A 68,106-nucleotide genomic window follows, 5' to 3' on the forward strand; every position below is an offset into this window, starting at 1 on the left:
CAAGGGAGGAAGCAGGCCTGGGGCCCAACCAGGAGCCACATCCTACGGGGCTTTGTCATTAAAAAGAAGCTGTGGTCTCTGTATACAATGGAATATTCCTCAGCCATTGGAAATGACAAATACCCACCATTTGCTTCCACTGGGGGGACCTGGAGCGTAGGATGTTGAGGGAAATAAGTTTGTGGGCGAAGGACAAACATTATATGGTCTCATTCATTTGGGGAATATAAATAACAGTGACAGGGAATAAAGGGGAAAGGAGAAAAAATGTGTGGGAAATATCAGAAAGGGAGACAGAACATGAGAGACTCCTAACTCTGGGAAATGAGCTAGGGGAGGAGGGCGGGGGGTGGGGGTGACTGGGTGACGGGCACTGAGGGGGGCACTTGACGGGATGAGCCCTGGGGGTTATTCTGTATGTTGGCAAATTGAACACCAATAAAAAATAAATTTTAATTAAAAAAAAAAAGGACTTGGAATTCTATTAAGGTGGGAGCCACTGAAAAACATCCCCCTAAAAGAATCCAGGGGTTTACAAAAAATATTACCCCGTCCCTTCATCACCTCATGACATTATTTCCAGCTGCACATCATAAGGAGGCACATTTTGCTGCAATAGAGCTGCATTTCTGAAATCTATAAACACTTAAAATAAAAATAATTATTCTATTTTATTTTTTATTTTTTCAACACTTAATATTTAATAGAGTTCATTGATCCCACATTTTCTAATTATTTACTTTAAAAGATAATGCCTGAGAGCCCTGGGTGTTTGAAACGGCTTTGTCGCCAGATAAGGAGAGAGAAATAAAATAATCTCTGGGCAGGTGGCTCAGGTCGGTTTAGCGTCGGACTCGATGGCGGCTCGGGTCTTGCTCTCAGGGTGGGGAGTTCCAGCCCTGCACTGGGCTCCCTGCTGGGCTTGGAGCCTAGTTTAAAAAAAAAAATTACAATTTCTGGGAACCTCGGGTCCATTGCTTGCCTGAAGTCAAACCACCTTAAAGACCCGGGTCACAGTAAGTGAATTCATTGCCTAGAGGCCAACTTCACCTGGCAGATCCTCACGCCTACGCCTACGCTGAAGCCTAAGCCTCGGTGAAGTGGCAGCTGATAGAGACCAGGAGGTTGGGATCTGTCACCGCGGCCCTCCCCGCATGCTCACCCCAGGTGAGACACCCCAGAGACTGTGCCACTAGAAGTCACCTTCACGCACCTTGGAGGATCTATAGGAGGGAATCCAGATAAGCACATGGAAATTAGAGACGGAGAGAGAGGTCGGCGTAAGGGGCTGGGAGTGGCTGGAAGGGAAAGAGGGCAGACTGTTCTGCAAAAAGCACATATAAGAGACAGGAGAGGAAACACCCCACTTTCAAGCACAGGGATCAGCGCACGGGACCCTTGGACAGGACGAGAGAGGCAGATGGCCTGGTTCAGCCTCCACCTGCTGCACCTCCTGTGGGCGGCGGCGGGGACCGGCACCTGGGCCCGAAGCTCGTGCTGTGAGTACGTCGTTGCTTCCAGAGAGGTCACAGGAGCAGCTCCCGGGGGTCTGTTGCGGGGAAAGTGATGGGGAACAGCCATCCCTGCAGGGGTTCCAACGGCGTGAGTCGGGGTGAGCGTGTGCTTCATCCTTCCTGGCCAAAGGGCAGGAGATTTTGGAGGCAGGTCTGCGCGTTTTCCCTTAAGAGGGATTTAAATACTGGTGCAGGGACGATGGCTGGTGGCACCGAGACGCTCAGAGCTGCCCGACCACGGGCCGCTGCGAGGGGGGATGGTGGTAGCCACCGAGGACAGGTCAGACCCCGTTTTCTGTGTTTTTCAGGTAAGACGGAGGGGGGTGCCTGGCTGGCTCAGTTGGAAGAACATGCAACTCTTGATCTCAGGATTACGAGTTCGAGCTCCTTGTAGGGTGTAGAGATTAATTAAGAATAAAATATTTAAAAAAGAAAAAAAGGTGTGGGAAGGCACCTGGGGGGCTCAGTCCGTTGAGTGTCTGACTCTTGATTTTGGCTCAGGTCACAATCTCAGGGTCGTGGGATCAAGCCCCATGTCGGGCTCTGTGTTCAGCAGGGAGTCTGCTTGTCCCTCTCCTGCTCGTGCATGCACTTGCACGGCCTCTCTCATAAAAAACAAACAAACAAACAAACAAATAAATAAATAAATAAAATCCTAAAAAAGCAAAAAAAGAAATAACTTTATATGTTTTAAGATTAATTTATCTTAGAGAATGGGGGCAGGGGGGGACAGAGGGAGAGAGAAAACCCCAAGTACACTCCATGCTGAGCACAGAGCTGGACTCAGGGCTCCATCCCAGGGCCCCGAGATCAAGACCTGAGCCGAAACCAAGAGTTAGAGGCTTCACGGACGACACCACCCAGGCGCCCCAAAAAGAAATGACTTAAAAAAAAGAAGAGTGAGAAAAAATGCAAAGAAATCCGTGATTTCTAGGAATGTGCTAGAAGGAATATGCAATGTCCGTGAGCCACAGGGCTTGAACTAAGTGAGAAATCACTCCGTTAAGGATGAGGGTCATTTGCGAAGATGTGGAGTCTAATTGGCCTCAACAGACCATCTCCATGTTTCCTGCATGTGTCCCTGATAGTCTCCCCGGCAGAGGGTGCCCCGGGAACACCGTCCTCCGGCAGGGAGAAGCCCGAGAAGCGCGCTTCTGCGATGAGGGAGAGGACCGGGTTTAGCTCGCGGCTTTTCTCTTCCCAGCCGTTCCCCAGGCGGCGCAGCACCTGGTGGATGGCTTGCAGGTGCTCCTGGAGGACTCCGTGAGCAGCGCGGCGCCCCCGAACCCCAGCGTCCTGATCGCCATGAACCTGGCCGGGGCCCTCAGCGCGGAGGCCCGCGAGCTGCTGGCCGACAGGCTCGGGGCCGGCGACTCGGCCGGTGAGAAGCCAGGGCCCCCCGGGTGCGCCCCCCCGGGACCCCGCGAGCGGAGCCGAAGCACCCAAACCCCCTCCCTGTGCACCTGAAGGGGAGCGCGGGGGCCAGAGCACCTGCAGAGCCGGGCCGCGCAGGAGGCCGTGGGCCAGGTGCCCGGTGAGCAGGTGCGCGGCCCCCTGGCTTCCTCCCCTAACCGGGTGACTCTAACAACAAGGACACAGCCGTAATAATAACAACGATAATAATAATAAATCCTCTATTCTGCGTGCCTCCCAGGATCCAGTTAGGTAATAAAGTGAAAATTACTTTCAGGAATGAACCTGCATAGGCGTCCCTGCCGCTCTTCCAAGTAGACACCAGGGATCCCCGGTGAAGCTGTCGGGTCACACGGTGCTTGCTCAGCAGTGGTCGAGCGTTTTCCCATACTCCTTTCCTTAAGAAAAACAAAATAAAAAAAAAAAACAAACCATCTAGGGGCATCTGGCCGGCTCAGTGGGGGCACCATGGGGCTCTTGATCTCCGGGTTGTGAGTTCAAGTCCCATGATGGGTGGAGCAATGACTTAAAAATATTTCTAAAAAAATTATCTAATCACATCATTAAAAAAATCAGAATGATCTGGACAAGAAGCAGGGAGCTCCGCCCTGGCCCCCGGCGCAGCGTCCTCCGGGAGTGTCCTCGTGACCGTTTCGTTCTCCCCTCCGCAGGGCTGAGCGTCGGCCAGCTGGCCCTCACCATCATGGCCCTCAACTCCTCCTGCCGAGACCCCGGGAATAAAGTGTCGGTTCTATATGGACAGATGGAAGCCTGGCCACCTTCGAGTACGACCTCATCGGAGGAGAGGGGAGACTGAGGCAGAGGCCTTCCTGAGCACGTTAAGCCTAGAAAGAAAAAGCAGGGTGACCGGAGAGTCACTGCACGCGGGACCCTCAGATAATCCCACGTGGGGTTACTCGCTCTGATTCCAAATGAACCAGAGAAAACCACACCCCAGGGACGTAGACTTACCGCCCCCACCCGAGGACCCCCACCACGGCCTCCCCCGGCGCCGCCGGGGGACATTCTTATTCTGGGGAGCTTGACGTTACTTTTGCCAACGTGGAGCCTTTCTTTTCTTTTTCTTTTTTTTTTTTTTTTGGATGGGTTTCTCTAGAAATTTCTATTTAAAGGTTTGACTTTTACCTTTTTCATGAAGGTACTCACGATGGTGAATGTTCGTCTTACAGAGACCCTCTGTCCCCTTCCCAGGCCCCGGTGCTCCGGCTTTGACCTTCTACGGGCCCAGCCTGGCGGTGCTCGCCCTGTGCCAGGAGCACCCGGGGAGGGCCCTGCCCGTGGCAGCCCGCCTGGCCAAGATCCTGGCAGCCGGCCTCTCCCCCTTCAATACGGGTGAGTTGGCGGCCACCTGCAGGCGTGCCCAGAGCTGGGAACCCAAGGACGGGAGGGAGGGGGGCTGCGGGGGGAGGGGGGAGGCTCCCGTGGAGGAGGAGCCAAGGGCCTGGAAACGTCTGCGGGTGGGAGGCCTTCGGCGAATACTGTCGGAGACGTGATTAGGGAATAAGTGAAAGGGACACAGGGGAACCGATGGAATGACGGAGCCTCCCCTGGGGGCGCTAAGGCTCCCAAGTCAGCAGTTTCTCCCGGCAAATTCGTAAAGAATTGAATCCATGTCTAGACTCAGCCCCTCCCTGAGTGCTCTCTCTTCTCTCTTTATTTTTATTTATTTATTTTTAAATATTTTATTTATTTACGAGAGAGAGAGAGAGAGAGATAGGCAGAGGGAGAAGCAGGCTCCATGCAGGGAGCCCAACGCGGGACTCGATCCCGGGTCCCCAGGATCAGGCCCTGGGCTGAAGGCGGCGCTAAACCACTGATCCACCTGGGCTGCCCTCTCTTCTCTTTTAAAGATTTGTTTATTTATTCGAGAGAGGCAGAGAGACACAGGCAGAGACACAGAGACAGAGAGATAGAGGCAGAGACAGAGGCAGAGAGACAATGGCAGAGAGACAGAGACACAGAGGCAGAGACACAGAGACACAGAGACAGAGAGACAGAGGCAGAGAGACAGAGACACAGAGGCAGAGAGACAGAGACACAGAGATACAGAGGCAGAGACACAGAGACAGAGAGACAGAGAGACAGAGGCAGAGAGACAGAGGCAGAGAGACAGAGACACAGAGGCAGAGACACAGAGACACAGAGGCAGAGAGACAGAGAGACAGAGGCAGAGAGACAGAGACAGAGACACAGAGGCAGAGAGACAGAGACACAGAGACAGAGAGACACAGAGACAGAGGCAGAGAGACAGAGACAGAGAGACAGAGACACAGAGAGCACACGTGCGCAGGGAGAGAGAACCTCGGGCTGACTTCACGCTGGGCGTGCAGCCCACTGAGGGCTCCGTCTCAGCTCCGAGGTCATGACCTGGGTCGGAGCCAAGAGTCAGCCGCCCAACCGCCTGAGCCACCCGGCGCCCCGGACCTTCCCCTTTAGCACTACCACCGATTTCATTCTCTGTTCTCGGTTTCTCCTTCGAACAGCCCGACAGTGTCTCTAGTAAACAGACCCTCCGGGCCCCAACGGCGCGATGCTCCCCCTCCAAGGAGACGCCAGAGCCATGGTGTTTCCTCATCCTCCCGTGCTGGGCTCTGTGCGCGGAGCTCCTCCCCGGGCCCACGGCCCGCCCTGTGCGCCCTGTGCGCCCTGTGCAGACAAGGGTGCCTCCTCTGGAGGACGCTCTCCCGGGCCCCCCGCTCCTGGCCGCCTTTTCTCCTCTCGCTCTCTGGATCGAGGTCTTCCCCGCTCCCGCGCAGCCTCAGCAGCTGCTGCATCTCAGGACTCTGTCCTTGGAGGCTTTCTCAGACCAGGAGGCAAGGACTCCTGCAGGCTCCCTCCGGGTCAGGAGCTCACGGGCCTTGGTGTTCCGTCGGGGACCTCACGCATTCCTAGGCTGTCAGTTCAGGAGATTTGACTCCTTGGCCGACGACGGTCGCAACACCACTGTCATCCTTGACGGGGTTGCACAAACTTCGGGAGGAGGTTACCGTGAGGAGGGGAAGCTCAGCGAAAGAAGCCATCTGGCAACTCTTGCATTTCTTCTGTCTTGTCCAGAGCTTGCTCGTTCAGCCCACATACACTTTCCCGTGAAATAATGAAAACGGCCCCGTGCTGGGTGCTGGGGGGGGTGCAGAGTTCCCCCCACCCAGGAGCTCACGGAGCACAGTAACAACAAAACAGCAGCAAGTGCTGAGATTGCCAAACAGGTCCAAGCAACACCTGCTAAAAAGTTGAGAAACGAGGGGCACCTGGGTGGCTCAGTCCGTTAAGCGTCTGACTCTTGATCTCAGCTTGGGTCTTGATCTCAGGGTCATGAGTTCGAGCCCAGCATGGAGCCAAGTTAAAAAAATTAAAAAGTTGAAAAAAAGAGACTGCACCGTGGCGCTGGGCAGACCAGCGAAGGCGTCACCACCGAGAGGTAGTGACAGCTGGGCTTTCAAGAACAGGCGACATTTTGAAAAGATAAACACTGGGACGAAAGCAATGAGATCGAATCCGGTGCCGGTCGACATTAATTGAAAGGATGGGCCCCGGAGCCATCTAGATCTGGGTTCAGGCCCTGGCACGGCTACTTACCAGCTGGGGGGCCGCGGGCCATCACTTGGCTTCCCTGAGCCTCCATTTCCTCATCCCTTCAGTGGAGGTAATAGTAGGTCCTATTTACAGGTCTTCCTGAAGAGTAAAGGAGATAGTGTAGCCGGAACGCAGGAAGCACACGGTAGATGTTAGTGGTTGGTGTCGTGCGGTGGCGGTTGTCTCACCCACCCACCCCTGCCCCTGCTTCACAGACACAGGAGCCATGGTGACTTTGGCTCTGACTTGTATGTACAACAAGATCCCGGAAGGTTCAGAGGAAGGTTACAGAACTCTGTTCAGTCAGGTACTAAAGGATGTCGTGGAGAACATCAGCATGAGGATCAAAGACAATGGCATCATCGGAGACGTCTACAGTACCGGCCTCGCCATGCAGGTAAACGCGTCGCCCCTGCTCTTTGTTGGGTCCCCACCCGCGCCGTGAGACTGGATCGTAGGGTCAGGAGCCCACGCTTCTCCTAATGTCTCCAGGAAAGACCAGCTAGTGTGACTTGAGATAGATTCCTTGTATTTGTCTCGGTTTCTCTACTGGTAAAAAGCAGAGTTTTTTTTTTATAATTTTTATTTATTTATGATAGTCACAGAGAGACAGAGAGAGAGGCAGAGACACAGGCAAAGGGAGAAGCAGGCTCCATGCAGGGAGCCCGACGTGGGATTCGATCCCGGGTCTCCAGGATCGCGCCCTGGGCCAAAGGCAGGCGCCAAACCGCTGTGCCCCCCAGGGATCCCTAAAAAGCAGGTGTTAATTCCTCCCTACTCCTAGGTAAAGTATGAAAATAAAACTACATGAATTCTTTTCTCTTTCTCAGAAAAAAATGAATAAATCCTAGAAACATATTGGTTTTTTTTTTTTTTTGGTCATGATAATGATCAAAATTTTTTTGATAATGATCAGTTTGTTCATAATAATTATAGATTGATGAAAATTTGATGTATAAAAAATAAGGATATTAAAAGATGTCTTTTAATAAAGATTTTAAAAAAGGATATTAAAATTTTGACCATGAAAATTTGATCATGAAAATTTGATCGAAATTTTTTTGATGATGATCAGTTTGTTCATAATAATCATAAATTGATGAAAATTTGATGTATAAAAAATAAGGAAATTAAAAGATATTAATCTGATGTATAAAAAAATAAGGATATTAAAACTGAAAATGATCAGTTTGTTCATAATAATTATAAATTGATGAAAATTTGATGTATCAAAAATAAGGATATTAAAAGATATCTTAATAAAGATATTAAAAAGGATATTAAAATTCTGATCATGATAATGATCGAAATTTTTTTGATAATGATCAGTTTGTTCATAATAATTATAAATTGATGAAAATTTGATGTATAAAAATAAGGATATTAAAATTTGATGTATAAAAAAGGATATTATATTTATTCCTCAAAAAATGGAATTTTCTGATTCCATCTTGCCAGACCTTTATCTTGATCAAGAAAATGTGGGCTTGTATTTAGGCTGATTAGTGAAAATAACCTAAAGCTGACTTGTCAAGCTCTTGTACAATCTCTATCTCATTTCAACCTCACACAGTGCTCTAAATGGCAGAGCCAGGTGTGTCTGTACCCACGTCCTATACTCAATGTGTTCCTTGTACAGATTCTCAGACCTGGATTCTGTAAGAGGCTGCTTGTTATATCTCCAGATGCAATCCCCACCCCACTGATTGGGGTTGATCATTGATTGGGGTTGATTAGGGCAGCCCCTTTCAATAAAGATAGGCTAATGATAGTGGGGAGAGATGAACAGCTAGAATCAGAAATTAAAGGGTCATCTGTGGCCAAATCCTCTAGTCCAAACTGAGAAGTTTATGCTCCAAAGTCTCAAAATGCCTAATGCAGTTAATAGAAAAGCTACATCATGACCCTCTTAACTCAGAAAGCCCAGGAAACAGAGAACCATGGAATTATGATGCCAGCTCTAAATCCAGTATAACTCTGGGCAAGTGGTAGAAAGAAATCTTGTTGGGGGAAGGAGCAGACGTTGGCCCTGATGCTCCACATGGTAGAAATTAGCAAAGGACAAAAACAGACTAGAAATCAGTTTATGTTAAACATAAAGGTAAATTAAAAAAAAAAAATTCCAAAGTAGGAAGCAGCTAATGAGAACAAAGCAGCCTCTGTGTCACGTCGCGGTGAATGGAGTCTTGCCGTGGGGCAATGGACTGTCACCGTCGCTGATTCACCCAAGAGCAACCCCGGGGCCCGGGTCTTGGGAGCCCTGTGGAGTATCAGAGGCAGACAGGAAGGGGTAGGAGATGGGCTTTATCTCTGACTCGCTTAAACCTGCTTCCCCTTAGTGCCAGACAGAGAAATGTTTGCTTTTGTTTGGTTTGTGAATTCCGTTTGGGATTTTATCAGCCACCGGGTACATTCTGATAAGCTGTACCTAAGAAATAAAGCTTTACTTATGAAAAGGCAAGATCTCATCCTTATGCAGATATCACAGGTCACGTGGCTCGCTCATCAGTTAGGACACGTAACCTCTCCCCACGGGAGTCACGGCACACGGCTAGAGTAGACCCACGCAGCCTGACGTCTGAAATCACCAGATACCTAACGCGTAACTTGTTTCTAATTTTTTTTTAAGTTTTTATAAATTTATTTTTTATTGGCGTTCAATTTGCCAACATATAGAACGATACCCAGTGCTCATCCCGTCAACTTGTTTCTAAATTAAAACATCCTGCTGTCGAGAAGTAAAGGGCTCTGGAGAGGTCACCACTCGAGTTTGAATCCCAGATCTGCCACCCTGTGGGCAAATATTGAATTTCTCTGAATTTCACTTTCCCCCATAAAAGCATGGTTGCAAAGGTTTTTTTTTTTGTTTTGTTTTTTTTAATCATAAGCACAAATGTGATGCTCAGTAGCTCTCATGGTCTCTCCCAGCTCAAGAGTGGTGATATGAAGCTTGCTCTTCAGCCTTCAGTCACTCATCCTCCTCCAAGACGTCAGTGCCCTTCAAGTGCTCTGGCCGCGCACTCATGAGGCACTTCCCCTGTCCCAGAATTTCTTCTCTTCCTTCTGTCAATATTCCAGAGCTTTCGATGTTCCTAGGAAAGGAATCTGATTGGTTTCTGACTCTACTCTCACTTCTCTCGTTTCCTATTCCAAGCTTCAGGCGAGTCAGTCACCAGCCACCTCAAACCATTGACATACACTGAGGGTCGTGGTCAGCACAACCCCAAAGGGAGGGAGGTGGTGACGAGATTGCACGTACCACACGTTACAAGATGCTCTTGCTTATCGTCCCACATCTGGACCTCAGATGAACCCCCAAAGGCAAGCGGGAATGCTGATTTCTATCTTACCCTTGCGATACAAAACTCAGCAAAGTAGAATGAATTACTTGGTGCATTAATGAAGAATCATTTTGCAAATAACAGAAACCCAGATAATCTTTGCTTGAGATTAAAAAAAAAATGGGGATTTACTATTTCACATCAACTAGAGGGTCCAGGGCTAGATTAAGTTTCAGGATGAACCTGAATAAAGGACTCAAATTATGTGTTTCAAGCACTACTCTTTTTTTCGTTGCCCAGCCCTGGTTTTCCTCACTGTCTCCTACTGCAGGGCTCCTTCAGAGTGACTGAGGAAGATGGCCATTATGGCCCAGTGCTTACTTACATGGTCCCCAGCAGGAGAGAAGGAAATCCTTCCCTCCCTGAATGGCCGTATATCAGGGAAGGCGCTGGCTAGTAGGGTGCCCACCAAAAGGATCATGATTACTCTATGATTAGCCCAGCCCGGCTGTGAGTCCTCCCTGTGGCCAGACTGACGCTCCTGACATGATCACAAAGTATGGAAGGAGTCCACCCAAGGGTGCACCGCACAACCCGAAGCAGGAGAGCTGTCCTCGGCTCAGATGGCCAGGCCGTCCCAGACTCACACAGGCCCCGGAGCGTGTGAGCCATGCTGGCTCTTACCTTCGCTCTACCTGCACGTGCCGTAAATGCAGCAGCCCTGATAGTGGTCCAACAGGTATCTGTGCGGCAATCAGACTTGGGGAACACCATCGCGGATAGTTGTGTGACTGCTGTGTGACAGGCCCTGAGCTAAGAGGAGGGGATGCAGCAGCGAGCACGACAGACATCCCAGACCCTGGGCAGCTCAGGTTTGGACCCTGGGTGGTCCCCGAGACCGGTGATCAAGCACGTCTCTGGGAAAGCTTCTAAAGGCCAACTCTTAGCTGTGCCTAATCTCTCTGTCTCTCCGGTCCCAGGCTCTCTCTGTGACACCTGAGCCACCTAAGAAGGAGTGGGACTGCAAGAAGACCATGGACACGATACTTAAGGAGATTGAGCAGGGGAAGTTCCACAATCCCATGTCCATTGCCCAAATCCTTCCTTCCCTGAAAGGCAAGACATACCTGGATGTGCCCTATGTGTCCTGCAGCCCTGGTAAGGACTCTTCATCTCTGCCTTTCCTTACGTCATAAGTGGCAACTTATGCCAGTGATAATATATGCATCGACTTTGAGTGGTATGTGGGCTTGTTACGTAGGCAGAGCCACAGCCGATATCCAACCCCCGGGCGGTGCGTGCTCACACACCCACCCTCAGAATTCAGCCCCACTCAGCACGTCACTCAGTACGTATTAAGTGAGCACCTACTATAGGTAGAGCATCATGTGAGGTGCTGGTGAAGAGGGAGTGTCCATGGTCCTAACAATCAGATGATATATAACTTTATTCATTTACCTGGCCGATGCACTAAACATTATTCTGTGCCTTATATCTGCTCTTTACAAGGTCGGGAGACAAATATGTAGAAAAAAAAAAAAAAAAACCAAAAAAACAAAAAACAAAACAAAACAAAACAAAAAAAACAAAACCAACAACATTTGGAAGAATGAAATAAGTATTAAATATAAATGGAAGCCGCACAAAGCAAAGAAAGCCGGGTCTGAGAGACCAGAGAACAGGGCTGGCATTGAAGCCTAGACTTGGAGATCTGGATACAAAGCCTCGGTGCTCCTGGCACACCGAAGGAATGGGGTGGAAAGCTGGCACAGTAGCTTTTTATTTTAAATATCTCTATTTTATCCAATTAAAAGTAGAATACAGGGACACGTAACTTTGCAGAAACGCGTACAAAGAAAGTGGGAGTCCTGCATACGCATATCCTTGCTCCAGAGGTCACGAGTCTTTGGTAAAGACACCTCACACCCTTCTTTCTAGTATAAAGTACGGTTCACCTTAGGGTGCGTGGTCTTCTCGAGGCGAGCAGAGGGCTGGGCTCCTCGTCTATCTCAGCCCACGATCTACAGAGGCCGCGATCAAGCACCCCGGTCCCAACCACATCAGACACGGCCACGTCCACCTGCCTCCTCGGGCTGCCGCCCGGTGATTTCCCAACCTTGACGAGGTGGCCCTGGAGTCTCTCCTAGGATCCTACACCATAGAGGCCCCCAGTGTTCTGCTAAATGGTCTGAAATCTACTACCTTTTGCTTCCAGGTTCACAGTGTTGCTGAAAAAGCCCCCAACTCAACAGAACTCAATCATGCAAAATGCACAACGTGCGGTTAACAGTCCTCCCTTCTGGTTATAAATTCTTTTGACAAAAACTAATGTTCACTATAAGACTAGCTGTCGGCTCTTCAGCTATGAACGATTCTCTAGAACGGAAGTGGGAGCTTCAGAGATCACACCAGTGCCTCAGAACAACCCAGAAAGGACACAAAATCACTGCCATTTCTTAAATTTTTTTAAAATTTTTTTTTTTTTAGGATGAGTTGTCAATAACAGAGGTTTTGCACCCATAATTCAAGCCCCATGATCTTTAATCTGGCCTCTTGGCTGTCCACAGGTCATCAAGTGCAACCCACTCTCCCCAGTCAACCCAGCCCCGTTCCCACCTCGGCATCCAACATCACCGTCGCGTACACCATAAATAACCAGCTGAAGGGGGTGGAGCTGGTCTTCAATGAAACCATCGATGTTAGCGTGAAGGATGGATCCGTGCTCCTTGTTGTCCTAGAGGAAGCACAACGCAGAAATCCCATGTTCAAGTGAGTGCTGCAAGCCGCGTTCACCATTCCCCCCGGGCCCCATGTGAATTCTCCTCCTCCTCCTCCTTCCTTCATTTTCTTCTTTTCCCCCTTCTGGTGACTTAGATCTTCACGTCATGGCCCCTCGAAAGGCCTGCAGTGTAGTAACTGGCCAGGCCGTCAGGAACAATACAATCACACAAGTCAACCTAGGATGGAGTCTTACGGACAGGGATTCCAAGGGGAGGCCACTGTGGATTAGGGTAGTCCAGGAAGGCTCGCAGCCCTGGAAAGCTCACGAAGAAGAAGTCCCGCGGGACGATAGTGGAAGATGACGCTCTAGGAAGAGGGATTGGCTGGAATGAAGCATTCGCGACAGGAATAAGCAAGGACTCTGGGGTCCGTGAGTGGCCCGTGTGACGAGGGAAGAGACTACGGGACTGCATCAAGCGGGGCACGTCTGGAAGGACAGGCTGGGCGCTATCGGAAAAGCCTGAAAAACCAGGCCAAGGAATCTGCCCTCCCCACTATAGAAACGTGTTACAAGTTTTTAAGCAAGAAATGTCGTGTTGTAAAACGCTCATTGGTTCGGGAGTGGGAGACAAGGAGGAGAGCTGGGGCTTGCCTGTGGTGACAAATCTGTGGGGCGACGGAGACTCCATCTGTGGTAAATGGACTCACGCCCAGGAAGACGCCACAGGCTCTACGAGCGCTGGATTCGGGGCTGGCGGGGCGGCAAGAGCTTCCAGACTCTCCGTAGGAATGTCAGGAGGAAAGACTGTCTTTCAGAGAAAAGATTCAATTCCTGTAGACAGGTCTAATTGTGGGGAAACACTAGGGAGGTTTGGGATGTTTAGATGAAGGCCTAGAAAGAGGTCAGGCCTGGGAAAAGAGGTGGGATGGTCATGTGATCCAGGTGATGACCCAAGTTGAACCACGCAGAGGTAGCAGGACAAGCTCCCACCCAAGTCCTGAGTCCCGGGCACCTGCCTGGTTCAGCAGAGCATGCGGCCCGCGGGCCTGGGATGGTGACTTCGCGCCCCACGTTGGGGGAGCGCCTCCTTTAAAAACAAAACAAAACGTGAGACAGATCTGTACGCCCACTTTACAGATAGCACCACGTAGGCCCCCGAGGCTAAGTGACGTTCCTAAGACCACAAGGCTTGAAACTGGTAAGAGCTGAGATCTGAACCCAGACTTGACCGTGAAGCTCATGTTCCTTCCACTGCCCTGTCGGAAAAGGGTAGAAGACAGAAATGAATCTCAGGAGATAAAAATCAACCCTTGGGATGTGTTTCTAGTTTGCAAAAAAAAAAAAGAGGAAGCAGTAGAGAAATATGGAGACGACAAAGGTCACAGGAGCTGCCAGGTCCTGGAAGGAGGAGGAGGGCCTTCGCCTTGCAAAGGAAAGACGGCAGGAGCCAAACCTGCAGGGAGATGCCAGGAGAAAGACCGGCCCAGCCCAAGGACGGGGCAACTGGGGGCGCGTGGAATCCATCCCACTGGCCTAGGTTCAGGACTTCGTGTCCGTCCACGGCCCCTATAACGCAGGTCAGGGTAAGAGTTGCATTTTAAGAATACTTTTTTTTTGCATTTCAAGAATCCTTTTTTTTGCATTTCAAGAATCCTTTTTTTTGCATTTCAAGAATCCTTTTTTTTTGCATTTCAAGAATCCTTTTTTTTTTTTTTTTTTGCATTTCAATAATACTTAGTTTTCAAATACCCTCTGGCCATTACCTTACTTCTCTGAGCTGAGCTCTAATTGTGCCTCGTTTTTCTTTCCCTGACTGTGAATGTCATAAATTCATACAGCAGACGCCCGGAGGGGTGATGCATAAAGAACAAAACAAAGCACCTCTGAAACTCATACTACGCTACATGTTAATTAACTGAATTTAAATGACTTTTTTTTAAAAGAACAAAACAAAGCATCTACAGCACATGCACAATGTAATCACTGCTGACATCTCTTTATAGTTTCGTAGGTGTCTTTTCTGTGCATATTACAGACGTGATCCCTCACACGGACGGGATGGTTGCTTCGCGTCAAATTTGTGTCCCACATTTTCACGTAACAATTATTGCACATGTATTTTTAATGTCACTTAAAATTAGTGAAAAGTACAGTTTTGTAACTTGCAAAGAAAAAAAAGTTCAACCTCGGATATTCATTCCGTCCTCACTCATATAAGTACTCACTCATTGTTGGCCATTTATGTTTTAAAAAATTTGCATATTGATAGTTTTTTTAAACTCCATTCATTTTAATTTCATTTAATTTCAAGTGAATTTGATATTCATTAATCATTTGCAATTTCTCCTTTGAGCATGGTTTTATTCGCTCTCTAAAACATTTAGAATATCACTGTCCCTTCACCTTAACCCCTTATTGCCTGACCTAATTGAGATTAATCACACATTATTTTATTCTTACAGATTTGTAACCACGATGACATCCTGGGGCCTTGTCGTGTCCTCTATCAACAATATTGCTGAAAGTGTCCATGACAGGACCTACTGGCAATTCCTGAGTGGCAAAACACCTTTGAATGAAGGTGAGTAAAGGAAAGGGATCTGGGACTTTCTTCCAAAGTCTGAAGGCTACTTTCCTTCATTTCCATATTTAATTAATTCATTCATTTAATCAGTAAATAATTGTGAGGTTGTAGGTATATATATATGATACGTGTGTATACGGTGACAACACGTGTACGCTCGCATATATATCATCATGATACATACAGAGATTCGATTGAACGATAGATCTTGGGCAGATAGATAGATAAGAGATAGGACAGGTGGCTGGCTGTCTAAAATAGCTTTTTCAAAAATCAGGAATCCTAAAAAAAAAAAAAAATCAGGAATCCTGACTCCACTCTGAGCCGATGGGGACACATGCAGCGACCAAGAAACGTGGATTGACCTACTTAGAGCAATAAGAGCTGAAAAAGGAAAAAGCAGATAATGTCAGAGACAAAAAATAAAAAGGTAGAAAAAGCAGTATGTGATCCAAGAAGATGGGCCCGTTGGGATCCAACCAAAGCGCAGGGCCGTCGTGCCAGTGGCCCCGAGCGCCAGGGGCGGGAGCACGGCTCTTGTGGGGTGGTGCGGTCCTACTTCACACGTCAGCTCCGTAGGTGTTGGTGACTCTGTCTTTACCGGGAAAGAAACCAAGTCTTGGAGTGTCAAGGGGGCTCGTGCAAGCCCTGCCTCTAGCGTGGGACGGAGCGAGCAGCGACCGCACGCCGTCGGCCCAACTGCAGCACGCGTGGGCTTCACTCGGCCTTCACTCTTCTTCCTGCTCTGCCGTGGCTGTAAAATCTCCCAAGAGGAGGATGTCGATGCGTGTCCGGGTGCGGAAAGGGGCAGGGATAGAATTCAGACCTCGGCAAGACCTGAACATACTTTGACATTTTGCACAAACACGAAAATCTCCGAGTTAAAGAGGCCTGCGTGTGGCTTTGTCCAAGGATGGTGTCACCTAGCCAAGGGCGTAGCTGTCCCCGTGCAGGGAGACGTGAAGCCACGGGAGGTGGCAGCAGAGCTGAGGCTGTGGCTCCGCAGAGGCGCGTCGTTACCCGAGATGACCACAGAGATGTGTCTTCTCACCCGTCGGGCATTTCGGAGCCCATTTCGGAGACCGGGCCGGGCGGGGCTCGTGGAGCGGCAGCGCGGCCTAAGACAAGTCTTGAGGGACAGAGGCTTGGTTAGAAGCCCCGGCTCTCGCTTGCTGGCTGCTTCCGGCGAGGGCTGAGTCTTCTCGGAACCGGTTTCTAGAGCTGTAAACGGAGACAGGAGTGGCCATTCCTTGGGTTGGTAAGAAATTTTAGAAATAACATGTTTAAAATGAGTAAGTGCAGTGTCTTCAAAAACTGCTGAATGTTAGTAGGTTCTCAGGAGCTGCCTTGGGACCCGAGATCGGGATTGTTCTCCCGTCAGCCAACTGCCGCTCTTCTGCTCTTCTCCGGGGAGAGGATGGTCAACAGAAAGGCCTCGGAGATCCCAGGAGATCGGACCTGGGGTCATGCCTTCCGATGCCTGGCGACCTGAGAGCGAGTGGCCGGGGCTGCCACCAGCTGGCTTTCCTGCCCTGGAACACGAGGTTCTCCACCCACTGCCCTTCCTCGATTCGGGCAACGCTTTTGCGCCCGAGCTCCAACCTCAGCATCCTAAGGTTGGCTCAGGTCAGCGGCCGGCGCGCACACTCACCTGCGGCCAGGTGCGCGCTGGGCATCCGCCAGTCATCACCCCTAATAAGCCTGAAAGGTTTCTTCCAAGGAGATGGTCCTGGGGAACTTCGGGGGAGACGCCTCGCCACCCAAGGGCTCGTGCAAGGCCGCGCTCCCCGTGGCAGCTCCCAGGCTGCAAACCCGGCACCCCAAGCCCGGCCGGGCCGTGGACTTGACGCCTCCAGCAAGGGGCTGAGCCCGGGCCTGGGAGCCACCCTGCTCACCCCTGCTCCTCTCTGCTTGTTTCCAGGAGTTGCCGACTACACCCCCCGCGACCATGAGCACATCACGGCCAACTTCACGCAGTACTGAGGCCGAGGTGGGTCCCGTGCTCTCAGACGTCCCCAAAGGATGGTGGGGCCTTGGTTCACTTTATGCCAAATCTATGCCAAAAAGTGGGTTATCTACGATGTGACCATATTCCTAATAAAAACTTGGAAATCACTGTGTAGAATAAACGATTCAAACTGCCTGCCCTGGAGCCTCTACATCCGTAACCCGTGAAAAAGTCCGGCTTCTCAAGGCAATGACTGCTGGTCATCACTGAAGCCTGGAGAGGGCCCAGCTGGTATTTTTGGGGTTCATTCTGATCTTCTTGATTAATTAATAAACACATTCCTTTACTTCTACAAATGAAATATTTTAAAGACTCCAATTTTCTTTCCTGAACAAAGTACTGCTTCTCAGATCGGTAAAATGGCCAACATTATTGCAAATGAGACTCCCAGATGGTTTAGAACTAGGTGAATGGTGTTATGACTCTCCCCTTCCATTTCTAATATTTATTCTGGGTAAAATTAAGTTTTTGAGATGCATGTTTTATATAATTTATATATATATTTATAACTCAGTAATATAAAATTTAATATATACGTAATATATTAAATATAAATACATATCTAAAATCCCACTCCACGTATTTTTTTTACATATTAAACAGAAATATGTATCTATAACCACACTATATATGTATATTTGAAAGAAAAGTTAAGCTTCCGAAGATAATCATTACTCTCATCTCTGCTGCTAGGAATCGACACTGGTACCAACATTTTAGCGAAGAATATGGAAATTGCATCAAAAGACCTAAAATATATTAACGTCAACCACCAAATCCCAATTCTGTAAGTTAGACAAAGAGACAAAAGGAGAGAATCATAATAGGGCACAGATACACAAGAATCAAAATGTGCGCCGAGGCGGTTAGAGAGCAAACCTTAGAGATTTAGCCTCAGTACCTTCCATTATAATACTGACCCCAAGGCAGACGGTCACCTGCCCCGTCACAGGTCTCCCCTCCCAGCCGCTGGGGTAAGAGCCTGCCCTCTGGCAACAGGAGCTCTGGGGAGGAGGCATGAACCACCAGCCCCAGCCCCCAACCCAAACATACCTACTAGGTACATCATCACCCCAGAAAAAGGCCAGCACTGGTACTGCGGTGGGAGGCACCCTCCAGAAGGGGAAGTGATTTCTCCTACTTGCCATAATATTCATAATATGGAAAACACGGAACAGTCTACATGTCCAACCACAGGGCAATGGGCAGGTAAACCGTGGTGGATCCATGTGAGGGGACACTGAAAAGTCACTGAAGTTCTTAAATTCCGCATATGAGTGAAATCATACTCTTTAAATCCCACGTAAGAGTAAACTCATCAAAGATCTCATTCTTTTACGGCTGAGTAATGCTCCACTTCACGTCTACACCACCTCTTTATCCACTCGTCCATGGACGGACGCCCGGGCTGCTTCCATGATGTGGCCATTGTGAGCGAAGCTGCTACACACGTAGGGGTGCACGTATCTCTTTGAATTAATGGTCCTTTTTTCTTTGGGTAAATAACCAATAAAGGAATCACTGGCTCATATGTGGAACAAAACAGGGCAGCCCGGGTGGCTCAGCGGTTTAGCACCACCTTTGGCCCAGCGTGTGACCCCGGGGTCCCGGGATCGAGTCCCACGTCGGGCTCCTGCATGGAGCCTGCTTCTCCCTCTGCCTGGGTCTCTGCCTCTCTCTCTATGTCTCTCATCAATAAATAAAATCTTAAAAAAAAAAATACCAGCAAGATCCGTGTTGAAGATAAACACCTGCTGACACAAAGTCACCCATGGTGCGCTGTGTGCCCTCCAGGCCCGAGCATCAGGGTGGGTCACCGGGTGGTGGGGTTGCTGGTGACCCATTTCGTCTGCTTGCTTCTCTGTTGTCTACCTTTTCTCCATTCGAGACATTAGTGGGCAACCGGAAGATGGGGGGAAAATACTTTTAACAAAGCGGGTCTTTTTTATGTAACAATAAATTGGGCAACAAAAAAGGAAGGGGTGTCAGTGTGTGTGAGAGAGAATATTGCCCCCCAATTTTTGCCATTAGTTGTGTGGGTTCCTTTGCATGGGCGGGGGGGGGGGTGGCAGGCCAATAGGCTGACAAGGGACCTGTGACCTGTGGCAATTGCAGCGCTGGATGCAGCCTGGGTGCTCCTCCCGGATGAATGGCCAGAGCCCAGGCGCCTCCATTAGGGTTTCTGCAACCTCCACGGCCTTGGCCGAGCCTCAGCTCCCTGCAGGGAAGCCAGGGAAGCGGTCAGGTGGCTGGTAGTTGTCTGCAGGGGGAGGAGGGAAGCCGGCTTCCCATCCCGCTGTGCTTGCCTTTATCTGGATACACGATATCCTCTTGCTGTTCAGGACCGGAGATCACTCCCTGGGACGTGGAACTAGGGGGGCCTCCTCCAGGCTCCCTCCCTCCTCCAGGCTCCCCCCCCCCCCCCAGATCCCGTCATTTCTTTGAAATGACAAAGATGACAAAGAATCCTGCTGGGAAGCGCCAATGGCTCTGAGATTTCTAAGAACGACAACAAGAAGGAAGGAGGAGGAGGAGGGGAATAATTCTGGCCAAGAAAATAAAAACTGAAAGGGAGAGAGAATAGAGCAAAGCAGTTCCAGCTTTCATCCTGAGGACCAAACCCGCAAAACAGCCATGATGTTTTTACAGAAAGTACAGTGAATTTGACCAAACATAAAAATATGTAATAAAGTGACAGTAATTAAAAGGGTGTAGCACTGGTTTCCGATCAAGGAGACCATAGGAATGGGATAAAATGTCAAAAAATATTATGGGGAAATTAGTGTATTATAAAATCACATTATTTTAAAAGATTTTGTTTATTGAGAGAGACAGAGAAAGTAACTGGCTGATTTACTGCATGAAAATTAGGGGTGGTCCTACCTCAAAAAATTAAAGGACATAATGAAAACAATAAAAAAATCCATATATAAACGAAGTCAATGTACTTAATATTATAACAAATGTTTTGAACTGACAGACACACGGTACAGTAGAAACACAAAGCACACAGGCAAGCAAATGACACACACAGGAAAACCGACAGAAATATAAGAGCAAAGAGAGGAGAAAAAGCTCAACAGCACTAAGTCATTGAAAACCTGCCAGCTGCCCTACAACCCGTAGAGTCCGCGATGCGGAGCGGGCCTCAGCGCACCCCGGTGGAAACCCACCCGAGGGCCGCCTCGCCTTGACCGCAGGGTCGGGAGTTCCAGCCCCACGGTGGGGGTAGAGTTTATTTAAAAAGAAAATCTTAAGAAAGAAAAAAAAAAAACTTGAATTTACCCTGCTCCCGCTTACCCAGACTCCGAAACCAACTTTGTCATTTTCTCATTTCTCTGATTTAAAAAGACAAAAATAAAAATTCTGATTTCAGTACCTGAAGCGCCCGATACTGTGTTAAGAGTCACCACCGTGGCCCTGGGTGGCGCAGAGGTTTGGCGCCTGCCTTTGGCCCAGGGCGCGATCCTGGAGACCCGGGATCGAATCCCACGTCGGGCTCCCGGTGCATGGAGCCTGCTTCTCCCTCTGCCTATGTCTCTGCCTCTCTCTCTCTCTCTCTCTCTCTCTCTGACTATCATAAATAAATAAAAATTAAAAAAAAAAAGTCACCACCGTGGATCCATCTGCAGGTGAAGGTGCTGGTCTCCGGGCTCCGACCTGCTGGGGCTGCGGTGCCTCAGTGGAAGCCAAGGGCGAAGGGCGGCAGAGGGGCTGCATGGCCCCACTTGGTGCTTCCAGCAGCTCCTGGCTCTTCCCTGGCCTCCCTGCCCCCTGCCTCTGACCCCTGCCAGGGCTGACCCCCATGGCACCTGGTAGGGGCTGAAGTATGTCCTCCTCTGCCCCAACCAAAAATACATCCTGGGGCCCCAAGTCTTCCCTCAGGCCCTGGACACCCCCATCTCTGCGGCTCTTCCAGCTCCTGGCTCCCGCTCCTCGGTGGGGCCTGGTGAGCAGGAAGTAAGAGGACCCTAAATCCGCACCCTGCATGGGGTCCTCAGCCAGTTCCTACCTCCTCCTTTATGAATCCTGCGGGGGGAGGGGGGGCACCTGAGTGGCCCAGTCAGTTAAGCTCCGACTCTTGGTTTCGGCTCAGGGTCCTGAGATCGAGTCCACGCTCACCTCGCAGAGCCTGCTTGAGGCTCTTCCCCCCTGCTTCGCCCCCTGCTCGTGCTCTCTCTCTAAAATAAATAAAATCAAAAATCAATCAATCAATCATCAATCCATCTGCCCAGAAGGCCCAATGGCTCACTCGGGAATGTGGGGGTCACCACAAAGCTGAGTCAGGTACAATTTTGTTTTAACAGCCTGTTAAGCACATGACATTGGGTGTCCTTTGTCCGTGTTCACGCCGGCAGAGCTCTGAGAGAAAGGTGTGACGACTACGGGGTATTTGCCCCCAGGATGCACGTGTGGGGTTGATGCGAAGGGGCACCTGCGCCCCGGTGTCCACAGCAGCCACACGGTGGGAGGCGCCTCGGTGCCCCCGACAGACGATGGATGAAGAAGAGGTGTCCATGGATACAGCGGGCATCACTCAGCCGCCAGGAAGGATGGCACCCGCCGCGGGCTTCCCCGAGGACGGCCCCGGAGGGCGTGATGCTGAGGGAAGGAAGCCTGCCAGAGAAAGACCATTATCATATGGTCTCACTCACGTGTGCAATTTAAGAACAAAACAGAGGAGCACAGGCGAAGGGAGGGGAAAATAAAACAGGATGAAATCAGAGATGGAGACGAACCAGCTGAGGGTCGCTGCACGGGAGGGCCGGCCGGGTCACTGGGTGATGGGCATGAAGCAGGCGGGGCCCTGGGTGTTCTATGCGACTGACGACTCCCTAAACTCTACCTCTGAAACCAAGAATATGCCATATGTTCATTAATTGAATTTAAGTAAAAAAAAATAAATAAATTTCAAAAAATAAAAAAGGTGTGCAAGAGAGCTCAGCACGTATGTGGATCAACAGGCACTCTGATGTTGCTGGTGAGTCAATCCCTTTGGAAACGTCCTTTATCTCTACAACCCCCCCCCCCCCCCGCCCCATACATGGGAGCAGTCATCCTCCAAGGCTATGGCCCACTGACCCGGAGGGTCTCACGACAGAGGCTTTATTAGACGGTAGGAAGTGACCCCTCAAGGTCCCGAAAACCTCAGACTTCCGCTACCCCCACCCCCTCCAAGAATATACTCGGTCACCCCTCACAACCCCAGCGCAGCTTTCTGCTCATGGGTCCTGTCTCTGGGCTTTAATAAAAACCATTTTTTTTTTTTTTGCACCAGAAACGTCTCTAGAAATCTCTCCCGCCCATTCACTCCGGGACCCCAAAGCACAGCAGTACCGCTGCTCTCTTAGGAAGGCCCTACACCATATGGAAGCGAGGTGACGAAGAAGACGTACCACTGGCCCTTTGACGAGGTTCCAAGGACTTCCTGAGATGAGGAGCTTCCACGGTGATTTATCACATCACGATATTGTGATTAGATTCTGATAAGCCCAAACCCAATCTTTTTATTAGAATGAGACCGTGCGCACACCTGCGCATACACACAGACAACATGCGTGCGGGTGCCGTGTATGTCAACCACTGGCCCTGGAGTTAGGCTTCAGGCTTGCGTTATCTCTTGATTTTAGAATAAGGAAGATTAAACATGGAGATGGTGATTTTTATACAGATCGGAAAATCACAAATCCCAGCGAACAGAGACCTGGATGATCCAAAAATAATGCCTTGTAGCTATACATTGTAGCATCTCAAAATTTCACAGCCCTCACCGAGGACTGGTTCTCCCCTTGCTTAGGCTTTAGGATCACCCACAGGGCTTAGTTCACAAGAGGAATTCCTGGACCCCACCTGCAGTGTCTGGCTCAGTAAGGAGGGACCAGGTATTCACATTTACACCAAGGTCTCAGAAACATCTGATGCAGGTGGTCTGAAGCCAATTTTGGGGAGGTTTTAGCAAACCCATGCCAGTAAAAGTAGGAACATCAAGGTTTTTTATCTCTACTTTGCATCATACTAGCCGGGGAGCAAATCATTTCATCCCAGAACATCCGTTTCCTACAGATACATACCATGGAACCACCAGAGAGAAGCGTAAAGAAAGGGCTGTGAGACCTGGAAGGAGGGAAAATCATGTTTAGGGACGAGGGAAGCCCTTATGTGTCTCCTACCGTTTTCACGACGCTCTACTCTTACTTCTCTTCTGGGGTCTCAGCAGTAGCTGGCCTGTGCTCATCACGTCGTCTCTCCGTAAACATGAAAGGCGTCGCTGGCTTTTCCTCTCTGTACCCTCTATTGTACCGGGCACAACTGTTGCAAAGAAAAATAGGCGTCATTTGTCATGGTAACTGTTTAAATGTAAAACTTTGAGTTTACTTTTTAGTTCTTTTAAAACAAACAAAAGGGGGCACCTGGGTGGCTTGGCAGTTGAGCGCCTGCCTTTGGCTCAGGGCATGACCCCGGGGTCCCGGGTTCGAGTCCTGCATCAGGGTCCCTGTGTGGAGCCTGCTTCTCCCTCTGCCTGGGTCTCTGCCTCTCTCTCTCTCTCTCTCTCTCTCTCTCTGTCTCTCTCATGAATAAATAAATGCAATCTTTTAAAAAAATAAGTTAAATAAATAAAAATAAACAAGGTAGAAATTGGGGGGAGGGCATCAAAAGACTTCGAGACCAATCAAAGACAGGTTGTACTGACACTTTATTTTTCCACCCAAAACAAAATTACACAGTATTCACCCTGAGATGTTCTAATGCCTGAGCACGTTGTCATCTCCCACCTTGGGTGGGAGGGAGCAGGGAAGGGCTGCCTAGAATCGGGCTCTAGCTCCGGATTGGGGGTGTTGACCCTCGTAGGCCTGCTCTTAAGCTCAGAGGCCTGGCTGCAGTCAAGCCCATTCACTCTGGAGCTTCGGGGTGCAGGGGTGTGCAGGTGGCCTGGGGCCGGAGAAAGCCCCCCAAGAGCCCTGCAAGCCTCACGGGCTTTATTTCTCGCCATTTATGAAATTAATCCTTGACCACACGGAGATTTAGTCTAATTTAAATACAACACACAGCTGTCTCAATGCGTCAATCCCATTTGTGTCCTATAGGCTTGGGAAAGATTCTCTGTCCTTCCAAATATTAAAAAGCTTGGGACCCATAAGACATGATTGGCCCAGCCTCCGCCAGAATACTCATTATTTTACGTTAATCCTCAAGTTTTGGTAACTGTCCAGGCCCTGGGGTCCCTGGAGCAGCAAGGCCTCCAGGCGGGATGGTGCTGTTCCCCTCCAGGTGACAGACCTCCACCTCTGGGGGGGGCTGGGGGGGGACACAACACCTAACAGGTCACCAGCACCAGCTCCCAGCTCAGGCCAGGGTGCAACCTGGGGAGCGCCCCAGGTCAGGGCCCAGGGCTGGGGAGGCTGCAGCAGAGGCCGCAGCCCCCGCCCCCACCCCCGGCACAGGCCCCGCCCCCCGGGAAGCACAGCAGAGGCCGTAGCCCCGCCCCCCTGGCGCAGGCCCCGCCCCCGGGAGCACAGCAGAGGCCCCAGCCCCGCCCCCCTGGCGCAGGCCCCGCCACCGGAGCACAGCAGAGGCCCGCCCGCCCCCTGGCGCAGGCCCCGCCCCCGGGAGCACAGCAGAGGCCCCTGCCCCCCGCCCCCCCGGCCCCGCCCCCCCCCTGGCGCAGGCCCCGCCCCCGGCAGCACAGCAGAGGCCGCAGCCCCGCCCCCCCGGCACAGGCCCCGCCCCCGGGAGCACAGCAGAGGCCCCAGCCCCGCCCCCCTGGCGAAGGCCCCGCGCCCGGGAAGCACAGCAGAAGCCCCAGCCCCGCCCCCGGCACAGGCCCCGCCCCCCGGGAGCACAGCAGAGGCCGCAGCCCCGCCCCCGGGAGCATAGCAGAGGCCGCAGCCCCGCCCCCGGGAGCATAGCAGAGGCCGCAGCCCCGCCCCCCGGCACAGGCCCCGCCCCCGGGAAGCACAGCAGAGGCTCCCGCCCCGCCCCCCCGGCACAGGCTCCGCGACCTCCGCGTCCCGGGGTCCCGAGGTCCCGACTGCGCAGACCCCAACAGCGGCGGGGGCGGGGCTAGCACTGACATCGCCGGAACCCCAGCGCTGCGGCCCGGGTTCCTCCACTTCCGCCGGGACTCTCCGGGGGCGGACCCGCGCCAACGTCACTTCCGGCCCGGCGGGTGCAGGGCGGCGCCGAGGTCGCTGTGGAGCCCGGGCGGCCGGTCGCGCGCGGCCATGTGGCGGCTGCTGGCTCGGGCCGGGGCGCCGCTCCTGCGGGCGCGGACGTCAGGTCAGGAGCCCGCGGCGCCAGCAGCCCTCCCGTCCTCCCCGCCCGCCCCGCGGAGGCTCCGCTGGCGCTTGGTCTCCCGGCTCCCGCCGCCGCGGGGACTCGTGCGGGAGGAAGGGGCGCTGCCGGGCGGTGGAGGGGGGGGCGCGGGCCGCAGGGGTCGGTGGGGAGGGGCGCGGGGTCGTTGGGGGAGGGGTGCGGGGCCGCGGGGGTCGGTGGGGAAGGGGCGCAGGGGTCGTTGGGGGAGGGGCGCGGGGGTCGTTGGGGGAGGGGTGCGGGGCCGCAGGGGTCGGTGGGGGAGGGGTGCGGGGGTCGTTGGGGGAGGGGTGCGGGGCCGCAGGGGTCGGTGGGGAGGGGCGCGGGGTCGGTGGGGGAGGGGTGCGGGGCCGCAGGGGTCGGTGGGGAAGGGGCGCGGGGGTCGTTGGGGGAGGGGTGCGGGGGTCGTTGGGGGAGGGGTGCGGGGCCGCAGGGGTCGGTGGGGAGGGGCGCGGGGTCGGTGGGGGAGGGGTGCGGGGCCGCAGGGGTCGGTGGGGAAGGGGCGCGGGGGTCGTTGGGGGAGGGGTGCGGGGGTCGTTGGGGGAGGGGTGCGGGGCCGCAGGGGTCGGTGGGGAAGGGGCGCGGGGTCGTTGGGGGAGGGGTGCGGGGCCGCAGGGGTCGGTGGGGAGGGCGCGGGGTCGGTGGGGAGGGGTGCGGGGCCGCAGGGGTCGGTGGGGAAGGGGCGCGGGGTCGTTGGGGGAGGGGCGCGGGGGTCGTTGGGGGAGGGGTGCGGGGCCGCAGGGGTCGGTGGGGAGGGGCGCGGGGTCGGTGGGGGAGGGGTGCGGGGCCGCAGGGGTCGGTGGGGAAGGGGCGCGGGGGTCGTTGGGGGAGGGGTGCGGGGCCGAGGGTCGGTGGGGGGGCGCGGGTCGGTGGGGGAGGGGTGCGGGGCCGCAGGGGTCGGTGGGGAGGGGCGCGGGGTCGGTGGGGGAGGGGTGCGGGGCCGCAGGGGTCGGTGGGGAAGGGGCGCGGGGGTCGTTGGGGGAGGGGTGCGGGGGTCGTTGGGGAGGGGTGCGGGGCCGCAGGGGTCGGTGGGGAGGGGCGCGGGGTCGGTGGGGGAGGGGTGCGGGGCCGCAGGGGTCGGTGGGGAAGGGGCGCGGGGGTCGTTGGGGGAGGGGCGCGGGGCCGCAGGAGTCATTGGGGGAGGGGCGTCCGCGGGGATGTGCCCCCCTCCCCTGCCCCGCTCCCTCTGCTTGCCCCCCCGCCTCCCCCCCGCCTCCCCCCCCCCCCCCCCCCCCCCCCCGCCCCGGTCGGGGCGCCGTGGGGCTGTGAGGTCTGCCCCGGCTCTGCCCCGGCTCTGCCCGGGCTGCGCTGCGGTGTCTCGTGCCCCCGCCGTGGCCGCGGAGTCTCACTGCCTTTCCCTCTAGGTCCCCGGGCCGCCCCGCCCGCCCCGCCCGCCCGCGCTGGCCTGAAGACGCTGCTCCCGGTGCCGACCTTCGAGGGTGAGAGCTGGGGCCCGGGTGTGTCCCCGTTTCTGGGCGGGCCCTGCGGGCCGCGGCGAGCCGGGAGGCGCGAGGAGCCGGAGCCCCAGGACCCGGTGCCTCCAGGGAGCGGAGGCCCCTCGCGGGCCGCAGCCCTGATGTTCTCCCCCAAGGCCGGCGAGCCCCGCGGGCGCCCCGGAACCAGATGCGGAAGCGCTGGCCCGCGGGAGGGAGGCCGACGTTCAGATAAACCACCCTCGGTCGTGTCTTTGATAGATTGGAAACCTTAAAGAAAGAAACCAGCACCGGCAGCGTGGGCCTCTGAGGGGCTTTACCGTAGACACCAGGTGAAGGTGCAGGTCCTGCAAGTGCCGGGGCGGGGGTGGAGAAGCGTCACTGCAGGCCTCGGGCTTCCCGCTGCCTGGCGAAGCCGCAGGGGCGCAGGGGGCAGTTGCTGTGCCCCCGAGCGCGGTCCTAATGGGGTGTTGGACTGGGTGGTGCAGCCCTGCCTGCCTGCCTTACCCGAGACAGCCTTAGGTGACCTAGGGGGGAACAGGTGTTTTCCCCAAGCGGTCAGAGGCCTGTGTGGCCTGCGCTTCAGCCCCCGCCCTCAGCAGGTGTCGCCCTCGGCCGAAGTGCACAGGTGTGGGCATGAAGGGCCCCGTGCAGGCCCAGCAGGCGTCCTCCCGAGAGCGGGGGAGCGGAGAACTTAGGGATTCAGGTCCCTGCAGGGTGCTCCGCGCCCCGCTGACGTCCACAGGGCCTGAGTGGCTGTGCCCTTGTCCCTGGGCGGCCCGGACCACCTGAGCAAAGGTCTCTAGGCCTCAGGTTCCTCTTTTATAAAACGGAGATTTCAAGCAGTACCTGCCTGACGACAGCGACCGGGGGTATGTTTGTGCGTTCACTTTGCGGTAACTGAGCTGCACGGTTATCCGGCCCTGGGGTTACGGGTGTTGCACTCTAAGAAGCTCAGCATCCTAGACACGGGAAGCGCTAAAAAATGACCGGGGCTGTGAAGTTATCTTAAAGATAAAGCAAGATGCTGCACATAGAGCGTTCAGCTCAACGTCTAGCACTTGCTAGACGTTAAAAAAAATAATTTAGTGGGTGTTCTCTGGGACAGTCTCAGTCTCTGCCTTCCAGACGGTCTCATCTGCGTTAGAGGGAGTTTCCTTTGAGGGCCAAGACTCTGCACGGGGGTCACTGTGGGTCTCGCCCGTTGTTCGCTGTATCCCATTAACACTTGTTATAACCAGATCCCACTGTCCGTAAAAAAGCATCCACAGGAAAAACCTTTTAAGCATTTGAGGTTTTTTTTTTTTTTTTTTCCAGTGGGAACTTTAGGACTTTGACTTGACTGATGAGAGTCTTGTAGGAAGAAAATGGGTCCTTTGAGATGTGTGGTTGTACTGACTCTTGGTTGTCTGTGCTCCTTTTAGATGTTTCCATTCCGGAGAAGCCCAAGCTTAGATTTGTGGAAAGGGTACCACTCGTGCCAAAAGTGAGGAGAGAACCTAAGAACTTGGGCGACATCCGGGGACCTTCTACGGAAGCCACCGAGTTCACAGAGGGCAACTTTGCAATCTTGGTAAGTGACGTCAGAGTCCTGCCACTCCCGGAGGGAGGTCGGCGGGTTGCCAAGTGTCCTGCTCGCGAGTTAATTCCCTTCCTCCATGGGTTGGTTGTCTCAGAAGTGCCACCATTTGCTCTTCAAGCTGGTGTGCGCTTCCCAGTCAGCGTCTGAGTCCTAGGTCTCGCTTTTACATGTTGCGTGAAAATAACGTAAAGACAGAAGGAAGCTACCTCGCTGGTGGTCCCTATGAGATCCTCTGAGACCTCTGGTAAAAATAAAACTACCCATGGCTTAGGAGGCGGCCAGCGGTCTTCCTGCCTCGGAGTAGCTTCCCGGGGACTTGATGTCAGTCACTGCACAGGTGGGTGTGGACCCAGCGGCTTTCCCATCAGGCAGCCCACGGGACGCTGTACAGTCCTTCCACGGCCTGATCAGCCCAACAGGTCCACACCCGGCCCCCCCCCCCCCACCCCACTGCTGCAGTCTCCGGCTTCTCCCAGGCTCAGGTCCACTCCCTCCCCACCCCCCCAGCCTTTCTGGCTTCTCCCAGGCTCAGGTCCATGCCCGGCCCCCCACGCTACTCCAGCCTCTCCGGCTTCTCCCAGGCTCAGGTGCACTCCCCCCCCTCCCCCCCCCCCCCAGCCTCTCCGGCTTCTGCTCAGACTCACCAAGCCATTCCTCTGTAACTGTTGTCCGTTTCCTTTGGCTAATTCCTACCATTCTGGTATGTTTTATTTATTTGTTTATTTATTTTTTCCTGGTCTGTTTTACATATCACCTCCTCCATTGAAATGGGTCCACCTTGTTTTCATTTACTACCACACCCTAGGTGTTATCTCCAGGGTACTTATTAGGACTTTTATTTTTATGTATGTAATTAAAGCCACAGTTACTATAAAAGAGCCCATGAAAGATAACTAAGTTCCTGTATGTTTCTAATTCTTTCATCCACTTCTAGGCGCTGGGTGGTGGTTACCTCCATTGGGGCCATTTTGAAATGATGCGCCTGACAATCAACCGCTCCATGGACCCCAAGAACATGTTTGCTTTATGGAGAGTACCGGCCCCTTTCAAGCCCATTACCCGCAAGGGTATGGGACAGCGCATGGGGGGTGGCAAAGGTGCCATTGATCACTACGTGACCCCCGTGAAGGCTGGCCGTCTCATAGTGGAGTTGGGCGGGCGTTGTGAATTCAAGGAGGTACAAGGTTTCCTCGACCAGGTTGCCCACAAGTTGCCGTTCCCAGCGAAGGCCGTGAGCCGTGAGACTCTAGAGAAGATGCGGAGAGATCAGGAGGAGCGAGAACAGAACAACCAAAACCCCTGGACCTTTGAGCGCATAGTCACCGCCAACATGCTGGGGATTCGGAAATACCTGAGCCCGTACGACTTGACCCAGAAGGGGCGGTACTGGGGCAAGTTCTACATGCCTGAGCGAGTGTAGGGAGGAGGGGAGACGGAGGTGGACAAAGGCCACGGAGAGAAAGTCTCGGGGGCTCCGACAGCTAACTGAGGAGCAGTGGATGAGTAAGTGGCTTCTGGAAAATGGTACCGTATCTCTTGTTTTAAGTGCATCCTGTTTACATTAAATAAAGTTTGTCCCCTCAGAGTATAACTTCTCGTTGGTCCCTCCTGGCCCTTAAATGGTCACAAAGCTGGCTCCACCGACCGTCGGGGGTCCAGTTCTCCCCAGCTGTCAGGTCAAGGTCTTCAGGGTCTCCCGCCTTGGGGTAAGATGGATTTAGTATCTGCACGGGGTTTCCTGCTGTCAGTCGGCCTCGTGGCTTCACTTGTACCAGACCTCTACCTTAGTACCTGTTCTTCTCCAGCTGAAGGAAACTGAAGGTTCCCGCGTTTACAAAACGGTAACTCTTCACTGTGTATCATTTCAGCCTGGGAACACTCTACGTTTGGACAGTGGGGGAATTCTGTGCTGCCTTTTATATGTACACTTCAGGAGCCATTCGCGGTATTTACTAGATAACAGGTTTTTGGAAAAGCAAAAAAACAACAGTGGTACATACGTGGATTGACTGAACAGATATTTATTTATGCCCAGCTAGCCATCTCTCACTCTTGGAAGGCGGGGTGGGGGTGGGGGTGGGGGGTGTTGAACAGTATGATGAGGAATACACTCTTGCTTTTTAATACAGGAGCTGGTAAGCAAACGTCGAAGTTGCCTGGCCTTTCCTAGGTCTGAAGTGCTCTGAGGAGGGCGAGTGTTTGGCCCTCCCTCTGTCCCTGCACGGCGCAGTACAGTGCGGTGTGCCCCCCGACGCCCAGCCACCTGCTGGATGGACGAGGGCCCCGTGGCCCCACCCTCCTGTCTGCCTTCAACAAAGTTTCTCTCTTCCAGAGCTCCCCAGCAGTTTTCTAGCCCCTATTCGAACTAAAAGAAATACAAATGGATAGAAGTAGTGAACCATTTGCTTTTTGAAAGTGGGTAGAAAACAGCACAGACTGGCAAGGTCAGCTTTTTTTTATCCCACTTTCTTAAAAAGCTGTCCGGCAAAGAATTCACTTTCCAAAGTACACGTATAACAGTTGTACGTGGTGGTTTTTAATACATTTTTAGTGAACCTCTAGTACCATAATTACTAGATTGCATTAGAAGACATCTGAACCTTCACCTGGGGCCAGTGTCGGGGACAGTTTTACACACACGTCGCCGGCCAGCAACATCCGTTCCCGCTGGCCGCATGACTCAGAAGAAACAATGCGAGCGGTAGCCTCCTGCCATCTTTGTGACCTGACCTCGCTGTCACGGTTCACGGAGCTTGGTGCGGATGATCTCTGGGAGTTCAGCCGTGGGGTCAACCTGGTTCTTTTGTTTGGAGTCCACGTTCTTACTGAGCCACAATCCCGAGCCAACCAATCTCTGCAGAGTGAGACCCTATCAGCTCCACCGTGTGTCACGGTAACGGGAGGCCTGCGGTGTCTGTGCGTGTCCGTGAGCCCTCCCCCAGGTATTTGCACACAGCCTCTGAGACCAGCAACCCATTTACCACTGATGCCTCATAGGGTTTAAACCCATGGACTCTTCCATGAGCAGAAATAAGAGCTGAATTACAGGTAATTAAGTCAACATAACGTGAGCACCTGCAAGTGGCAGGCGCTGTGCTAAGCACTGGGGACGCTGCCCTGAGCAAGACCTGCATGGTGCCTATGGTTAGAGCATCTTCACTTTGGACTATTAGGCCCTGAAGAAGGAAGTGGATGGAAGGCTGGTGGGAGTTGAGTCCTAAGGAACCTGAAGGGCAGATGTAACAAGTGCCTGGTGTTGACCAAGGAGGAAATGAGCAGCTGCTGAGGAGCTGGCTGTGCTCCAGGACCGGCCTGGCTGCTGTTTGCCCAACAGGCGCCTATCCTCTACCCGCAGCCCCTCCCTGACCCTGACCCTGACCCTGGCCCCGCCTTCCGAAGCAGCCACAGTGGTTCCCTGTGCCCCCCACCCTGTCCTGTCCTGTCCTGTCTGCCTTTGCATGACTTTTCCTAGGTGGTTGATGGACGCCCCGTGTCGTGGATTTCTTAATGGGAAGAGGAGTAGCTGTTGAGGAATCTGCAGTGGAGAAGTGATGGCACCACGGAAGCGCAAGGAGGATTAAAGATGCCGGCCGAGGCTCCATCGCTGAGGACTACAGGAGACAGCGGAGAAGGAGAAAACCACAGATTACATAACCGGACGTTGGAGGCCAGGATCGCGTCCTTCCTCTGCAGGGCCGTGAGCCTGCACTCCCTTGTCCTAGCTCCTAGCCCTCCCAGGGGGAAAGCCCATTTACTCCGGGTTTACTGGCTACTGGCTGGCGCTCTCCTACGGGCTCAGCGTGCTTCTAATGCCAGAACTAATTCTCTCTTGGCCTCTCCCAGACGCCACAGCCCAAATTTTGCTGCAGGAAATCAGCAACAAATTGACGTCCTTCTACGAAGCATTCTAAATAGCCTTGTGCTCCCAGCACTGCCACCTCCTGCCTCCCGTCCACTGCCAACTCATTATTCGCCCATTTCTATGAAACCCTGTAGTTTTCTCCAGCCTTTATTCTTGCACCTAATACCACCCAAATCCGGGGCAACCAGGGACAAACAGCGAGTGCCCTATGGACATCAGAGTTTCAAGTAGGTGAACGGGGATCTGACCCTCCCCACAGCCGGCTCACCTTTTTTAGGCAAATATGCCCCCAATGGTAGAAGCTAAGATGATCGCAAGGATAATGCAGCAGATCATGATCATGATCTTCTTCTGCTCGTCCAGACAAGGAAAGAAAAAGCACGTGAGAAGCAGCATCACCGTGCAGAGTTGCAAGGGAAGGAAGACAAAAGTGGATCTAGACACGGGGGAGGATGTGAAGGGAAAGGGACATGGATCTGGCTTCTAGAACCCGGGATGTTCAGGCGAGAGGTTCAAAATTGGATCAACAGCAATCTCGGAGGATGTGTAGTCTGCTCCGCCTTCTAGATCCCATCACATCGGCTTTCCCCTCTCCTGGAATCAATGCTCCCGACAAGTGAACCGAATTCTTGGGAGGAACACCGTAAGTCTGAAACTCAAATACACACTATTCTTTGAAAATTGAACCGTTCTCAAAAATTAGAACTTTGGTCCATCAGGTCTGGCACACGGTTAAAAAGGATCCTAACCCTTTTCCAAAACCTAAACAAAAACCACCACATGGTGGCACCCAACCACTGTTTTGCAGAGAAACGGAGCCAGAACTGTTTTTGCGATCAATATAAAGTCATTTATTTTTTAAATTATCAATAAAATAATCAAGTTTACATTTAAAAAAAATACAAATGACCAAAAAGCCTTCACTTGTATTCCACACTAAGCCCCAGGCCTCCACAAAGGCCTGTGACTAGAGCTTGGCTGCCCTTGTTGCTGGGGCCAGTCCACTGTCTGACTTCATAGCCATGGGCAAGAGGACATCCCCTTGGCTCTGTCTGAGTGCTGAGCAACGGTGGAGTGTGTGGCCTTTGCAAAGGAAGCCAAGCGGTAGGATTAGGTGCTGCTCACCCCATCCTAGGGAGTCAGAGCTGCCCTAAGTCAGGGAGACGGGCAGGGAGTCCAAGGGGCTCGCCCTGGGTCAGCAGAGCCACTCACCTGAAATCGTTTCCTGGCTGTTGCTTCCTCCGTGACAAGAACGGGGGAGACAAAACCTGTGAAGCTCATTAACCGGGTAACAGGATGAGCTACTCAGTAGTAGTCGCCAGTCTCCCCAACTGACTCTGCCCTGGAGACAGGACCATCCTGAAGGCACAGGATCAACCTCAAGCCGCTGTGGATGTTCTCAGGACAAGCCTCACCTACGCAGCAGCGGGGAGAGGTGCCAAGCCTGTCGCACCTGTCTGCTACGCAGAAAAACTTAACGGGATCAACGTAGTCCTCCCCCCAAAGATCTAGGACTGTTCCAGTCCCCATCTAGAAAACGAGGCTTCTCGATGACACGGGAAGATCCATTTCTACTAGGATCCATTTGCAGGTAAGCAAATGTCTCTTACCTAGTTTTTAGCCCTGCTCAAGTTTTTTTTTTTTTTTTTTTTTTTTTTTATTTTTGAGGTTCTAATAGTCTTCATTTCTAGTTTCCTACTTCCTGAGAGACACGGGCAAACATGAACATACATCTGACACACGTGATTATAACAATACATCTGGAATATACGAAATGAGTGACTGAACACTCGCACCAATCTGAGCGTTTCCAGAGCCCGAGGCTCCAGCACCTCGTCCCTGGCCCATGGCCCAATTTTAAGCCCCTGGGTTCTTCCGGCCTCAAGGCAGTGGCTTCACAAAGCATCAGTCCGATGAGAAGAGCCAGTTTCCAAGAGTCCGAGGGAAACAAGGCCCCTACCCTCAGCTTTTACAGATGGAAACCCCAGGCCGCCACGGCCCCTGGAGCCTCCCTGAGTAGACCTGAGCGACCACAGCGTAAAGGCTGAAGTTGGCCGCCAGGCTGAACATCTTCAAGGCGTAACTTAAGACCGAATTTCCCGAAAGTCAGCTTCTAAGACCAACGTGACATCTGCAGTCCCTCATATTTGCAAGACCCAGGGACAAGCAGCTGGGGGCCGAGACCTGCCAAGTAGAAGGCTCGCGTCCAGCCTTACTGTTGCCCCGCTCGGGAGAACCCCTTTGTGTTGTTTCGGACACCCCTGAAGAGATTCGTTGCAACGTCTGAGGGAACAGTCCGTGAGGTAGAAAACAGCCCCTCGGGGAGGTTGTGAGCGAGCTCTCCCCGGTGCAAGGGGTAACGTGCCACGTTCAGAGGGAAGAAGGGGAGCCGGGCGGTTCGCACTGTCCGGGAGAGAAGGTGCTCGGGAGCTGGCGGGGCAGGAGGAGGTGAGGAGAACTCGGGGCTGCATCAGGGAGGTTAGCTTCCTCCGGGGCCAGAGTGTTTGCTGGGTCAGGTCCAAGGACGGTTACAAGGAAGCAAAGGAACAGGTCCCACTCAGGAAGGCCCCTCGGACTCCGTTCCCATCTGAAGACGAGGGTGGCCACAGCAGGCTGGAGTGGATCAGGCTCTAAGGGAGGCAGGGGAGGGAGGAGCTCATCAGTGCGCAGGACGGCGGCGGAGGGCAACATTAGCAGGCCTAGGGGGTGGACAGGGAACATCACGTCACTGCAGGGAAAGGAGGGCAACCGAGAGGTCCACCCCACACCTGACATCCCGCAGACGCGACCCGGGGCTACACGTCGTACTGCGAAGAAACAAAGGCCATATTACGAGGGGATAAATCCCAGGGCCTCTGCTGGCCCTTCGCGGGCGCTGTGACGTTTCCTGGGAGGACACGCCGGGGAGGCACAGTCACCGCACGAGAACACCTGTTCTCTCTACGGGGCCCTCGGCAGCACCTTGCACATCGAGCTCCAGAGCTCGGGTCTTCTCCACCCCTCCCCTCCTCCCCGCTTCTCTAACACAGTGAAAAGAATAAAGAAAAGTTCAGGGGTCACCACGGCTGCTCGTCTTAGGAGCTGGGCCAGCTTGGGCAGGTTTCTTAGCCTCACTGAGCTCCAGAGTTTCCCATCCGAAAATGGGGACAGCGTTACCGCCCTAGAACAGCACCTGGCACACCACTGGGGAGTCCAAGGTGGGCTGTCTCCTCCCTCTCGGCCTCAGGCCATGTGGAGGGAGGGTCCAGGCCTGAGAGCGGCAGCCGTCCACCTTGACCACCTTGACCACCTTGACGGAGTGCACCGCCCTACACAGCCCAACGCTGCTCAGCGACGCAGCCTCCTGAGGGGCACGTAAGTCCGCAAAGACGTTAATTAGTCTCCTTATTTAAAGAAGGGATTCATCTACATTCTCGAGAAGAAGGGGATGTTTAGTGCTATGATTATCTGACTTGGAGACTCTGGTCACGTGGGAGGAGGTGGGAGGAAGAGACACACAGGAGCAAAAATAGAGAAGGCTCGGGTCTGGGCACCGCCGTGGCGGAGGTATGTGTCCAGCACCCATTACCTCAGCCACCTGCCCTCTCTGAGTTCCTAACATAAAGACAACACTGAAATGAGAAAAATACAGATTAGTCGTACCGTTAAGTATAGGAACCCAGTAATCCCCAAACTCCAACCTTGGGGAAGTATTAAATAATCGAGAGTATATTCACAATCTTGTGCTGAAAATCAGATTCACAAGGAGGCTGCGGTGCGTAGGATCTCTGAACGGAGCCTCAAACCACCGAGGATCTATCTGAACTCTGAAACAGGTCTGAGTGTGTGAGCGTGCCACGACGTTATCAGCAGTAACATCAAAAATGCTGTTCCCCTTTTCTGTGTTTGATAGGTTTTTGTTAATACCTGAGACGTCACGGGGGTGCGGACCGTGCCAGTAGTGAGACCATCCTGTCCTGCTGCTCCTCTGCACATGAAGCCCCGACTCAGGGCTCAGCTCTATTCTTTTCACCAGATTTTAAAGAAATCAATAGCCTAAATTTTAGAGTCCCTCTCCTTCACGGTTCTCGGGACTGCGTAGACCATAAACGGCTACGAGGTTTTACAGAGAGAGGCTACGGTGCGGAGAACTCTCCTAGGCCTACCGTTGCTGTGTGTTCACACCTGGCCCTGTGACTTGTCCATAAGATAAGGGTCACAGCAGTACGTCCTCCTTCAGGACAGTGTCCTGTGACTCAAGGACGTGTGTGCGAGCGTTCAGTGCAGGCCGTGGCACGACGCAACACTCCAGTGTTGGCTGCTCTAGCATTCGGCGTCCAGCCCGTCAGCCACAAGCAAGACCCTACTGCCCCCCAAGCCCCACTCCAAAGCTTTGTTTGTACTGGAAAGGATATGGAAAGCGAGGCCCGAAATCTGCGAAAGTCAGCAAGAACCCAGAAGACAGACCCCAGTCCAGGTCTAGAGTGTACCCATGAGGAACCTGAGTGCCCAGCAGAGGGAGTGAAGACGCGGCGCTCGGATGTGCCCGGCCGGGCAGCAGCGCAGCGTAAGACAAAGAGCCGGGGGGAGGCCCCAGGAGAGGAGCCAGCGGGAGCCGAGCCAGAAGAGGGTTTGGAGGACAGGAGACCGAGTCCGAGCAACGGAAAGTACGAGAGCGCTCAGCGTCCAAGGATGACCACGGGCGGGGACAGAAGGGCCGGGGGGATCTCAGGCCGAGTTCTCAAGGAGTTGCCAATCCAGAGTCCCCACGAACCTCCCATTTACTTACATTTCAGTGCAGCAGCCGCTCGGGCCACCATTACTTCAGCCCAACGGAAAGTCCAATAATCAACGCTAAAATGCCCAGCAACACCACTACTACCACAATGATAATTATCAATTTCTGGGGAGGATAAGAGAAAACAAACCATTGTTACAAACAACCAAAAAGCAGTTCGTCCAAAACCCGACCGCTCTCACCTCTACGCCGAAAGCCTCTTACCGACCCAAATAGGACTATAGCTCTATATAAAGACGTTCTATTACGATGTTTTATGTTTCTTAAGGACTTCCTGGCTAGCAAGGCCAGCAGGCGGAAATACGGAGCTTCTGCTGGCTCTTGTGTCACGTTGAGTCTTGCACATGTGGACAGGTAAGAAAGCAACTGTCTCGGGGTCTCCCGAGTAGCAACAGGCCAAGGTGTCAAGTGCCCGATTTTTCCTTTTCCAAGAAGTGGCCTATGTTTTCGAATAGTCCTAATTTCAGACTTCTGTCCCTCTCCCGTGAAGCACATGCCCGCCCGTCAGACCCAGTCCGCTGACTGGGGATCGGAAAGCATGACTGTGGTCCTGTCGTGAGCCAGCCTAGGTTCGCCAGGTAACAACTCCCCGGCTCCCTGGCTCCCCGGCTCCCTGCACAAGCAATAGGTAAAGTGGGAAGAAAGGAACTGAAGAACCAAAGTATCGGAACCCAGGAGAAGTGGTCAGAGAAGAACAAAGCACAAGCCACCAGAGCCGGCTTCCATGCGGGCAGAGAAACCCAGAGGTGCTCAAGCAACGGGGTCGCTGCAGGGGGGTGTCCCGTGAGGGGGAAGGAGCCTGATGCGCATCCCACCGCCTGGCTTACTGGGGGGCCCGGAGCCAACCAGCCTCCGCGCTCCACGGCCGGCCGGCCTGCCGCAGGTAGGAAGGACAGGTGTGGGGAAGAGGGGAGGGGTGTCAGGGTGGTGACAGCACGGGGGTCCACAGGGGAAGAGGAGGAACCGGCCTCTGAGGACCGGAGGGGGACCGGGAGGGGGGACCGGGAGGGGGGACGGGGGGGCCCTGAGCTCTGTCCGGGCGCGGCCTCCGCTGCACGAGGGGCTTCGAGGGTGGGTTCTTGGCGGGCGAGCGCGAGCCAGATCCATGCGGGGCTGGGGCTGGGGCTGGGGCTGGGGCTGGGGCTGGGGCTGGGGCTGGGGCTGGGCGGCCGGGGAGGCCGGGGAGGCCGGGCTCAGGGGCGCGGGTGGGAGGGACCGGCGGGGGCGCAGGCCCGGCTCCAGGGGCGGAGGGCTCACCCTCCGGGCTTCGCTCTGGTACTTGACGGCCTTCTTGGTGTCCGCCACGGCGCGCTCCACGAAGCCCACCGACTGGTCCATGTTGCTCTCGATGCGGTCGATCATGGCCCCCTTCCCCCCGCGCCGGCGACAGGCAGAGAGAGCAGAGCGAGCAGAGCGCGGTGAGCGGGGCGGGGCGGGGCGGGCCTCACCTTCCGGGCCTGGCCGCGGTACTTGACCGCCCGCTTGGTCTCCTCGCGCGCCTTCTCCACGTGCTCCGCCGTGTGCAGGACGTTCAGCTCTATGTTGTCCAGCATCTCCCCCTGCGGGCGGCGGGCGGGCCGGGGCGCTCGGGGGCTGCCGGGGGCGCTGCGGCCGCTCCCCGCGCCCAGCGGAGCCCACACACCCCCCCCCCCCCCGCCCGGGCCCTTCGGCCTGGCGGACCCCGCGGCGCCCCAGCCCTCCCCGGCGGCCGCCGCGCAGACACCGGCACTTACCGCCTCTCGACCCGCAAGCCCATTCCTCGGCGCGGCCGCGAGGGCAGGAAAGAGAAGACGGGGAGGGCGCAGCCGCTTAAGGGGCTCAGGGCCGGGCAGGGGGCGCCCGGAGCCTGGGGCGGGGCAGGGGCCGCTCGGGGTCGGGGCAGGGGCCCACGGGGGCGCAGGGCACCTGGGGCCCTGTGCAGCCGCCACCCCGCAGCCCGGGGACGAGCTAGGCCGGGCCGGGGCCTCGTACAGGCGCTAGGCCCGTTCCTCCAGGGCCCTCCGCCCCCGCCCCTACGCCACGAGGCCCAAAACGGGCGCGGCGCGGAGCGGCCGCAGGGACACGGGGAACCCCAACCTCCGGGGGGAGCTGTTGGCCGCGCAGGGTCAGCGTGGGGCGCCCCGGCAGCCCGTGCGCCCGCCCGTCGAGAGCCCCGCGTCGGGGGCGGCCCCTGGAGCCCCGGCCCGGCCCCGCCCGGCCCCGCCCGGCCCCGCCGCCGCGCCTACCTGGTTCTCCACGAGCATGGCGATGTCCACGAACATGTCGTGCAGCTCCTTGATGCTGCTCTCCAGCCGCACGATGTCCTTGTGCCGCCCCTCGATCTCGCTCAGCGCTTGCTTGGAGATCTGGGAGTCGATGATCTGGGCGGGGGAGGGGGGGGGGCGCCGTGAGCGCAGCCCGCAGAGTCCCCGCGGCCTCCCCCTCCCCTCCCCCTCCCCGGCCTCCCCTCCCCCCCCCCCCCCCGCGGCCCCGCGCCCCGACGCTCACCCCGGAGGTGAAGATGGCGGGGTTCCCGCTCTCCAGCATCTCCTCCAGCTCCTCGTCCGTGGTCTTCTTGCCCGCTTTGCCGTAAAGAGGCAGCGCTTCAGACACGCGGCCCAAGCGCGGCGAGGTCGCCCCAGGCCGTGCCCTTGGCCTCACCCCCAGCCCCCGCACCCCCGCACCCCTCCCCGCCCGCCACGGGGCCGGGCTCCTCGCAGCACCGCGCACCCCCGCAGGTCACAGGGGGCCTCGGCCGCCCAGGACCCGGAGGTCGCGAGGCCCCGCGTCGTCCTGGAGCCCCAGGGCCTGTCCGGCGCGGCTGTCGGGGGGCGAGGGGCGAGGGCGAGGGGCGCACGGCGGGCGGAGGCGCGGGGACTCGCACGTACTGATTTCGAGCTGCCGCTGGATCCTGCCCTTGCTGCGCTCGCGGAAGTCCACCTGGGCCTCGTTGTACCGGGTCATCACCTCCACGAACTTCCGGGACAGGACCGAGTGCTGCGGGACGAGCCGGGGCGCTGGGCGCGCTGCTCCGGGACCGGGACCCTCCCGCGGGCCCCGCGCCAGGGACAGCCCCGCCGCAGCCCCGAGCAAGCCCCGAGCAAGCCCCGAGCAAGCCCCGCGCCCCCAGGTCCCCCAGGTCCGCTCGGCCGCACCGCCTCCCCCCGCCGGGACCCACCGCCCAGGCCCGGCTCGCCCCGCCTCCTCCCTCCCGCACAGCCGGGGCCTCGTGGGGGCGGCCTCCCCCTACCCGCCGGCGGAGCCCTCCCCTCCCCTCCCCTCCCCTCCCCTCCCCTCCCCTCCACGGACGGACGCAGGGACGGGCAAGGCGCGGGCCCCTCACCTGCGACTTCCGGATGCGCAGGTCCGCGGACGACCGCACCTCGTCCTCCTCGATGTGCCGCTCCATACCTGCGGGCACGGCGGCTCACCTGCGCGGCCCAGGCGCGGCACACGGCGCCTGCGGCGCGGCCCCCCCCCACGCCCCCCCCCCCGGGCCTGCGCTGTCCCCACGCGGCCGCGGTGAGCCCCGCCGGTGCCCCCCGTCCCCCCCAACCCCCCAGGGCGGCAGGAGCGACCCGCGGGCCCCCGCGTCCCCGTGCCCAGGACCCGGCAGGGCTGTTCCAGGGCCAGGCTCAAGCCGAGTCGTCCCCGCAGGGGCAGGGGCAGGGGGGCAGGGGCAGGGCAGGCCCGGATCCCACCCTCTGTCCAGGACCCCGGGGGCAGGCCCCAAGCGCAGGCAGAGAGGGGGGCGGGTCACGGGGGTCTGGGGGCGACCGGGCCTCTGCCCCCTTACTCTTGAGCTTGTTCCGGACGTTGTTGGCTCTCTTCTTGATCTCGGCCGTGAGCTGCTCCAGGTCGTCCTTGGTTTCTGCGGCGACGGAGGCAGCGGGTCAGCGGGAGGCTCTGGGTCCCCGGTCCACGGAGGCCACGGGCCCCGCAGGCCGCCCACCCACAGCCGGGTCCACCCCCTGGCACCCCAGGAGCCACAGGTGTCAGGGGCACTGACCAGGCTCCAGGGCCCAGGCCTCAGCCTACAGGACCTGCAGGCCCCACACATCGGTCTCCATCAGGCTCGCCCAGGGGGGCAGCAAGGTCCCCAGGGCCACCCCATGGGCACAGCCTGGACGCCCCTCAGCAGAGGAAGGGGTAAGGGGGCTCTACTTCGCAGGACGGGCCCCGCCATCAGCAGGGTCTACACCATGGGATGGAGCCCACCATCAGCACATCTACACCACAGGATGGGGCCTGCCATCAGCAGGGTCTACACCACGGGATGGGGCCCGCCATCAGCAGGGTCTACACCACGGGATGGGGCCCACCATCAGCAGGGTCTACACCACAGGATGGGCCCCGCCATCAGCACGTCTACACCATGGGACGGGCCCACCATCAGCAGGGTCTACACCACGGGACAGCACCCCACCATCAGTACATCTATACACTGCAGGATGGGCCCTGCCATCAGCAGGGTCTACACCGCAGGACAGGCCCCACCATCAGCACGTCTATACTGCAGGATGAAGCCTGCCATCATCAGGGTCTACACCACAGGATGGGCCCCACCATCAGCATGTCTACACCGTGGGACTGGCCCCACCATCAGCAGGATGGGATCCTGCCACTTGCAACAAGGAGTGGACCCGCAGGGCACAGTGCAGGGGGAGCCAAGTCCGTCAGAGAAAGCCCAGAGCCTCTGACCTCATCCCTGCGTGGACTCCAGGAAACTGAGGCTCGGAGGGAGGACGGGAACACTCAAGGAGATAAAGCAGAGCAGGCGCCGGGCCGGGAGAGACCGAATCACAGGAGAGGAACTGAGGGGCCTGCAGGGGAGGAGGTGGGGGCGGGGGGCTGGGGGAGCGGCGTTAGGGGGTGCGTGAGGGCGCAGGGCCGCGGGCGAGGTGCGCCCCGACACTCACTGGGCTCGGGGATGGGGGCGGACAGGATGACGCTGTACAGCTTCTTGGCCTCGTCCACGTGCTCCGAGATCTTGTCGATGTTCAGCCGCGTGTCCTCGATCTGCAGGCACAGGGACGGGGCCTGGGGTCACGGGAGACACGGCCCGAGCCCGCGGGCCGCCCCCCATCCTGGAGAGTGGGGCCCCAGAACTAGGAGTCCTGGGTGCAGGGGGGCCTCCGCGGCACACACACCCCAGCCTCGGCCCACACCCACTCCAGGCCTGCTCAGCCAGGAGCCGACACCTGCCCCTGGGACGGCAGACGGCCAGGCCAGGGAGGACCCCAGGGAAGAGGGAGATCAGGAGGGGAGGACGGCGCAGAGGAGAGAGGGGGGAGAGCGTGTGAGTGTGCCTGCGGCTCAGGTCATGGTCTGGGTTCTGGGGTCAGCGCCCCCTCCCCGCCCGCTCCCAGGCCCCTGCTGCTCCCTCTTGCCTTGTCTCTGTCTCAAAGCCTTAAAGTGCCCTCAGGCAGCACGTGCCTCCGGGAGCAGCTCTTTACACAGCAGCGCCTTGCACCGACTCACTCAGGTGGCAATCCCGACCCCCCGCAGGTGGCACTCCCGACCCCCCACAGGTGGCAATGCTGACCCCCGGCAGGTGGCAATCCCGACCCCCCGCAGGTGGCACTCCCGACCCCCCACAGGTGGCAATGCTGACCCCCGGCAGGTGGCAATCCCGACCCCCTGCAGGTGGCAATGCTGACCCCCGGCAGGTGGCAATCCCGACCCCCCGCAGGTGGCACTCCCGACCCCCCACAGGTGGCAATGCTGACCCCCGGCAGGTGGCAATCCCGACCCCCTGCAGGTGGCAATGCTGACCCCCGGCAGGTGGCAATCCCGACCCCCCGCAGGTGGCACTCCCGACCCCCCGCAGGTGGCAATGCTGACCCCCGGCAGGTGGCAATCCCGACCCCCTGCAGGTGGCAATGCTGACCCCCGGCAGGTGGCAATCCCGACCCCCCGCAGGTGGCACTCCCGACCCCCCGCAGGTGGCAATGCTGACCCCCGGCAGGTGGCAATCCCGACTCCCTGCAGGTGGCAATGCTGACCCCCGGCAGGTGGCAATCCCGACCCCCCGCAGGTGGCACTCCCGACCCCCCGCAGGTGGCAATCCCGACCCCCCGCAGGTGGCACTCCCGACCCCCTGCAGGTGGCAATGCTGACCCCCAGCAGGTGGCAATCCCGACCCCCCCACAGGTGGCACTCCCGACCCCCAGCAGCTCCCCGAGAGGACGCCAGGGGGCTCGTTGGTGCGGCCACACCGCCAAGGCCCCGTGCTGCCCTTGGAGGAGCCCAGGGTCACAACCGCTGTCGCACCCCCAGGGAGAAGGCCCCGCAGGCCCCGGGCGGGTCACCCACCTCGGCGAAGAACTCATCCATGAAGGCCGTGTTGTCCACAGCGATCTCCACCTCCTCCGCATCGTCGTCCTGCGTCAGCTGCTCCTGTGAGACACAGAGAGGTGAGGCTCAGCGCCAGGACACTCACGGGGAGGGGGGGGAGGGGGCCCATGCATCTGATGGGGGCAGGCGCTCACGGGGAGTGGGGGGCGTCCCCACGGGCACCTGCACGTCACCCCCAGTGCAGCTCCGTGGTGCGTGGGCCCCCCCCATGCTGGACACCATCCCCCCACGCTGGGCCCCCCCACACTATGCACCCCACCCCTGCACAGCCTCCTGATGGGGGCGCCGACCCCCGGGGCCTGGCCTGTACCTGAGCGCCCCAGGGAGCCCGCAGGCCGCATGCGGTGAGAGCCCGGGGTCCCTAGCGCAGGGTTAGGGTCCAGGCCCCACCAAGGGCCGGGACCTCCACTAGCCCCCCAGCAGCCCCGCCCGCCCACAGCGGCCTCCCGGCACGGCCGAGCACCACCTGCACCCAAAGGGCCTGAGGCCGCTGCTCCTGGACAAGGAGGGAGGCGCAGCCCGCCCGGCCCACCCGGGCTCCTGATGGCACCGCCCGCCCCGCCAAGCCACAGGAGGGCTCTGGGGGAGGCGCGTCCTGCCCTGCCCGCGCCCGGCCCCCTCGCCCGGGGCTGGGTCACGGCTGGGTCTCGGGGTGCAGGCCCAGCGGCCAGTGCCCGCCCTGCCTCCTGCGCCTTCGGGGGCCTCTGCGCCGGGGCTGGCGCCTCAGGCTCGGATGCCAGCAGGGCCTGGCACCTTCCCAGATGACGCCCTTCCTGGGAATTCTCTCGGAAAGCTGACGCTCTGCGGACACCTGGGGAGTCCGCTCCGATTGCTCCCCCCAGGATCTGGTTCCCTGGCCTGTCTGGAAACTTCTGCAGCCCAGGCTAACAGCCGCATTCAGAATGGGTGTTTTTTTTTTTTTTTTTGGTCATTTCAGCTGTTTTTAAATTTAAATTCAATTTGCCAACGTAGAGCGTAACACCCAGAGCTCATCCCATCACGTGCCCCCCCAGTGCCGCCCCCATCGCCCCATCCCGCGACCCTCAGCGAGGCCAAGGCTGCAGCCCCTGAAACCACCTTCCTCTGTTCACCTCCTCGGGTTCAACGTCCCAAAGCCTGAGGGTGCTTGGAGGCCACGGGGGTCCAACTAAGATCACTTGTCGCCCGGGGCCCGCGGCTGCGGAGCACTGACCACGTGCTGCACAGGCAGGAGGAAGGCGAGCAGCCAGCAGGACGGGAAACCGGCCTCCCCGGAGGCTGCGGCCCCGATTCCCCAGCAGCCCCCGAAGCTGCGGCGAGGTGCTCCCTCCATAACCGTCGTCCACGCGCGGGCCCGGGCCCGGTGGCAGCCTCCAGGGCCCCACCTTCCCCCAGGAAGGACCTACCTCTCCCGCCTCGCTGGAAAACAAGGCCCAGCCTCCTGGGGGGGGGGGGGCGGCTCAGCGAGTACTTGTGGACTGTCCTGGGCAGAGGCCTCCTAGAGACGCGCCCCAACGAGACGGCCCGTGGTCAGGCGAGCTGTTAGTGGGATGGGGCTGCCCTCCTGGATGGGCCGAGGAAGTTTCTGGAAGCTGAGCACACTTGTGCCCTGGGGCAGGGGGCCAGGCACTAGGTCTCCGTCACGACATAAATATCGGAGGCCCGTGGACTCTGTGTAAGGATCGTGCACGCCCGCGAGGCCGCCCCCGCGTGGGACAGTATCCAGCGGGGCAGCCCGCCCCTCGTCCGGGGAGAGATCGTGGGAACCGGAGGAGAGAAGTCTCTGGAAACCCCCCACCTAGGCCTGCAGCGGGTCGTCGCCACGGGCTGGGACACCTCAACAGGGGTCTCCGCTCTGAGGCTCTGACGTGTAAGTGGTGGCGACCTACGCGCCGGCCGATCGCACGCCAGGCTCCCCGTCACCTCGCGGCAAAGACGAGGGGTCCCCAGGGGTGAGCTCCCCTCGCCCGAGGAAGGCCTCACGCGGAGCCAGGACCGCGAGGCTCCATCAGCAGGCCCACGCCGCCGGGCCACCGGGCCACCGGGCTGCGTCTCTGAGCCCCGACTTCCCTGCCTGCCCAGTGGGAACGAGGGCGCCCCCGGGCCTGGGGCGCACCAATCGGATCTCTAAGGCCCCAGCACTACTCGCCCGGCGCGGCCCAGGAGGCGCAGCCCCTTCTCTATGAGGGTCGGGTGCGCCCAGGGTCTCCCACCTGGAGAGGCGCACGGCCAAGGGACAGACGGACGCGGCGCAGATCGCGACTCCAGGGCCCCATCCCGCCTCCCCCGCGGCGTTGATCCCACGGCTGCGCCGCTTCAGAAAAAGTAAAGTAACGTCAACGACAGGCAGCGAGCTCGGTCCCATCGGTCCCAGGGCGGGACCCGAGGGAGGCCGTCATCACGGGCTGGGCGGCGGGACTCCCACTGGCTTCTCCGCGGGGGGACTAACTGGTCTCAGGGAGACCCCGGTCCCTCCCGACACAGCCAGACTGTCCTGGCCGGGCCGTGGGGACGACCCGGCGGGAGCCCAGACAAGGCCTTCAGCATCGTTATCGGGGCATCAAGGCGTGTGGTGGCCGAGCTGCGACCCACGAGCCGCACCACTTCCTTCCCTTCCCAGGCTCCTGCTGCCTCCCCGGCCTCGGGGCCCCCGAGGGAGCCAGAGCCCCCGGCGTCGCCCACCCTCCTGCCGAAGCTGCCCCGCAGGCCCGTGGGGACAGTGGGGTGACGTCCCGCACGGTGGGGACGCGCAGGCCCGAGCTGTGTCTGCACCACCCGCACTGCCAACGTCGGGTCCCCTCCACTGGCTTCCTCGATGAAACCTCCCGCCCAGGGAAGTGGCCCCACACGCCGCTGCTTGCCCGGGTGTCACTGTGCCCCTGCCTGTTTCCTGGGGCCGGGCCAGCCGGGGCTGTGTCCCAGGGCACCACCCCCCAGCGGCCTCCCTGGGCGCCAGGACAGGGGCGCCTTCCTGAGCCTAGGGGATGGGGGGCGGTCCCCGAAGTGGGGCGAGGCCTTCCCCAGGACCCTGGGCCGTGCCTCGGGAGCCCCGAAGCCCTGGGACCAAGGCGGGTGCAAGGGCCCCTTTCAGTCCCGCGGCTTCCCTGTTCTCTGCTGGACGCCGGGCGCTGGATGTGACAGTTCCTCTGAGGGAAAGTCCCCTTGTCGAAAGAGCAGCGAAGGAAGGAGGAAGTGAGCAGCCGGCCAGCGGCACTTGAGGCTGTGGCTCCCTGCGGCCGCACCCGGCCAGCACCTAGACTGGGCAGCCCGGGGAAGGCAGGTGTGCCCGGGGAAGGCAGGTGTGCCCGGGGAAGGCAGGTGTGCCCGGGGAAGGCAGGTGTGCCCGGGGAGGCAGGTGTGCCCGGGGAGGCAGGTGTGCCCCGGGGAGGCAGGTGCCCGGGGAGGCAGGTGTGCCCGGGGAGGCAGGTGTGCCCCGGGGAGGCAGGTGTGCCCGGGGAGGCAGGTGTGCCCGGGGAGGCAGGTGTGCCCGGGGAGGCAGGTGTGCCCGGGGAGGCAGGTGTGCCTGGGGAGGCAGGTGTGCCCTGGGGAAGGCAGGTGTGCCCCGGGGAGGCAGGTGTGCCCCGGGGAGGCAGGTGTGCCCGGGGAGGCAGGTGTGCCCGGGGAGGCAGGTGTGCCCGGGGAGGCAGGTGTGCCCGGGGAGGCAGGTGTGCCCTGGGGAGGCAGGTGTGCCCGGGGAGGCAGGTGTGCCCCGGGGAGGCAGGTGTGCCCCGGGGAGGCAGGTGTGCCCGGGGAGGCAGGTGTGCCTGGGGAGGCAGGTGTGCCTGGGGAGGCAGGTGTGCCCCGGGGAGGCAGGTGTGCCCGGGGAGGCAGGTGTGCCCGGGGAAGGCAGGTGTGCCCTGGGGAGGAGCAGGTGTGCCCGGGGAAGGCAGGTGTGCCCGGGGAGGCAGGTGTGCCTGGGGAGGCAGGTGTGCCCCGGGGAGGCAGGTGTGCCCGGGGAGGCAGGTGTGCCCGGGGGACACAGGCCGCACAGGATCCCTACCCGACGCTGCACCCTCGCTGTGCTTCGCTGACAAACCGCAGAGGAAACAAAAGGCGGCGGCGGGTCAGCTCGAGGATGGGGCTGCCGCAAGGACCACCCACGTCGCAGCAGCGACACTTGGGAGCCGAGGCCCCCGGAGTCACCATTCCCGTCCCGGCCACGCGTGCCAGGCCTCGGAGGGCAGGGGCTGTGGGCCGTGGGGCGCTGGGGACGCATCGGGGTGAGGGACACACTCAGCGGGCGGGCGGCTCCTTGACTGGCCGCGACCCCTTAACACCCGCGCCCTCGGGGCACAGGCAGGGCCCAGGCTGGTGCGCCGCGTCCTGTCCGGGCAGTGCTGCCCGTGGGAGTGAGTGCACAGGCCTCCTCGCACCAGGGTGGCTCCTGGGAACTCACTCGGGACGGCGCGGGACGCTCCCGTGTCCCTGCCGAGCAGGGGCCTGTGCACCCCCGGCACTAGCACCGCCGCTGCTCTCGAGGGCCGTGCGCACACGCCGACGCACGCACACACAGGCCCACACGCACCTGCGAGGCCAAGCCGGCCTCCTGGGAGATGGACGCCTCCCTCCTCACGACCCCCCTGGGGGCAGCGGTTTCCCCGATACACAGGCCCCCCCTCCGTAGGGCTGGGAGGGGGCCACGGGGCGGTCCTCGTGGGGACGGCAGGTGCCCCACAGTACACCGCAACGGAGCGCATTAATTTGAATGAAGACATTTTTCCGGAATGTGTACTTGAGTAAGGCTGCCTCTGCAGGGGGCTTCTGCCGCCGTCGGCAAACTCGGAGATTTACTCTTATTATCATCCTAAATATTCTGCCATCCCCTTTTTGGGTTTCTCTCTTAACCTGACAATTATTTAGAAAGAGGTTTCAAATTTCCAAAGTCGGGGGGGCAGGGGCCGGGGGGCTCAGCGATTTAGCGCCGCCTTCAGCCCAGGGCGTGACCCCGGGGTCCCGAGATCGAGTCCTGCATCTGGGCTCCCTGCATGGAGCCTGTTTCTCTCCCTCTGCCTGGGTCTCTGCCTCTCTCTGGGTCTCTCATGAATAAATAACATCAATGAATGAATGAATGAATGAATGAATGAATGAATGAATGATGAATGAGAAAGAAAGAAAGAAAGAAAGAAAGAAGAAGAACAAAGAAAAAAAGAAGAAAGAAAAGAAAAGAAAAAAGAAAGAAAAGAAAAAATTTCCAAAGCGGGTGAGCCCAAGAAAGAAAGAAAGAAAAGAAAAAATTCCCAAAGCGGGCGAGCCCAGGGTGGAAATCACCGAATTCTGGTCTTGGTAGGTTTGTTTTTTTTTTTTTTTTCTGGTGTTGGTAGTTTTATGACGCCATCAGCAGGGCCCGTGACCACGGGACTTCGCCTTCTGCGCAGTCCCACGTTCTCCCCACGTCTTCGGCCCGGGCCAGTGTTTTCTGACCTTCTGCCGTGTCTGAAAAGATCCCGCATCCCGCCCGTTTGGCCGCAAGAACCGCAGTTTCGTCCCGGGCTGGGGTCGCTCCCCGGGCCTGCTCCTCGGGACGAGCCAGGGCTGCAGGAAGGCTCAGGGAGAAGGGACGCGTCGGCCTGGAGGGAGCCCGGGGCACGGCTCCGGAACACGCCGCGCCTCACCCCCGGGGCTGCGGGACGAGGCCGCGGGCGCACGAGGGCCTGGCCGGGACCTTGCACGGGATGCCCACGGGATGCCCACGGGATGCCCACGGGGCGGCCACGGGGAGGTGCCCTCTGCCCTGCACCAAGGGGCGCTGGCCACACCCGGAGCACGTGGGCCTTCTCACGCAGCCGATGCGACGGCCAGGACCAGGAAGACGGTCTAGCTGGGTGGTGGTGGTGGTTTTGTTTTTTTTTTTTTTTAAGATTCTACTTTTAAGTCATCTCCACACCCAGCGTGAGGCTCGAACTCACGGCCCTGAGATCCAGAGTCGTGGGCTCCAGACAGCGGCCGGCCGGCGCCCCGAGCATCGCCCAAAGACCACAGGATCGGGGGACAGGGTCCCAGTCACGGGGTGACGGAAACCCCAGCGGCCCCACGGGGAGGGGCGCACGTGGACAGCAGCTCCGGAGGCGGCGGGCGTGGAGGACGGGCGGGAGGACGCGGGAGGGGGAGGGCAGACGGCAGCGTGACCCCAGCAGGCGTCCCCCCCCACATACAGGAACAAAAATAACCCTAATCCCCTCTCTGGTCTGGTCGCAGCGCTCTCCCTCCTGGCGTCTGCAGATGAGCCCGTAATCCCCGCTCGCTCCCCGTGGCCTCCGGCTGCTGCAGGGGGGCGCCCCCCCATCTCGCCCCCCACCCCCCTGCACACTCTCAAAGGAGAAGTTCTCAGGCTGCATCTCAGCCAAGAGCTTCTCAAACCAGGATGTGGACGTGCGGTCGTGACCCAAGCACCTGCGGCCCCGTGGCGCCAAGCTTCAAAGGGGAAGCACAGGGGCGCCGGGGCCCGGGGTGGAGCGGCCCAGGGCGTGGCCCGGGGTCCCGGATCCAGTCCTGAGTCGGGGTCCCCGCGGGGAGCCTGCTCCTCCCTCAGCCGGGGTCTCTGCCTCTCTCTCTGGGTCTCTCAGGAATAAATAAAATCTTTAAAAAAATAAACAATTACTAAGAACATGGGGAAGTGCAGCGCCGTGTTTCAGGGGTACCCTGCGGCCCTCATCAGCGGGCGCCGCTCCCACAGACACCCAGACACGCAGCAGGACACCGAGGAGCCCTCCGGGATGCACACGCGAGATGGGAGACGACAACGAGCCGGTCTGCCTCGGAGACCCCGGGGTCCGCACCACTTGTCGCTACGGCCGGGCCGGGAGGCGGGTGTCCCCGAGGGACCTGCGGTCCCCCCCACGCCAGCTGCAGGCCCTGAGTCCTCGCCCCGACTCCCTCCGCTGCCGGCCTCTCTGCTGCCGCCGCCCGCCTCCGGCCGGGGCCTTCTGCAGCCGCGACCCCTTGCTCCACGCGGGGACCCTGTACCCTAACTGCGGCCCATGCACGTCCAGCGGGCAGAGGCCAGCGAGGCTGAGGAGGAGCCCTCCCGGCTCCTGGCGGCCCCCATGGGCGCGGGGAGCGCGGCACCCAGCAGGGGGCTAGGTCATGCAGGTCTCCCACGGGTCTCCCACGGGTGTCCCCGCGCAGCCTCCACCGCGAGATGCTAGGCTCCCGCTCTGCGTCCTGCACATCTCCCCGTCCGACTGTAACCCAAGAACCCTGGACCCCCCCCCCCCCGCCCCGGCCGGTGTCCCCCACAGGGCTCAGGAAGGGCAAGTGGCCCCGGACAGGAAGCGCATGAACTGGGGAGCCATCGCACGAGCCCCCGCGACCTGGGCTGGTGTGGGCCGTGTCCCCGTCCCTGGGCTCGGGCTGCGGCTGAGCCCCAGGATCACAGGGCAACAGAGGCGGCAGGGCTGGTGGCCGGCGGCTCACGCGGGGGACTCACGTGTCCAGGCCGGGTGATTATCTCGGGTCACCTCACTGAGCTCGCACCGTGGCCCACGGGGACGGACATGACCCACTTTACGGCTGCGACCCTGAGACGCAGGTCCCGGCCCCAGAGCCTCGCGGCGCCCGGCACGGGCTCACAGGTCGTGGGGTGAGCAGGGCCTCAAGTCCTGCCACGTGCCCCCCGCCCTCAAACGGCGCCCAGCGCCCCCCCAGGCTCGAGGCCCACAGCCCCCGCGGCCGCGCGGCCCGGGCAGCTCTGACTACCGAGGACGCCTCTGCAGAGTCCCTACGTCTGCCCGTGGACCTGGGGCCCTCGCACGTTCGGGGCGAAGCCCATCTGTCGGCACACGCGGCCCTCGGGTCACCCGGAGGCGGTCACCACCGCGCGCGGGGAGCCGGGTGTCCCGTGAACCAGCGGCCTCCGCTGCTGGAAGGGATGAGACGGGCCTGCGTGAAGGCCTCCCTCGCCGCGCAGGCTGGGCCGCGGGGTGGGCGACAGACCCAGGCCCACGCCAAGCCGAGCCACAGGCTTTGTGGGCGGAGGCCAGAGGGGCTGCTGGGGTGACGGAGCCTTCTTGTCTTACAAAAGAGGAACAGAGAGGCGGAGAGTCCGAGGACGACAGGGAACTCAGCTCTCCCGCTAGGGGACAGCCAGGACCCCCGCGGCCCGGCACTCCCGGGCCCCCCCCCCCACACCCACCCACCGGGGCACTGTCAGGTGTGCGCCTCCCCCGAGGTGCCGCTCCTTAACCCGGAAGGTAACAACAAGGTGCGGGGATGCACCGGGACTCGCGTGGCCTGGGCCAGGACCTCTGGAGTCAACCCTCTTGACCCCTTGTCGCCAGTGGGCCTGAGAAGGGCTGTGGGCTGACGCTCTGGATACGGACCAGGGAGTGTGTCCCCGAGCCTCCACCCAGCGTGGCTGCTCCATGGAGGGAGGGAGGGAGAGCTTCGCCCTCTGCCCGTCGGGCCCCCCGGGAGCGTTGTCGGGGTGGGCCGCGTGGAGCCCGCCCTGCGAGCTGCTGCAGCCCTCCTGCCCGCTGGGCTCCCTCTGGGCTCCCGCTGCCCCTTGCACTGGGTGGGGGCAGTGACACCCGCCTGCCGGTGACCAGGACGTGAGAGGCTCCGGCGGGGAAGAGTGAGTGGGCGCAGGGAGGCCCCCCACTCCCTGCAGCTGGGCCACGGCCTCTGCCTCGCCCCTGCACCCCACCTCCTCTGAAGACCCAGGCCCGGGCCCACAGCGCGAGAGGGGCCCGACGGCCTCACCCCACAGGCTCCCAGTCGACCCTTGTCCCTCACACGCGCGAGGCCTGCGTTTTTCCGGAGCTGCACAGCCCTGAGTGTGCCGCCGTCAATCCTGCCCGTGCCCTGCGCCCCACAGAGACCCGGAGGTGCCGAGGCTTCCAGGGCTCAGAGCCACACACCTCACAGGGGCTGGGACTTGGGCTCAGGGGTGCAGGGGTGGCTCCTGGGTGCAGCCCTGGGGAGGTCCAGCCGGGCTGGGCCTGTGCTTCCCACGAGGTCCCAAGGGGAGGGCGGCTTTGTACCCGGGAAAGGCACGGGGTCCCCGGGGCTCAGGCTGGGCCTGCCCCGCACGGTGCTCTCCTAATTACTGGCTGCGCGGGTCGGGCCTCAGAACCCAGGGTTCAACGATTCTCCCGCCCGTCCCATTATGTCACTCGGTCTCACAGCAGATCTCTAGGGCACGATCGTCCCCACAAGATAAGGAAACGGTCGCCCCAGAGGCTGAGCCGCCTGAGCCTTCAGGGCCGGCGCCCTCGGCCGGGGCGTCCCCCTGCGCATCCCCCCTGCGGGTCCCCCTGCGCATCCTCCTGCGGGTTCCCCTGCGGACCCCCTGCGCATCCCCCCTGCGGACAACCCCCCCTCCCCCCCGCCTCCCCGGACGAGGGAGACGTTCCTGATGACAGACTCGGCGGCGGGCCGGGCCCATCCCAGCGCGTGACCGGCTCTGGGCTCGGAGGTCACCGGCAGCTCGGCGGCCCCTGGGGGAGGGGCAGCGGGGGGGGAGGGGGAGGGGGCGAGGGAGGGGAGAGGCGCTCCTGGCCCGCGGGCAGGTGCAGGTGGGCGCGACCCCCGACCCCGCAGGGAGTCCGGCCCCGGAGCCGCTGGGGGAGGGGCAGCGGGGAGGGGGAGGGGGAGGGGGAGAGGGAGGCGCTCCCGGGCCCGGGAGGGCAGGTGGGCGCGACCCCCGACCCCCGCGGGTGGAGGGGGAGGGAAGTAGGCGCTCCCGGGCCCGGGCGGGCAGGTGGGCAGGTGGGCGTGACCCCTGACGCCGCGGGGAGTCCGGCCCGAGCTGCCGGGCGGGGGGAGGGTAGCCCCGTGGGGGGGAGGAGGCGCTCCCGGGCCGCGGCGGGCGGGTGAGCAGGTGGGCAGGTGGGCAGGTGGGCAGGTGGGCAGGTGGGCGCGACCCCGACCCCGCGGGGAGCCGGACCCAGCGGCCGGGGGCGGGGCGGGGCGGGGCGCGGGCCTCCGGGCAGTCGCGGCCCGGGCTGAGTCACCGGCACCTGACCCGGGCGGGGGGGGGGGCGGGGGGGGCGGCGGGGGCATCCCGGGCTCCGGGCCCCGCGCGGGGCACTCACGGCCTTGAGCTGCTCCAGCCGGTCCTTCATGCTGCCGCCGGGCGCCGGGAGGCAGGTGCGCGGCCCAGGTGCGCGGCCCAGGTGCGCGGCCGGAAGTGGCGGCGGCGGGAGGCGCGGGCGGAGGCCGAGCAGGAGCGTCCGAGGCCCGGGAGGCTCCGCCGCGCCGCCCCGCCCGCCCCCTCCCGCCCCCTCCCGCCCCGCCGGCGCCGCGCGCGCAAATCCGGCTCCGGGCGGCGGCGCACAGCGGATCCGCCCCGCGCCCGCCCCGCACCTGGGCCGCGCCCCGCCCGCCTTAAAGGGCCGGAGCCCGCCCCGCCCGGGAGGAGGGGAGGGGGAGGGGACGAGGGAGGGGAGGAGGGGGAGGGAGAGGAGGGGGAGGGCCGCGGGAGGAGGAGGGAGAGGAGGGGGAGGGCCGCGGGAGGGGGAGGGAGAGGAGGGGGAGGGCCGCGGGAGGGGAGGGAGGAGGGAGGGGGGAGGGGGAGGGGAGGAGGGAGGAGGGGGAGGGCCGCGGGAGGAGGAGGGAGAGGGGGGAGGGGCCGCGGGAGGGGGGGGAGAGGGGAAGGGAGAGGGGGAGGGCCGCGGGAGGGGGAGGGAGAGGAGGGGGAGGGCCGCGGGAGGGGAAGGGAGGAGGGGGAGGGCCGCGGAGGGGGAGGGGAGGAGGGAGAGGGGAGGCCGCGGGAGGGGGAGGGAGAGGAGGGGGAGGGAGAGGAGGGGGAGGGCCGCGGGAGGGGGAAGGTGAGAGGGGGGAGGGGCCGTGGGAGGGGGAGGGAGAGAAGGGGAAGGGAGAGGAGGGGGAGGGCCCGCGGGGAGGGGGAGGGCCGCGGGAGGGGGAGGGAGAGGAGGGGGAGGGCCGCGGGAGGGGGAGGGAGAGGAGGGGAAGGGAGAGGGGAGGGCGGGAGGGGAGGGGAGGAGGGGGAGGGTCGCGGGAGCAGGGCCCTCCGCGGGTGCTGGGGACCCTGGGGCGGGAGCCTCAAGTTTGGGGGGCGGCGTGGGCTCAGCCTTCCCCACCTGCCCGCCGTCCTCTTCCTCCAACCCCACCCGCGGGCCGCACCGCCTTCCCCAGTCAGGACAAGAGTGCCCGTGTGTTCAGGTGACGGCTGCAAGTGTGTCCCCAGTCCAGGTGACAAGGCCGTAGGTCTGTCCGCAGTCCAGGTGACAAGGCCGTAGGTCTGTCCCCAGTCCAGGTGACAAGGCCGTAGGTCTGTCCGCAGTCCAGGTGACAAGGCCGTAGGTCTGTTCCTAGTCCCACCAGGACGCTGCCCTCCCTCCGTCTTGGTTCTCGGTGCCTGCGGCCTGCAGACTTCACCCCCTCCGCCTCCGGGGAATATACCGCGGGATGGGGGGGACCCCTGCGGACTCCATGCTCTCTGTGGCCACGGGTCCCTGGTGGAGGGAGCCGGAGACTGTGCACCCCGCTGGGGGGCAGGGGGGTGTGGGGGACACGCACCTGCTGGCCCTGCCCATGCGCTCCGCTCGGCGGGACCCACGGCTCCACGGCCCCGGGCACCAGGCCCCACATCACTGTACTATGCATTATTTGATTTGTCAGAAATTATTATAGTGGCAGAAAGCAGGACCCGGGCTGCGGAGTGAGATTGACTATAAGAAAAAGCACGCGGGGGATCCCTGGGTGGCTCAGCAATCTAGCACCTGCCTTTGGCCCAGGGCGTGATCCTGGAGACCCGGGATCCAATCCCACCTCGGGCTCCCTGCGTGGAGCCTGCTTCTCCCTCTGCCTGTGTCTCTGCCTCTCTCTCTCTCTCTCTTTCTCTCTCTCTTTCTTTCTCTCTCTGTGTGTGTCTCTCATGAATAAATAAATAAAATCTTTTAAAAATAAAAAAAAAAGAATCTGACTCCATCCAGCCATAGCAATCAGATAAGAGAAAGAAATAAAAGGTGCTCAAATGAGTAAGGAAGGAATTAAACTCACTATTTGCAGATGATGTGATAGATACTATACATTGAAAATCCTAAAGACTCTAACTAAATACTATTAGAAGTAATAAATGAACTCTGTAAAGTTGCAGGATGCAAAGTTAATACACAGAATTGACAGTGTTTGTATATGCTAAAAACAAACTAACAGAATAAGAAATTGAGAAAAGAATCTATTTACAATTATGCCAAAAATCATGCAGATTCAGCGCATACCCTATCAAAATACCAACAGCATTTTCCACATAACTTAGAGCAAATGATCCTAAAATTTGTATCGAACTACAAAAGACCCTGAGTAGCCAAAGCAAACTTGAGAAAGAAGAACAAAGCTGGAGGTATCACAATTCCGGATTTCAAGATATACTAAATAGCTGCAGTAATCAAAACAGTGTGGTGCTAGCACAGAAATAGACCAATAGCCCAATAGAACAGAACAGAAAGCCCAGAAATAAACCCACAATTATATGGTCAGTTAGGACAAAGGAGGCAAGGATACGCAGTGGGAAAAGTCTCTTCGACAACTGGCGCTGGGAAAACTGGACGGCTGCATGTAAAAGAATGAAACCGGACCATGTTCTTACACCACGTACAGGAATAAACTCAGAGTGGATTAAAGACCTAAATGTGAGACCTGAAAGCATGAAACTACTAGAAGAAAACATAGGCAGCAATTTCTTTATTGATATTGGCCATAGCAACATTTTTCTGGATGTGTCTCCTAAGGCAAGGGAAACAAAGGCAGAAGTAAACTATTGAGACGACACCTAAATAAAAGGGTTTTGCACAGCGGAGGAAACCCTCAACGAGGTGAAAATGCAGCTGACTGGACCGGAGAAGAAATTTGCAAATAAGATACCCAGTCAGGGGCTAGTATCGAAATAAAAAAAAAAAATTACACAACTCAATACACACAGAAAGATAAAAATGTGATTAAAAATGGGAGGATCCAGGGGCAGCCTGGGGGGCTCAGCACCGCCTTCAGCCCAGGGCGTGATCCTGGAGACCCGGGTTCGAGTCCCACGTCGGGCTCCCTGCGTGGAGCCTGCTCCTCCCTCTGCCTGTGTCTCTGCCTCTCTCTCTCTCTATGTCTCTCGTGAGAGACGGTTTAAAAAAACAAAACAAAACAAAACAACCCAACAAGTATTGATGAAGATGTAGAGGAAAAGGAATTCTCGGACGCTCTCGGTGGGAATGTAAACTGATACAGCTGCCGTGGAAAACAGCACGGAGGTTCCTCAAAAAAAAAAAAAAATCAAAAATAGAAATACCATATGATCCGGCAGTTCCCCTCCCGGGCACCTTCCCCGGGAGAACAGCCGGAAAGCTGTCGCCGGGAAGAGTGAGCGCGGCCTGGCATCTGCGCAGGCCCCTGGGCTCCTGGGAGCCGTGTCCTGCTCGCGGGGAGCCAAGGCCCGAGCACCGGCCCGAGATGGGGGCGCGTTGCAGGAGCTGCTGGGGCTCCGCGCTCACGGCCGCTCCTCCCGCACCCTCGCAGGCCACCGCGGGGCACCCACACCCGGGCAGCACCTGTGCCAGTCGCCTCCGGGCTCCCCGTGGCTCGCACGGCCGGGGGTCCCGGCCAGTCGGTGCCCACGGGCGCGGGCCGCGCTCCTTCCCGGCGGCTGCACCTGCTTCCCTCGCAGGGCCCCTGCCCTGCCAACCGCTGTCACCTCCGTGTCACAGACGCCTTGGTGATAATAGAGCCAGACAGCGTGCGGCCTTTGGAGACTGGCTTCTTTTATTGAGCCGGATTTCCTGCAGCTTCCCCCAAATTGCCAACATCCGTGGAGCGTTCCTGGGGGCCAGGCAGTAGCCCCGCAGGGCCGCCCGGCCGGACGAGCAGCGGTGGCCTGCAGAGGGGCCTGCGGCCTGTTTCTGGTTCGGGCTGACGCGGGTGGAGGTGCCGTGGACAGGTTTTGTGTGCAAATCAGTTTTTCACTTCTCCAGGATAAACGCCCAAGAGTGAGGCCGCCGCGTGAGATCGCAGCCCTGGCCCAGGGGCGCAGGAAGCCGCGAGCTGTCTGCCACCAGGGCGGCCGCGCTCTGCAGGTGCCAGGCCTCGGCCCACGGGACACGGGACACGCAGCCCGGCTCCTCATGATAGCGAAGACCCTTGCAAGTGTTGACTTGCCACCTCTGGACCTGCGCTGCGGAGGTCCGGCCTGGCTCGTGCCCGATGCCCTTGCCTCTCACCGGTGCGTCCTGAGAGTCCTTCGCAGGTTCTAGATCCGAGCTCTCTACCAGATGTGCAACTCGCCGATGTCCCCCCTCGACCTACAGTTCATCTCGTCATTCTCACAACAGGGTCTTTCGTAGAACAGAATTTTTTATTTCGAGGACATCTAGTTCGTCTCTTTGCTTCCCTTCTTCTGCGGATTAAGCCCCTGGTGTCCTCTGGGGAACCCTGCCTGTCTGGAGGACCCAACCGTCCCGCGCGTGGTCTTTGAGGCCGGGCCGTGGGCACTTACAGGGGCGCGGCTGGCGGGCCTTGGGGCTCCTTCCCGGCTCCTTCCCGCTAGGGCCCTCAGAGGACCTGCCCGCCGCCCCCCCCCAGCAGGTGCGCCCCCACCTGGCCCCCGCCTGGCCCCCATCTGCAGCTCCAGGCGTCTTTGTGCAGGATCTTGGCGCTGACACTTCCCAGTCGCCTCCGCTGACACCTTATTGAGGTCCTCGGCTGAATTCCTTTCGTCCACTTTGTCTCCACTTGTAGCCTCTTGCCCCATCCTCCCCGCAGCCGAGGCCTCCGCTTTGTTCAGGGCTCCTGAGCGGGGGACAGTTCCCTCATCTGCGCAGGGTGCACTGCCCCCACCTCGTGACCCGGGCGTTCTCCGGGGGGACGGGGACACCGGGGTGACCACAGCCCTGCTTACACTGTCACACTAGGGAAAGACAAGAGGGACGGTCACTTTCAGTGTGTTCCATTGTCCTAACTGACCACCTGAATGCCGGATTGCTTGACTATTTTTTTGACATTCATACTCTCAGTATTCATATTTAATCCCATGATTCACTTTTTTAAAAGATTTTATGTATTTATTCATGAGAGACACAGAGAGGGGCAGAGACGCAGGTGGAGGGAGAAGCAGGCTCCATGCAGAGAGCCCGATGCAGGACTCGATCCCAGGACCCCGGGGTCACAGCCTGAGCTGAAGGCAGATGCTCAACCCCTGAGCCACCCAGGTGCTCCCATGATTCACTTTTAATTAAGTTTTAAAAGATGGATTTGTAAATGTTCTCTCTTCTTCTATTTTCTTGAATAGATTGTGCAAAATTTATGTTAATCCTTTAAATGTTTCCTAGAATTCTCCAGTAAAATCATTTGGGCCTGGAGACTTGTTTTCTCGGGAGCTTTTAAATTACAAATTCAATTCTTTGGATGGTTCTGGAACCATTCATGATAACATATTCCATCTTGGTTGAGTTTTGATAGTTCATGGCTTGGGTTTCTATAAACTGAAAACAAAAAAACCAAAAACAACGAAATCCCTGACAAATGTAATAGGGTCATTTACAATAAAATTGAGAGTGAAAAAAATCATCAAGTGTCTTAAAGCTTATCCTTTCAAATTTCAATCAGAGTCTGTGATAGTTTAATATTCAACAAATAATTCTTGAGGGCCTACCACGTGTCAAGCCCTGAAGTTTCAGGCTCTGAAGACAGAATTCAAACAAGAAACAGTTCTATCCTCAAGGAGTCTAGAGGACCTAGCATCAGAAACAGACGTTAAATTCTCTACTGAAAGCACCCTGACTTTAGTCTTTACCTCCACCAGCCTGTTTGCTTTATAAGCCATTAATGGAGTTGTGTAGACATCCCGTAAACTGTCCTGATTCAGGTCCATGTATCTTTTTTGAGTCTAGCCAGTCTAGCCAGGGCGCAGCTGCCGGCACATTCCCTGTACAGGAGATATGGGCTATATCTTGACTGGAAGAGAGAGATCTGTGTGTTGGGAAGGTCGATGAGAGCTGTTGACAGCTATATTGGTTTTCTATTGCTGCCATAACAAATAATCACAAACTTGGAGGCTTAAGAAAACCCAAATTTATTATTTTACAGTCACGTAGATTACAAGCCAAACACAGGTCTCACTGGGCCAACCTCAAGGTGCAAGCTGGGCTGTGTGCCGTTCTTGGAGCTTTAGAGGATAATCTATTTCTTTGCCTTTTCCAACCTCTTGAGGCCACCCACATTCCTTAGTTCATGGCCTCCTTCTTCTGTCTCCAAAGCCAGCAATGGCAGGTCAAGTTCTCGCATTGCATCGTTCTTATCTTCTGTGGTCACGTTTCGTCATGACGCTCTTCTTCTGGCTCCCTGTTACATTTTTGAGAGTCCTTGTCGTGACATTGAGGTCACGGATAATCTGGGATGATCACCCCACCTCAGAGTTCTTAATCACAACCATAAAGTCCCTTTTTGCTGGGTAAGGTAACATGTTCACAGATTCCGTTGTTTAAGGCATGAACGTTTTGCCTACCACAGCAGGTTTTATCAACTTAAAGGGTTCTGATATGGCCTATGATTCACCGAAAGAAATTCAAAACCATGTAGTCTTCATATTTAGCCATTCCAGTAGTCGAGGCTGCTAGTCTTCAAAATGAGGCGAAATAATGTTAAATTGGCTGGTGATATAATCATTTCTGTTTTGGACTGAATGTTTGTGTACCGCCCCCCCCTCCCACCGCACAAATTCATATGTTGGAGTCCCAACCCTCAATGTGACTGTTTTTGGAAATGGGTGATTAAGTTAGGGCACAGGATGAGGCCGTGATCAATAGAATTAGTTGCCTTATAAGAAGAGATGTGAGAGCTCACGTTCTTTCTCTCTCTCTCTTTTTTTTTTCTCTCTCTCTCTCTCTCCCTACCATATGAGTATACAGCAAGAACATGAGTCCTTGTTAGGAACTGAATTGGCTACTACTTTGATCTGGGACTTCTAGCTTTCAGAACTGGGAGGAAATAAACTTCGTTGGTCGAGCTACCCACCCTGTGGTTTTGTGTTATGGCAGCCTGAGTGACTAAGGCAGAATTTGGAACCGAGAAGTGAGGTTCTGCTTCAATAAATAACAAAACGTGGAAATGACTTTGGAACTGGGTGACATATAGAGGCTGAAGGAGTTTTGAGGTACATGCTAGAAAAAGCCAAGTTGCCATGAAGTGACTTTTGGTAAAATTATAGATGCTAAAGGTGATTCTGGTGAGAGCTCAGAAAGAAAAGAGTACTGGAGAGAGAGCTTCCATTTCATCAGAGAATATGTAAATAATCAAGAACAGAGTGTTAGTAGAAAACATGGACATAAGGGTCATTCTGGTAAAGACTCAGATGGAATGAGGAACAGTTTGCTGGAAACTGAAGGAAAGGCGATCCTTGTTATAATATGGCAAAGACCTTGGCTGAGTTGTGTTGTAGTGTTTTGTGAAAGGAAGAGCCTGCAAACGATGTAACTGGATGTTTAGCAGGAGAGATTTATAAGCAAAGTATTGAAGGTGACGCGTGGGTTCTCCTTACTGCTTATGGTAAAATGCTGGAGGAGAGAGAGGAACTGAAGAAAGAACTATGAAGGAAAAAGGAACTGGAAAATTCTCAGCCTATTCATATTGCCAAAAATGAGAAAGCTTATTTTTAAGAGAACCCTGAGAGTGCGGCTGCACAAGCATTTGGCAACGAGATCGTGGATACAACTCATGGGTTTAATCAGCCGTCTTCACAGAAACCAGGAATAGAGATGGGATTATATTGTCAAAGACACTGCCAGGTTGAAGTAAGCTGGCAGAGAAAGTGGATGGAATGATTGAAGACTGTCAGACTTCTTGGATTCTGCAGGACCAAGGCACAGAACTGTTTGGGTGTGAACACGGGCTATTCTTCAAGGAAGAGGAAGAATGACTCAGAAGGTGACTCAGAGATCACCAGGGCTGTCACTTTCCCCGTGAACCTAGAGGGCCAGGCTGTTTTCTCCTCCTTGGTTTCAGAGGACAGAGCCTCTGCAGAGAGCCACGTGAGCAAGTCTCAGATGGAAATGAGAGATGTGGAGACCCCATGACCACCATCAGCAGCAACTGGAGAAGGCCTAAGGGTGTACTGCGCACCAGGCTCTGCTGCCCAGGCAGCCATTCTGCAGTTCCGGGCTGGAAAGCACAAATACAAGTTAGACTTCAAAGTCTTTTTCAGAAAAACGTGGTCTATGACACAGTCAGAAAGTTTGCTGGAGACCCCAATACGTGTCTCCACAGGAGGAGAAGGTGAAGCAAGCCTGTAGCATCAAGTTTCAAGGCCCAAAGAGCATCCCAGACCATTGGGACCCCTCAGCCCTGCCAGAGCCTGGCTTTAAGATTACTCACAGAATTGACTCTACGGAAGTTAATCAGTCACAAAGACAATAAAAGAAGAAAGAAGGCCACCAAAAAAACCTCAATAAATTTAAGAAGATTGAAATCGTACCATGCATCTTTTCTGATGACAGCATTATGAAAATAGAAATAAATGACAAGAAAAAAAACTGGAAGAAAACACAAACACATGGAGGCTAAACAACATGTTACTAAGCAACCAATGGGTCAATGAAGCAATCACGGAAGAAAAAGAATATTATGGAGACAAGTGCAAACAAAAACGCAGTGTCCAGGGGTGCCCGGGTGGCTCAGTTGGTTAAGTGTCTGCCTTCAGCTCAGGTCATGATCCTGGGGTCCTGGGATCAAGACCTTCATCGGGCTACCCACTCAGTGGGGAGCCTACTTCTTCCTCTCCCTCTGCTCTTCTCCCCCTACCTATGTGCTCTCTCTCCCTGTCAAATAAATAAATAAATAAAATCTTTAAAACACACACACACACACACACACGCACACACACACACACACAATGGTCCAAAATCTTTGGGATTCAGCAAAAGCAACTCTAAGAGAAATCCATAGCAATACAGGCCTATCTCAAGGAAAAGCTCAAATAAGCAATCTAACCTTATACCTAAAGAAGCTAGAAAAAGAGAAAGCCTGAGTTGAGTAGAATGAAGGAAATAATAAAGATCAGAGCATAAATAAATGACACAGAGCCTACATAGATATCGATATCTGTATCTATATCAATTAAACCAAGAGATGGTTGTTTGAAAAGATAAAGTTGATGAACTTTTCGTCAGACTCATAAAAAAAAAGGGGGGGGGAAGGACGTAAATAAAATCATAAATAAGGGAGAAGCAACAAATGACACCATGGAAATGCAAAGGATTATAAGAAAATACTATGAAAAATTATATGCCAACAAATTGGGCAACCCAGGAGAAATGGATAAATGCCTACAAACATACAATCTTCCAAAACTGAATCAAGAAGAAATAGAAGATTGGACAGACTGATTAGAACCAACATAAATTAAGTTGGTCATCAAAAAACTACCAGAAAATAAAAGTTTAGGACCAGATAGATTCACAGGGGAATTCTGCTAAACATTTAGATTTAATACCGGGGCAGCCTGGGTGGCTCAGTGGTTTAGCGCCACCTTCAGTCCAGGACGTGATCCTGGAGACCCAGGATTGAGTCCCACATCGGGCTCCCTGCATGGAGCCTGCTTCTCCCTCTGCCTGTGTCTCTGCCTTTCTCTCTCTCTGTCTGTCCTGAATAAATAAATAAATCTTTAAAAAGAAAAAAAGATTTAATACCTATTTTCCTCAAACTATTCTAAAAAATAGAAAAGGGAAGAAAGCTTCCAGACACATTCTATGAGGTCTGAAACCATAGCCAAAGTCATCACAAAAAAATCTACAGGCCAATATCCTTGATGAACATAGGTGCAGAAATCCCCAACAAAATAATAGCAAATAACACACAATACATAAAAAAGAGCATTCACCACATTCAAGTAGGATTTATTCTCAGGACACAAGGATGGCTCAATATTTGCAGATCAATCGATGCAATACACAACATCAACAATATGAAGGATGAAGATTGTATAATCACCTCAATAGATGCAGAAAAAGTATTTGACAAAGTACAACATCCAATCATGATGAAAGCCCTCAACAAAGTGGGTTTAGAGGGAACACACCTCAACATAACAAAGGCAATATATGAAGAGCCCACAGCTAACGTCATACTCAGTAGTAAAAACAAAACAAAACAAAACAAAAAACAAACAAAAAAAAAAACAAAACCTGAAAACTTTTCCTCTAAGATCAGACACAGGACAAGGGTGTCCACCCTGACCCCTTCTATTCAACATCGTACTGGAAGTCCTAGCCATGGGGTCAGACAGGAAAAAGATAAAAGAGGCAACAATACTGGTACCGAAGAATTAAACTTTGACTATTTGCAGATGACATAGTATGCATAGAGCATCTTAAAGACTCCAATAGAAAACTAGAAATAATAAATGAATTCGGTAAAGTTGCAGGATACAAAACTAATACACAGAAATCAGGAGCATTTCTAAACACTAATAATGAAGCATCAGAAAGAAAAATCGAGGAAACAATTCCACTTACAATTGCATCAAAATGAAACAAAATACCTAGGAATAAACTTAACCAAAGAAGACTTGCACTCTTAAAGCTACGAGACCTTAGAGAGACCTTAGAGAGAGAAGTTGGAGATGACGTAAACAAATGAAGGATATTCCGTCCTCGTGGGTTAGAAGAATTAAGGTCGGTAAAGTGGGTGCATTACTCAAAGCGACCTACAGAGTCATCGCAATCCCTGTCAGAACTCCAACGGCATTTTTTCACAGAACGAGAACAAATAATACTAAAACTTACGTGGAACCGGAAAAAACCCTGGACAGTCAAAGCAATCTTGAGAAGGGAAAACAAAGCTGCTAATTCCAGATTTCAAGCTCTGTTACAAAGCTGTCGTAATCAAAACAGTATGTAGACACGCAGATCAACAGAGCAGAACAAAGAGCCTGGGATATGGGCCTACACTTGCCTGAAAGTACAACGGGGGAAAGACGTCTCTGATGAATGGTGCTGGGAAAATGGACAGCTGCATGTGAATGGGAATGAAACCCGACCGCCCTGTAACCCCGCGTACAGAAGGGCGCTCAAAGTGGATTACAGACCTAAACGCGAGACCCGAAAGCATAAAAATCCTAGAAGAGAGCACAGGCAGTAATGTCTCTGACTTTGGCCATAGAAACATTTCCTAGACCTTTGCCTCCTCAGACAAGGGAAACAAAAGCAAAGATAAGCTATTGGGACGACGACAAAAGGAAACCTTCTGTGCAGCAAAGGAAACTGTCAATGAAACAAAAAGGTAACGTCCTGAATGGGAGAAGATACTTGCAAATGATATAGCCAATAAGGGTCTGATATCCAAAATATATAAAGAACTTCCACAACTCAACAGCAAAAAAAAAAAAAAAAAAAAAAGGCAAACAATTCAACTTAAAAAATGGGAGAGGACGTAAATAGACATCTTCCAAAGAACCTGTGGATGGCCTGCAGACCCTCTCGACGTCACTCGTCATCAGGGAAACGGCAAATCAAGACCATGGGGAGATACCGCCTTACACCTGCCAGAATGACTACAATCGGGAAGACAAGAAAGAAGTGCTGGTGAGGATGTGGAGGAAAAGGCACCCGCTGGTGGGAATGTAAGCTGGTGTGGGAAACAGGATGGAGGACCCTCAAAATATTAAACCTGGAAATGCCCGGTGGTCCAGTAGGTCCACTACTGGGCATTTTCCCAAAAACAATGAAACCACTAGTTCAAAAAGACCTATGCACCGCTGTGTGTACTGCAGCTGTATTTACAGCAGCCAGGGGCTGAGCTGCTGTGTGCAAGCACCCGTCCGTCCGTCAGAGGACAAGTGGCTCAGAAATCGGTGGTGGACACACACCGGAGCACAGTGCAGCCGTAGAAAGGACAAGATCTCGTTATTTGAGACAACATGGATGGACCCAGAAGGTACTGTGCTAAATGAAATAGGTCACACTGAAGCTGGCAATTTCACTCCTCTGTAAAATCTAAAAAACGAAACATGAATAAATGAAACGTGAACCAGGCCTGTAACTAGGAGAATGAACGGATGATTGCAGAGGGAAGGGGTGAGGGAATGGGCCAAATGGGGAGACGGTGGGAGGTACAGGCGTCCGGTTAGGAGATGAGTAAGTCCCAGCAGGGAACACAGTCCGTGACATTGCTGTGGGGACACGTGGTGGCAGACGGAGCTGCCCTGAGGGGAGCGCAGCACTGTGTGGAGGCTCCTTAGGGGTCCCCCGTTGTCCGCCCAGAGCTAACGGGGTCCTGTGTCAACCAGACTGTTTGAGGAGAATACTTACAAAACAAACATCTAGAAGAAGAGACAAAACTGCTGTCCCCCTGTCGCCCGTCTTCCCCTGCCCTCCTCCTCTGTCCCTTCCCCTTTCTTCCCTTTGCCTTCACACTGGTGAGTTCTCAGTGGGGAGGTGGCCTCCAGGCGGCCTCCAGCCTCCAGCATCCAGAAGCCCTGGCCCCAGCCCACCCAGTCCAGGCTGTTCCCAGGGTGCCCTGGGCCAGGGCTGGGGAGCGGGGACCTTGGTGACCCCGGGAAGAGCCCACCCAGTCCGAGCTGTTCCTGGGGGTGCCCTGGATCAGGGCTGGAGAGCAAGGACCTTGGGTGACCCCAGGAAGAGCCCACCCAGTCCGGGCTGTTCCTGGGGGTGCCCTGGGTCAGGGCTGGGGAGCAGGGACCTCGGCGGCCCTGGAAACTGCTCGTTTCCCTCCCTGTTTCCTCCCATTGGCCTGGGGGCCCCTGGCAGCACTGCCCACATGTCTTTGTCACAGCTTTTATTCAGGAAAATGAAGACGAACATACCAGCGTTCAGGGCTGGACGGGAATCGTAGGGGGAGGGATCATGCACTGACGTCACATTTTTTATCACTTAAACTGGCTGATAACTTAGCGCTACTGACGTCTACCATAGTCAAATCTTGTGGGAGGAAAGGCCTAGTAGTTGGGTTACAGCACGAAATAATCCCTCAGTCCTCAGAGCTAGTCTCCAGGTGTAGCAGTCCCTTGGGAATGAGGGAACAGGGACATAGGAGGTTGATCCGTGACTACACAGGTCAGCTAAATATCAAGATTTATCCTGAAAACACAGAGGAATTCCATTCGTTATCGGACATGATTACAGTTGTGGTTTGGACACATTAACTTCTGTAGCCCCATGAGGACTTGCTCTAGTGCTGGGCTTCAGCTAAGATGGTGGCCCATGGGGGTGGCCTTTCCTTGGCAAGCACTTGGGGAGCTCACGAATTTTCTTAATTGCTACTTGAGAAAGGATTGTGCTCCCGTTAGGCACGGGGGCACCTCAAGCAGAAGCCGTTGCTTCTTCCCAGCATTTCGACCTTGACCTTCTGAGCTAAGGTGGAGAAGTCTCGCTCGTCAAGATGGTAGTTCTCCCGTTGGGCTCCCAAAGCACCTCACGCCCGTTACCGTTTTTCCTCTTCAGAGCCACCCTGTGGGATAGTTACCATTTTCACTCTCCACTTTGAAAATGAGGAAACGGATGCCCGGAATAGTTCAGTATCTTACCTAATATTATTAGGAAAAGCCTAAGCTACGTTGTTTTACGTAAGTCCACTTACCATCTTGACACCTTCCTGTCTCTCAAGGCGCGATCGCTCGGATTTACCGGGGAACGGCTGTGCGCCAGGCGCTGACCCTGCTGAGTCTTTGACACGTATGGTCCCACTTAATCAGCCTTACAACCCTCTGAGGTGAATGATATTACTCTCCTCATTTGACAGCTGGGGAAACTGAAATGCAGAGAATTTAAGTAACTTGGTTAAGATGCTACCTCTGGACAAGGCGATGAAGACGCGTTAACCCTGAGGCCAGCGCCCTGTAGTGTCTCCGATGGGAAGGCAGCTATTTTGATTTCCAGAAGCCCGAGAAGAAGGAAAACACTGTGTTGTAATCCAGAGCCCTTATTAAACTCCGTCAATGCGGCCCTAATCTCGGGGTGTCGAAATGCCGCGGAGGCTGTAATTACAAGCCGCAATCGGCACCAGACCTGGGGGCCCAGCCTGGCTACTGATACGTGCAACCTGGCTCCGGTCTTGGCCAAGGGGGCTTCTCAGCGCGACAGAGCAACGCGGCAGCGCGGGTCAAGGGCCAGGCCCGCGTCCTCACCCTGCGGCGCCCGAACGCTCTTTGAGTTCTCGGTGCTCTTTGAGTTCTCGGTGCGTCCGGGAACCTCCACGGACTTCAATGTCTCCATTTCAAAGGCTCAGGAAAGGAATTAGAGAATCTCCCGGGTCCCCTCCCGCTCTGCGGTTCTCTCTTTGCCTTTCCCCACCTCATTCCCTCGGAAACGGGCTTTGAAAAATGACAGGACGTTTAAATAAAGAAACACTTCTAGAAATGCAACGAATTGATTTTAATATTCCCAAAGGTGAGGACAAGTAAATATTCTAGAAGAACTAGGCGTTATTGTTTAACATTATTTCCACTAATATTATAAACATGACTGATATTTTAGTCATTTGCTTACACATGGAAAAACTCTAGATGTGTGACTCTGTGGCTAGCATCTTTATTTAAAAAATAAGGTTTAAATAAATTAAACAATGTAAGTGTGAAACAAGCACATACCTAAGAGAGGTAACACCTCGAAAAGAAATCATGAAATACTTTTAATATTCACTCTTTTAAAAGAAACAGATTTGGGAGGACACGGATAGACCAAAGAAGAGACTGATACACAGGACTCGGGCAAACAGGCAGGTTTTTAGGTTTTTGGGTTTTTTTTTTCCTCCTGGCTAATT

General features: G+C 56.5%; 3 protein-coding genes across 11 annotated transcripts; 2 read left to right on the forward strand and 1 right to left on the reverse strand.

The window, feature by feature from the left end:
* The first annotated feature begins 1,420 nt into the window (after nt 1-1,420).
* CBLIF (cobalamin binding intrinsic factor) lies at nt 1,421-17,091 on the forward strand. The gene is made up of 9 exons (XM_055317611.1): nt 1,421-1,499; nt 2,719-2,895; nt 3,599-3,712; nt 4,140-4,280; nt 6,737-6,918; nt 10,783-10,960; nt 12,370-12,571; nt 14,987-15,105; nt 17,030-17,091. Exons 1-9 carry the CDS (start codon nt 1,421-1,423, stop codon nt 17,089-17,091), a joined length of 1,254 nt encoding a protein of 417 aa, XP_055173586.1.
* An 8,195-nt stretch (nt 17,092-25,286) lies between these two features.
* On the forward strand, nt 25,287-30,032 carry MRPL16 (mitochondrial ribosomal protein L16). The gene is made up of 4 exons (XM_055317804.1): nt 25,287-25,393; nt 26,791-26,865; nt 28,284-28,432; nt 29,376-30,032. The coding sequence occupies exons 1-4, from the start codon at nt 25,339-25,341 to the stop codon at nt 29,859-29,861; spliced, it is 765 nt and encodes a 254-aa protein (XP_055173779.1). The 5' UTR covers nt 25,287-25,338; the 3' UTR covers nt 29,862-30,032.
* Nucleotides 30,033-30,477: 445 nt separating this feature from the next.
* Nucleotides 30,478-53,591, reverse strand: STX3 (syntaxin 3). Of its 9 annotated transcripts, none has more exons than XR_008663446.1 (12): nt 53,427-53,591; nt 43,375-43,458; nt 41,979-42,078; nt 40,856-40,930; nt 40,403-40,470; nt 39,948-40,056; nt 39,568-39,641; nt 39,306-39,440; nt 38,338-38,448; nt 37,285-37,954; nt 32,572-37,185; nt 30,478-32,052 (listed from the first exon to the last, which is right to left on the reverse strand). XR_008663446.1 is itself a non-coding variant. In XM_055317803.1 (10 exons), exons 1-10 carry the CDS (start codon nt 53,454-53,456, stop codon nt 37,102-37,104), a joined length of 870 nt encoding a protein of 289 aa, XP_055173778.1. In that variant the 5' UTR covers nt 53,457-53,591; the 3' UTR covers nt 32,264-37,101. The 9 variants fall into 9 exon arrangements, 1 of the variants encoding a protein (XP_055173778.1); XR_008663447.1 differs by having other exon boundaries at nt 32,572-34,933; nt 37,072-37,954; XR_008663443.1 differs by lacking the exons at nt 37,285-37,954; nt 38,338-38,448 and adding an exon at nt 38,529-38,639 and having other exon boundaries at nt 32,572-35,002; nt 35,476-37,185.
* Nucleotides 53,592-68,106: the final 14,515 nt, after the last annotated feature.

This window comes from Nyctereutes procyonoides, unplaced genomic scaffold, assembly GCF_905146905.1.
Source record: "Nyctereutes procyonoides isolate TBG_1078 unplaced genomic scaffold, NYPRO_anot_genome, whole genome shotgun sequence".
Lineage (NCBI taxonomy): Eukaryota > Metazoa > Chordata > Mammalia > Carnivora > Canidae > Nyctereutes > Nyctereutes procyonoides.

What these genes read in the sequence shown, in the direction of transcription:
- CBLIF (XM_055317611.1), top strand. Translation starts at nt 1,421, where the DNA reads ATGGCCTGGTTCAGCCTCCACCTGCTGCACCTCCTGTGGGCGGCGGCG. An exon ending in CCTCTCCCCCTTCAATACGG is followed by an intron (nt 4,281 to 6,736) that starts GTGAGTTGGCGG and finishes CCTGCTTCACAG; the next exon opens with ACACAGGAGCCATGGTGACT. An exon ending in GTACCGGCCTCGCCATGCAG is followed by an intron (nt 6,919 to 10,782) that starts GTAAACGCGTCG and finishes CTCCGGTCCCAG; the next exon opens with GCTCTCTCTGTGACACCTGA.
- MRPL16 (XM_055317804.1), top strand. Translation starts at nt 25,339, where the DNA reads ATGTGGCGGCTGCTGGCTCGGGCCGGGGCGCCGCTCCTGCGGGCGCGG. An exon ending in CCTGCGGGCGCGGACGTCAG is followed by an intron (nt 25,394 to 26,790) that starts GTCAGGAGCCCG and finishes CTTTCCCTCTAG; the next exon opens with GTCCCCGGGCCGCCCCGCCC. An exon ending in AGGGCAACTTTGCAATCTTG is followed by an intron (nt 28,433 to 29,375) that starts GTAAGTGACGTC and finishes ATCCACTTCTAG; the next exon opens with GCGCTGGGTGGTGGTTACCT.
- STX3 (XM_055317803.1), bottom strand. Translation starts at nt 53,456, where the DNA reads ATGAAGGACCGGCTGGAGCAGCTCAAGGCC. An exon ending in TGCGCATCCGGAAGTCGCAG is followed by an intron (nt 40,057 to 40,402) that starts GTGAGGGGCCCG and finishes CTCGTCCCGCAG; the next exon opens with CACTCGGTCCTGTCCCGGAA. An exon ending in CCAGCGGCAGCTCGAAATCA is followed by an intron (nt 39,642 to 39,947) that starts GTACGTGCGAGT and finishes TTTACGGCAAAG; the next exon opens with CGGGCAAGAAGACCACGGAC.